We start from the raw sequence: 67137 nt of genomic DNA on the forward strand, positions 1-67137 counted from the left end.
TAAGCCTAGCCCGCACTTGTGCCCCGGCCTTAAGCCTAGCCCGCACTTGTGCCCCGGCCTTAAGCCTAGCCCGCACTTGTGCCCCGGCCTTAAGCCTAGCCCGCACTTGTGCCCCGACCTTAAGCCCAGCCCGCACTTGTGCCCCGACCTTAAGCCCAGCCCGCACTTGTGCCCCGGCCTTAAGCCTAGCCCGCACTTGTGCTCAGGCCTTAAGCCTAGCCCGCACTTGTGCCCAGGCCTTAAACCTAGCCCGCACTTGTGCCCCGGCCTTAAGCCTAGCCCGCACTTGTGCATCGGCCTTAAGCCTAGCCCGCACTTGTGCCCAGGCCTTATGCCTAGCACGCACTTGTGCCCCCGGCCTTAAGCCTAGCCCGCACTTGTGCCCCCGGCCTTAAGCCTAGCCCGCACTTGTGCCCAGGCCTTAAGCCTAGCCCGCACTTGTGCCCAGGCCTTAAGCCTAGCCCGCACTTGTGCCCAGGCCTTAAGCCTAGCCCGCACTTGTGCCCCGGCCTTAAGCCTAGCCCGCACTTGTGCCCCGGCCTTAAGCCTAGCCCGCACTTGTGCCCTGGCCTTAAGCCTAGCCCGCACTTGTGCCCCGGCCTTAAGCCTAGCCCGCACTTGTGCCCCGGCCTTCAGCCTAGCCCGCACTTGTGCCCCGGCCTTCAGCCTAGCCCGCACTTGTGCCCCGGCCTTCAGCCTAGCCCGCACTTGTGCCCCGGCCTTAAGCCTAGCCCGCACTTGTGCCCCGGCCTTAAGCCTAGCCCGCACTTGTGCCCCGGCCTTAAGCCTAGCCCGCACTTGTGCCCCGGCCTTAAGCCTAGCCCGCACTTGTGCCCAGGCCTTTAGCCTAGCCCGCACTTGTGCCCCGGCCTTTAGCCTAGCCCGCACTTGTGCCCCGGCCTAAAGCCCAGCCCGCACTTGTGCCCAGGCCTTAAGCCCAGCCCGCACTTGTGCCCAGGCCTTAAGCCCAGCCCGCACTTGTGCCCAGGCCTTAAGCCCAGCCCGCACTTGTGCCCAGGCCTTAAGCCCAGCCCGCACTTGTGCCCAGGCCTTAAGCCCAGCCCGCACTTGTGCCCAGGCCTTAAGCCCAGCCCGCACTTGTGCCCAGGCCTTAAGCCCAGCCCGCACTTGTGCCCAGGCCTTAAGCCCAGCCCGCACTTGTGCCCAGGCCTTAAGCCCAGCCCGCACTTGTGCCCAGGCCTTAAGCCCAGCCCGCATTTGTGCCCAGGCCTTAAGCCCAGCCCGCACTTGTGCTGAGGCCTTAAGCCCAGCCCGCACTTGTGCCCAGGCTTTAAGCCCAGCCCGCACTTGTGCCCAGGCCTTAAGCCCAGCCCGCACTTGTGCCCAGGCCTTAAGCCCAGCCCGCACTTGTGCCCAGGCCTTAAGCCCAGCCCGCACTTGTGCCCAGGCCTTAAGCCCAGCCCGCACTTGTGCCCCGGCCTTAAGCCCAGCCCGCACTTGTGCCCCGGCCTTAAGCCCAGCCCGCACTTGTGCCCCGGCCTTAAGCCCAGCCCGCACTTGTGCCGCGGCCTTAAGCCCAGCCCGCACTTGTCTCCCGGCCTTAAGCCTAGCCCGCACTTGTGCCCCGGCCTTAAGCCAAGCCCGCACTTGTGCCCCGGCCTTAAGCCTAGCCCGCACTTGTGCCCCGGCCTTAAGCCTAGCCCGCACTTGTGCCCCGGCCTTAAGCCTAGCCCGCACTTGTGCCCCGGCCTTAAGCCTAGCCCGCACTTGTGCCCCGGCCTTAAGCCTAGCCCGCACTTGTGCCCCGGCCTTAAGCCTAGCCCGCACTTGTGCCCCGGCCTTAAGCCTAGCCCGCACTTGTGCCCAGGCCTTTAGCCTAGCCCGCACTTGTGCCCCGGCCTTTAGCCTAGCCCGCACTTGTGCCCCGGCCTAAAGCCCAGCCCGCACTTGTGCCCAGGCCTTAAGCCCAGCCCGCACTTGTGCCCAGGCCTTAAGCCCAGCCCGCACTTGTGCCCAGGCCTTAAGCCCAGCCCGCACTTGTGCCCAGGCCTTAAGCCCAGCCCGCACTTGTGCCCAGGCCTTAAGCCCAGCCCGCACTTGTGCCCAGGCCTTAAGCCCAGCCCGCACTTGTGCCGAGGCCTTAAGCCCAGCCCGCACTTGTGCCCAGGCCTTAAGCCCAGCCCGCACTTGTGCCCAGGCCTTAAGCCCAGCCCGCACTTGTGCCCAGGCCTTAAGCCCAGCCCGCACTTGTGCCCAGGCCTTAAGCCCAGCCCGCACTTGTGCCCAGGCCTTAAGCCCAGCCCGCACTTGTGCCCAGGCCTTAAGCCCAGCCCCCACTTGTGCCCAGGCCTTAAGCCCAGCCCGCACTTTTGAGCCCCTTGTATGCTTGTTTGTTTGTTTTTGTCTTCAGCTTCATGTTGGTTATGCACATAGGGCCAGCTTTATGCTCTTCGCTCTTGTCCCGTCTGAATGCACATGCACGACTGTAATTGGGGAAGAAGGCATTACCCATTTACGGAGGACAGACAAGAAGTGCCTGGTCGCTTGGAGCATGGGGTTATGGAGAGGCTCCGCACTGTACAACAAAGGATCTAGTCCTAAATGTCCAAGTACAGAGTAGAGGGGTGAAAGCTAGCTCTTCACCCCTATGGGTGCCTAACCCTTTATGCAAAGAGTGCAAAGAGTTAGCTGTATGCCTTAAGCCTAGCCAGCACTTGTGCCCATGCCTTAAGCCTAGCCAGCACTTGTGCCCCCTTGCCTTGATCCTAGCCAGCACTGCACTTGTGCCCAGGCCTTAAGCCTAGCCTGCACTTGTGCCCAGGCCTTAAGCCTAGCTGGCACTTGTGCCCATGCCTTAAGCCTAGCCAGCACTTGTGCCCCCTGCCTTGATCCTAGCCAGCACTGCACTTGTGCCCCGGCCTTAAGCCTAGCCCGCACTTGTGCCCCGGCCTTAAGCCTAGCCCGCACTTGTGCCCCGGCCTTAAGCCTAGCCCGCACTTGTGCCCCGGCCTTAAGCCTAGCCCGCACTTGTGCCCCGGCCTTAAGCCTAGCCCGCACTTGTGCACCGGCCTTAAGCCTAGCCCGCACTTGTGCCCCGGCCTTAAGCCTAGCCCGCACTTGTGCCCCGGCCTTAAGCCTAGCCCGCACTTGTGCCCCGGCCTTAAGCCTAGCCCGCACTTGTGCCCCGGCCTTAAGCCTAGCCCGCACTTGTGCCCCGGCCTTAAGCCTAGCCCGCACTTGTGCCCCGACCTTAAGCACAGCCCGCACTTGTGCCCCGACCTTAAGCCCAGCCCGCACTTGTGCCCCGGCCTTAAGCCTAGCCCGCACTTGTGCTCAGGCCTTAAGCCTAGCCCGCACTTGTGCCCAGGCCTTAAGCCTAGCCCGCACTTGTGCCCAGGCCTTAAACCTAGCCCGCACTTGTGCCCCGGCCTTAAGCCTAGCCCGCACTTGTGCATCGGCCTTAAGCCTAGCCCGCACTTGTGCCCAGGCCTTATGCCTAGCCCGCACTTGTGCCCCCGGCCTTAAGCCTAGCCCGCACTTGTGCCCCCGGCCTTAAGCGTAGCCCGCACTTGTGCCCAGGCCTTAAGCCTAGCCCGCACTTGTGCCCCGGCCTTAGGCCTAGCCCGCACTTGTGCCCCGGCCTTAAGCCTAGCCCGCACTTGTGCTCAGGCCTTAAGCCTAGCCCGCACTTGTGCCCAGGCCTTAAGCCTAGCCCGCACTTGTGCCCAGGCCTTAAGCCTAGCCCGCACTTGTGCCCAGGCCTTAAACCTAGCCCGCACTTGTGCCCCGGCCTTAAGCCTAGCCCGCACTTGTGCATCGGCCTTAAGCCTAGCCCGCACTTGTGCCCAGGCCTTATGCCTAGCCCGCACTTGTGCCCCCGGCCTTAAGCCTAGCCCGCACTTGTGCCCCCGGCCTTAAGCGTAGCCCGCACTTGTGCCCAGGCCTTAAGCCTAGCCCGCACTTGTGCCCAGGCCTTAAGCCTAGCCCGCACTTGTGCCCAGGCCTTAAGCCTAGCCCGCACTTGTGCCCAGGCCTTAAGCCTAGCCCGCACTTGTGCCCCGGGATTAAGCCTAGCCCGCACTTGTGCCCAGGCCTTAAGCCTAGCCCGCACTTGTGCCCAGGCCTTAAGCCTAGCCCGCACTTGTGCCCAGGCCTTAAGCCTAGCCCGCACTTGTGCCCAGGCCTTAAGCCTAGCCCGCACTTGTGCCCAGGCCTTAAGCCTAGCCCGCACTTGTGCCCAGGCCTTAAACCTAGCCCGCACTTGTGCATCGGCCTGAAGCCTAGCCCGCACTTGTGCCCAGGCCTTAAGCCTAGCCCGCACTTGTGCATCGGCCTGAAGCCTAGCCCGCACTTGTGCCCAGGCCTTAAGCCTAGCCCGCACTTGTGCCCAGGCCTTAAGCCTAGCCCGCACTTGTGCCCCGGCCTTAAGCCTAGCCCGCACTTGTGCCCCGGCCTTAAGCCTAGCCCGCACTTGTGCCCCCGGCCTTAAGCCTAGCCCGCACTTGTGCCACGGACTTAAGCCAAGCCCGCACTTGTGCTCAGGCCTTAAGCCTAGCCCGCACTTGTGCCCAAGCCTTAAGCCTAGCCCGCACTTGTGCCCAGGCCTTAAGCCTAGCCCGCACTTGTGCCCAGGCCTTAAGCCTAGCCCGCACTTGTGCCCAGGCCTTAAGCCTAGCCCGCACTTGTGCCCCGGCCTTAAGCCTAGCCCGCACTTGTGCCCCGGCCTTAAGCCTAGCCCGCACTTGTGCCCCGGCCTTAAGCCTAGCCCGCACTTGTGCCCCGGCCTTAAGCCTAGCCCGCACTTGTGCCCCGGCCTTAAGCCTAGCCCGCACTTGTGCCCCGGCCTTAAGCCTAGCCCGCACTTGTGCCCCGGCCTTAAGCCTAGCCCGCACTTGTGCCCAGGCCTTAAGCCTAGCCCGCACTTGTGCCCAGGCCTTAAGCCTAGCCCGCACTTGTGCCCCGGCCTTAAGCCTAGCCCGCACTTGTGCCCCGGCCTTAAGCCTAGCCCGCACTTGTGCCCAGGCCTTAAGCCCAGCCCGCACTTGTGCCCAGGCCTTAAGCCCAGCCCGCACTTGTGCCCAGGCCTTAAGCCCAGCCCGCACTTGTGCCCAGGCCTTAAGCCCAGCCCGCACTTGTGCTGAGGCCTTAAGCCCAGCCCGCACTTGTGCCCAGGCTTTAAGCCCAGCCCGCACTTGTGCCCAGGCCTTAAGCCCAGCCCGCACTTGTGCCCCGGCCTTAAGCCCAGCCCGCACTTGTGCCCCGGCCTTAAGCCCAGCCCGCACTTGTGCCGCGGCCTTAAGCCCAGCCCGCACTTGTCTCCCGGCCTTAAGCCTAGCCCGCACTTGTGCCCCGGCCTTAAGCCAAGCCCGCACTTGTGCCCCGGCCTTAAGCCTAGCCCGCACTTGTGCCCCGGCCTTAAGCCTAGCCCGCACTTGTGCCCCGGCCTTAAGCCTAGCCCGCACTTGTGCCCCGGCCTTAAGCCTAGCCCGAACTTGTGCCCCGGCCTTAAGCCTAGCCCGCACTTGTGCCCCGGCCTTAAGCCTAGCCCGCACTTGTGCCCCGGCCTTAAGCCTAGCCCGCACTTGTGCCCCGGCCTTAAGCCTAGCCCGCACTTGTGCCCCGGCCTTAAGCCTAGCCCGCACTTGTGCCCCGGCCTTAAGCCTAGCCCGCACTTGTGCCCCGGCCTTAAGCCTAGCCCGCACTTGTGCCCAGGCCTTTAGCCTAGCCCGCACTTGTGCCCAGGCCTTAAGCCTAGCCCGCACTTGTGCCCAGGCCTTAAGCCTAGCCCGCACTTGTGCCCAGGCCTTAAACCTAGCCCGCACTTGTGCCCCGGCCTTAAGCCTAGCTCGCACTTGTGCCCCGGCCTTAAGCCTAGCCCGCACTTGTGCCCCGGCCTTAAGCCTAGCCCGCACTTGTGCCCCGGCCTTAAGCCTAGCCCGCACTTGTGCCCCGGCCTTAAGCCTAGCCCGCACTTGTGCCCCGGCCTTAAGCCTAGCCCGCACTTGTGCCCCGGCCTTAAGCCTAGCCCGCACTTGTGCCCAGGCCTTTAGCCTAGCCCGCACTTGTGCCCCGGCCTTTAGCCTAGCCCGCACTTGTGCCCCGGCCTAAAGCCCAGCCCGCACTTGTGCCCAGGCCTTAAGCCCAGCCCGCACTTGTGCCCAGGCCTTAAGCCCAGCCCGCACTTGTGCCCAGGCCTTAAGCCCAGCCCGCACTTGTGCCCAGGCCTTAAGCCCAGCCTGCACTTGTGCCCAGGCCTTAAGCCCAGCCCGCACTTGTGCCCAGGCCTTAAGCCCAGCCCGCACTTGTGCCGAGGCCTTAAGCCCAGCCCGCACTTGTGCCCAGGCCTTAAGCCCAGCCCGCACTTGTGCCCAGGCCTTAAGCCCAGCCCGCACTTGTGCCCAGGCCTTAAGCCCAGCCCGCACTTGTGCCCAGGCCTTAAGCCCAGCCCGCACTTGTGCCCAGGCCTTAAGCCCAGCCCGCACTTGTGCCCAGGCCTTAAGCCCAGCCCCCACTTGTGCCCAGGCCTTAAGCCCAGCCCGCACTTTTGAGCCCCTTGTATGCTTGTTTGTTTGTTTTTGTCTTCAGCTTCATGTTGGTTATGCACATAGGGCCAGCTTTATGCTCTTCGCTCTTGTCCCGTCTGAATGCACATGCACGACTGTAATTGGGGAAGAAGGCATTACCCATTTACGGAGGACAGACAAGAAGTGCCTGGTCGCTTGGAGCATGGGGTTATGGAGAGGCTCCGCACTGTACAACAAAGGATCTAGTCCTAAATGTCCAAGTACAGAGTAGAGGGGTGAAAGCTAGCTCTTCACCCCTATGGGTGCCTAACCCTTTATGCAAAGAGTGCAAAGAGTTAGCTGTATGCCTTAAGCCTAGCCAGCACTTGTGCCCATGCCTTAAGCCTAGCCAGCACTTGTGCCCCCTTGCCTTGATCCTAGCCAGCACTGCACTTGTGCCCAGGCCTTAAGCCTAGCCTGCACTTGTGCCCAGGCCTTAAGCCTAGCTGGCACTTGTGCCCATGCCTTAAGCCTAGCCAGCACTTGTGCCCCCTGCCTTGATCCTAGCCAGCACTGCACTTGTGCCCCGGCCTTAAGCCTAGCCCGCACTTGTGCCCCGGCCTTAAGCCTAGCCCGCACTTGTGCCCCGGCCTTAAGCCTAGCCCGCACTTGTGCCCCGGCCTTAAGCCTAGCCCGCACTTGTGCCCCGGCCTTAAGCCTAGCCCGCACTTGTGCCCCGGCCTTAAGCCTAGCCCGCACTTGTGCCCCGGCCTTAAGCCTAGCCCGCACTTGTGCCCCGGCCTTAAGCCTAGCCCGCACTTGTGCCCCGGCCTTAAGCCTAGCCCGCACTTGTGCCCCGGCCTTAAGCCTAGCCCGCACTTGTGCCCAGGCCTTTAGCCTAGCCCGCACTTGTGCCCAGGCCTTTAGCCTAGCCCGCACTTGTGCCCCGGCCTTTAGCCTAGCCCGCACTTGTGCCCCGGCCTTAAGCCCAGCCCGCACTTGTGCCCAGGCCTTAAGCCCAGCCCGCACTTGTGCCCAGGCCTTAAGCCCAGCCCGCACTTGTGCCCAGGCCTTAAGCCCAGCCCCCACTTGTGCCCAGGCCTTAAGCCCAGCCCGCACTTTTGAGCCCCTTGTATGCTTGTTTGTTTGTTTTTGTCTTCAGCTTCATGTTGGTTATGCACATAGGGCCAGCTTTATGCTCTTCGCTCTTGTCCCGTCTGAATGCACATGCACGACTGTAATTGGGGAAGAAGGCATTACCCATTTACGGAGGACAGACAAGAAGTGCCTGGTCGCTTGGAGCATGGGGTTATGGAGAGGCTCCGCACTGTACAACAAAGGATCTAGTCCTAAATGTCCAAGTACAGAGTAGAGGGGTGAAAGCTAGCTCTTCACCCCTATGGGTGCCTAACCCTTTATGCAAAGAGTGCAAAGAGTTAGCTGTATGCCTTAAGCCTAGCCAGCACTTGTGCCCATGCCTTAAGCCTAGCCAGCACTTGTGCCCCCTTGCCTTGATCCTAGCCAGCACTGCACTTGTGCCCAGGCCTTAAGCCTAGCCCGCACTTGTGCCCCGGCCTTAAGCCTAGCCCGCACTTGTGCCCCGGCCTTAAGCCTAGCCCGCACTTGTGCCCCGGCCTTAAGCCTAGCCCGCACTTGTGCCCCGGCCTTAAGCCTAGCCCGCACTTGTGCCCAGGCCTTATGCCTAGCCCGCACTTGTGCCCCCGGCCTTAAGCCTAGCCCGCACTTGTGCCCCCGGCCTTAAGCGTAGCCCGCACTTGTGCCCAGGCCTTAAGCCTAGCCCGCACTTGTGCCCCGGCCTTAGGCCTAGCCCGCACTTGTGCCCCGGCCTTAAGCCTAGCCCGCACTTGTGCTCAGGCCTTAAGCCTAGCCCGCACTTGTGCCCCGGCCTTAGGCCTAGCCCGCACTTGTGCCCCGGCCTTAGGCCTAGCCCGCACTTGTGCCCCGGCCTTAAGCCTAGCCCGCACTTGTGCTCAGGCCTTAAGCCTAGCCCGCACTTGTGCCCAGGCCTTAAGCCTAGCCCGCACTTGTGCCCCGGCCTTAGGCCTAGCCCGCACTTGTGCCCCGGCCTTAAGCCTAGCCCGCACTTGTGCTCAGGCCTTAAGCCTAGCCCGCACTTGTGCCCAGGCCTTAAGCCTAGCCCGCACTTGTGCCCAGGCCTTAAGCCTAGCCCGCACTTGTGCCCCGGCCTTAAGCCTAGCCCGCACTTGTGCCCCGGCCTTAAGCCTAGCCCGCACTTGTGCCCAGGCCTTAAGCCTAGCCCGCACTTGTGCCCAGGCCTTATGCTTAGCCCGCACTTGTGCCCCCGGCCTTAAGCCTAGCCCGCACTTGTGCCCAGGCCTTAAGCCTAGCCCGCACTTGTGCCCAGGCCTTAAGCCTAGCCCGCACTTGTGCCCAGGCCTTAAGCCTAGCCCGCACTAGTGCCCCGGCCTTAAGCCTAGCCCGCACTTGTGCCCAGGCCTTAAGCCTAGCCCGCGCTTGTGCCCCGGCCTTAAGCCTAGCCCGCGCTTGTGCCCAGGCCTTAAGCCTAGCCCGCGCTTGTGCCCCGGCCTTAAGCCTAGCCCACGCTTGTGCCCCGGCCTTAAGCCTAGCCCGCGCTTGTGCATCGGCCTTAAGCCTAGCCCGCGCTTGTGCCCCGGCCTTAAGCCTAGCCCGCACTTGTGCCCCGGCCTTAGGCCTAGCCCGCACTTGTGCCCCGGCCTTAAGCCTAGCCCGCACTTGTGCCCAGGCCTTAAGCCTAGCCCGCACTTGTGCCCAGGCCTTAAGCCTAGCCCGCACTTGTGCCCAGGCCTTAAGCCTAGCCCGCACTTGTGCCCAGGCCTTAAGCCTAGCCCGCACTTGTGCCCAGGCCTTAAGCCTAGCCCGCACTTGTGCCCAGGCCTTAAGCCTAGCCCGCACTTGTGCCCAGGCCTTAAGCCTAGCCCGCACTTGTGCCCAGGCCTTAAACCTAGCCCGCACTTGTGCATCGGCCTGAAGCCTAGCCCGCACTTGTGCCCAGGCCTTAAGCCTAGCCCGCACTTGTGCCCCGGCCTTAAGCCTAGCCCGCACTTGTGCCGCGGCCTAGGCTTGCCCGCACTTGTGCCCCCGGCCTTAAGCCTAGCCCGCACTTGTGCCACGGACTTAAGCCAAGCCCGCACTTGTGCTCAGGCCTTAAGCCTAGCCCGCACTTGTGCCCAAGCCTTAAGCCTAGCCCGCACTTGTGCCCAGGCCTTAAGCCTAGCCCGCACTTGTGCCCAGGCCTTAAGCCTAGCCCGCACTTGTGCCCAGGCCTTAAGCCTAGCCCGCACTTGTGCCCCGGCCTTAAGCCTAGCCCGCACTTGTGCCCCGGCCTTAAGCCTAGCCCGCACTTGTGCCCCGGCCTTAAGCCTAGCCCGCACTTGTGCCCCGGCCTTAAGCCTAGCCCGCACTTGTGCCCCGGCCTTAAGCCTAGCCCGCACTTGTGCCCCGGCCTTCAGCCTAGCCCGCACTTGTGCCCCGGCCTTCAGCCTAGCCCGCACTTGTGCCCCGGCCTTCAGCCTAGCCCGCACTTGTGCCCCGGCCTTAAGCCTAGCCCGCACTTGTGCCCCGGCCTTAAGCCTAGCCCGCACTTGTGCCCCGGCCTTAAGCCTAGCCCGCACTTGTGCCCCGGCCTTAAGCCTAGCCCGCACTTGTGCCCAGGCCTTTAGCCTAGCCCGCACTTGTGCCCCGGCCTTAAGCCCAGCCCGCACTTGTGCCCAGGCCTTAAGCCCAGCCCGCACTTGTGCCCAGGCCTTAAGCCCAGCCCGCACTTGTGCCCAGGCCTTAAGCCCAGCCCGCACTTGTGCCCAGGCCTTAAGCCCAGCCCGCACTTGTGCCCAGGCCTTAAGCCCAGCCCGCACTTGTGCCCAGGCCTTAAGCCCAGCCCGCACTTGTGCCCAGGCCTTAAGCCCAGCCCGCACTTGTGCCCAGGCTTTAAGCCCAGCCCGCACTTGTGCCCAGGCCTTAAGCCCAGCCCGCACTTGTGCCCAGGCCTTAAGCCCAGCCCGCACTTGTGCCCAGGCCTTAAGCCCAGCCCGCACTTGTGCCCCGGCCTTAAGCCCAGCCCGCACTTGTGCCCCGGCCTTAAGCCCAGCCCGCACTTGTGCCGCGGCCTTAAGCCCAGCCCGCACTTGTCTCCCGGCCTTAAGCCCAGCCCGCACTTGTGCCCCGGCCTTAAGCCAAGCCCGCACTTGTGCCCCGGCCTTAAGCCTAGCCCGCACTTGTGCCCCGGCCTTAAGCCTAGCCCGCACTTGTGCCCCGGCCTTAAGCCTAGCCCGCACTTGTGCCCCGGCCTTAAGCCTAGCCCGCACTTGTGCCCCGGCCTTAAGCCTAGCCCGCACTTGTGCCCCGGCCTTAAGCCTAGCCCGCACTTGTGCCCCGGCCTTAAGCCTAGCCCGCACTTGTGCCCCGGCCTTAAGCCTAGCCCGCACTTGTGCCCCGGCCTTAAGCCTAGCCCGCACTTGTGCCCCGGCCTTAAGCCTAGCCCGCACTTGTGCCCCGGCCTTAAGCCTAGCCCGCACTTGTGCCCCGGCCTTAAGCCTAGCCCGCACTTGTGCCCAGGCCTTTAGCCTAGCCCGCACTTGTGCCCCGGCCTTTAGCCTAGCCCGCACTTGTGCCCCGGCCTAAAGCCCAGCCCGCACTTGTGCCCAGGCCTTAAGCCCAGCCCGCACTTGTGCCCAGGCCTTAAGCCCAGCCCGCACTTGTGCCCAGGCCTTAAGCCCAGCCCGCACTTGTGCCCAGGCCTTAAGCCCAGCCCGCACTTGTGCCCAGGCCTTAAGCCCAGCCCGCACTTGTGCCCAGGCCTTAAGCCCAGCCCGCACTTGTGCCCAGGCCTTAAGCCCAGCCCGCACTTGTGCCCAGGCCTTAAGCCCAGCCCGCACTTGTGCCCAGGCCTTAAGCCCAGCCCGCACTTGTGCCCAGGCCTTAAGCCCAGCCCGCACTTGTGCCCAGGCCTTAAGCCCAGCCCCCACTTGTGCCCAGGCCTTAAGCCCAGCCCGCACTTTTGAGCCCCTTGTATGCTTGTTTGTTTGTTTTTGTCTTCAGCTTCATGTTGGTTATGCACATAGGGCCAGCTTTATGCTCTTCGCTCTTGTCCCGTCTGAATGCACATGCACGACTGTAATTGGGGAAGAAGGCATTACCCATTTACGGAGGACAGACAAGAAGTGCCTGGTCGCTTGGAGCATGGGGTTATGGAGAGGCTCCGCACTGTACAACAAAGGATCTAGTCCTAAATGTCCAAGTACAGAGTAGAGGGGTGAAAGCTAGCTCTTCACCCCTATGGGTGCCTAACCCTTTATGCAAAGAGTGCAAAGAGTTAGCTGTATGCCTTAAGCCTAGCCAGCACTTGTGCCCATGCCTTAAGCCTAGCCAGCACTTGTGCCCCCTTGCCTTGATCCTAGCCAGCACTGCACTTGTGCCCAGGCCTTAAGCCTAGCCCGCACTTGTGCCCCGGCCTTAAGCCTAGCCCGCACTTGTGCCCCGGCCTTAAGCCTAGCCCGCACTTGTGCCCTGGCCTTAAGCCTAGCCCGCACTTGTGCCCCGGCCTTAAGCCTAGCCCGCACTTGTGCCCCGGCCTTAAGCCTAGCCCGCACTTGTGCCCCGGCCTTAAGCCTAGCCCGCACTTGTGCCCCGGCCTTAAGCCTAGCCCGCACTTGTGCCCCGGCCTTAAGCCTAGCCCGCACTTGTGCCCCGACCTTAAGCCCAGCCCGCACTTGTGCCCCGACCTTAAGCCCAGCCCGCACTTGTGCCCCGGCCTTAAGCCTAGCCCGCACTTGTGCTCAGGCCTTAAGCCTAGCCCGCACTTGTGCCCAGGCCTTAAACCTAGCCCGCACTTGTGCCCCGGCCTTAAGCCTAGCCCGCACTTGTGCATCGGCCTTAAGCCTAGCCCGCACTTGTGCCCAGGCCTTATGCCTAGCACGCACTTGTGCCCCCGGCCTTAAGCCTAGCCCGCACTTGTGCCCCCGGCCTTAAGCCTAGCCCGCACTTGTGCCCAGGCCTTAAGCCTAGCCCGCACTTGTGCCCAGGCCTTAAGCCTAGCCCGCACTTGTGCCCAGGCCTTAAGCCTAGCCCGCACTTGTGCCCCGGCCTTAAGCCTAGCCCGCACTTGTGCCCCGGCCTTAAGCCTAGCCCGCACTTGTGCCCTGGCCTTAAGCCTAGCCCGCACTTGTGCCCCGGCCTTAAGCCTAGCCCGCACTTGTGCCCCGGCCTTCAGCCTAGCCCGCACTTGTGCCCCGGCCTTCAGCCTAGCCCGCACTTGTGCCCCGGCCTTCAGCCTAGCCCGCACTTGTGCCCCGGCCTTAAGCCTAGCCCGCACTTGTGCCCCGGCCTTAAGCCTAGCCCGCACTTGTGCCCCGGCCTTAAGCCTAGCCCGCACTTGTGCCCCGGCCTTAAGCCTAGCCCGCACTTGTGCCCAGGCCTTTAGCCTAGCCCGCACTTGTGCCCCGGCCTTTAGCCTAGCCCGCACTTGTGCCCCGGCCTAAAGCCCAGCCCGCACTTGTGCCCAGGCCTTAAGCCCAGCCCGCACTTGTGCCCAGGCCTTAAGCCCAGCCCGCACTTGTGCCCAGGCCTTAAGCCCAGCCCGCACTTGTGCCCAGGCCTTAAGCCCAGCCCGCACTTGTGCCCAGGCCTTAAGCCCAGCCCGCACTTGTGCCCAGGCCTTAAGCCCAGCCCGCACTTGTGCCCAGGCCTTAAGCCCAGCCCGCACTTGTGCCCAGGCCTTAAGCCCAGCCCGCACTTGTGCCCAGGCCTTAAGCCCAGCCCGCACTTGTGCCCAGGCCTTAAGCCCAGCCCGCATTTGTGCCCAGGCCTTAAGCCCAGCCCGCACTTGTGCTGAGGCCTTAAGCCCAGCCCGCACCTGTGCCCAGGCTTTAAGCCCAGCCCGCACTTGTGCCCAGGCCTTAAGCCCAGCCCGCACTTGTGCCCAGGCCTTAAGCCCAGCCCGCACTTGTGCCCAGGCCTTAAGCCCAGCCCGCACTTGTGCCCAGGCCTTAAGCCCAGCCCGCACTTGTGCCCCGGCCTTAAGCCCAGCCCGCACTTGTGCCCCGGCCTTAAGCCCAGCCCGCACTTGTGCCCCGGCCTTAAGCCCAGCCCGCACTTGTGCCGCGGCCTTAAGCCCAGCCCGCACTTGTCTCCCGGCCTTAAGCCTAGCCCGCACTTGTGCCCCGGCCTTAAGCCAAGCCCGCACTTGTGCCCCGGCCTTAAGCCTAGCCCGCACTTGTGCCCCGGCCTTAAGCCTAGCCCGCACTTGTGCCCCGGCCTTAAGCCTAGCCCGCACTTGTGCCCCGGCCTTAAGCCTAGCCCGCACTTGTGCCCCGGCCTTAAGCCTAGCCCGCACTTGTGCCCCGGCCTTAAGCCTAGCCCGCACTTGTGCCCCGGCCTTAAGCCTAGCCCGCACTTGTGCCCAGGCCTTTAGCCTAGCCCGCACTTGTGCCCCGGCCTTTAGCCTAGCCCGCACTTGTGCCCCGGCCTAAAGCCCAGCCCGCACTTGTGCCCAGGCCTTAAGCCCAGCCCGCACTTGTGCCCAGGCCTTAAGCCCAGCCCGCACTTGTGCCCAGGCCTTAAGCCCAGCCCGCACTTGTGCCCAGGCCTTAAGCCCAGCCCGCACTTGTGCCCAGGCCTTAAGCCCAGCCCGCACTTGTGCCGAGGCCTTAAGCCCAGCCCGCACTTGTGCCCAGGCCTTAAGCCCAGCCCGCACTTGTGCCCAGGCCTTAAGCCCAGCCCGCACTTGTGCCCAGGCCTTAAGCCCAGCCCGCACTTGTGCCCAGGCCTTAAGCCCAGCCCGCACTTGTGCCCAGGCCTTAAGCCCAGCCCGCACTTGTGCCCAGGCCTTAAGCCCAGCCCCCACTTGTGCCCAGGCCTTAAGCCCAGCCCGCACTTTTGAGCCCCTTGTATGCTTGTTTGTTTGTTTTTGTCTTCAGCTTCATGTTGGTTATGCACATAGGGCCAGCTTTATGCTCTTCGCTCTTGTCCCGTCTGAATGCACATGCACGACTGTAATTGGGGAAGAAGGCATTACCCATTTACGGAGGACAGACAAGAAGTGCCTGGTCGCTTGGAGCATGGGGTTATGGAGAGGCTCCGCACTGTACAACAAAGGATCTAGTCCTAAATGTCCAAGTACAGAGTAGAGGGGTGAAAGCTAGCTCTTCACCCCTATGGGTGCCTAACCCTTTATGCAAAGAGTGCAAAGAGTTAGCTGTATGCCTTAAGCCTAGCCAGCACTTGTGCCCATGCCTTAAGCCTAGCCAGCACTTGTGCCCCCTTGCCTTGATCCTAGCCAGCACTGCACTTGTGCCCAGGCCTTAAGCCTAGCCTGCACTTGTGCCCAGGCCTTAAGCCTAGCTGGCACTTGTGCCCATGCCTTAAGCCTAGCCAGCACTTGTGCCCCCTGCCTTGATCCTAGCCAGCACTGCACTTGTGCCCCGGCCTTAAGCCTAGCCCGCACTTGTGCCCCGGCCTTAAGCCTAGCCCGCACTTGTGCCCCGGCCTTAAGCCTAGCCCGCACTTGTGCCCCGGCCTTAAGCCTAGCCCGCACTTGTGCCCCGGCCTTAAGCCTAGCCCGCACTTGTGCACCGGCCTTAAGCCTAGCCCGCACTTGTGCCCCGGCCTTAAGCCTAGCCCGCACTTGTGCCCCGGCCTTAAGCCTAGCCCGCACTTGTGCCCCGGCCTTAAGCCTAGCCCGCACTTGTGCCCCGGCCTTAAGCCTAGCCCGCACTTGTGCCCCGGCCTTAAGCCTAGCCCGCACTTGTGCCCCGACCTTAAGCACAGCCCGCACTTGTGCCCCGACCTTAAGCCCAGCCCGCACTTGTGCCCCGGCCTTAAGCCTAGCCCGCACTTGTGCTCAGGCCTTAAGCCTAGCCCGCACTTGTGCCCAGGCCTTAAGCCTAGCCCGCACTTGTGCCCAGGCCTTAAACCTAGCCCGCACTTGTGCCCCGGCCTTAAGCCTAGCCCGCACTTGTGCATCGGCCTTAAGCCTAGCCCGCACTTGTGCCCAGGCCTTATGCCTAGCCCGCACTTGTGCCCCCGGCCTTAAGCCTAGCCCGCACTTGTGCCCCCGGCCTTAAGCGTAGCCCGCACTTGTGCCCAGGCCTTAAGCCTAGCCCGCACTTGTGCCCCGGCCTTAGGCCTAGCCCGCACTTGTGCCCCGGCCTTAAGCCTAGCCCGCACTTGTGCTCAGGCCTTAAGCCTAGCCCGCACTTGTGCCCAGGCCTTAAGCCTAGCCCGCACTTGTGCCCAGGCCTTAAGCCTAGCCCGCACTTGTGCCCAGGCCTTAAACCTAGCCCGCACTTGTGCCCCGGCCTTAAGCCTAGCCCGCACTTGTGCATCGGCCTTAAGCCTAGCCCGCACTTGTGCCCAGGCCTTATGCCTAGCCCGCACTTGTGCCCCCGGCCTTAAGCCTAGCCCGCACTTGTGCCCCCGGCCTTAAGCGTAGCCCGCACTTGTGCCCAGGCCTTAAGCCTAGCCCGCACTTGTGCCCAGGCCTTAAGCCTAGCCCGCACTTGTGCCCAGGCCTTAAGCCTAGCCCGCACTTGTGCCCAGGCCTTAAGCCTAGCCCGCACTTGTGCCCCGGGATTAAGCCTAGCCCGCACTTGTGCCCAGGCCTTAAGCCTAGCCCGCACTTGTGCCCAGGCCTTAAGCCTAGCCCGCACTTGTGCCCAGGCCTTAAGCCTAGCCCGCACTTGTGCCCAGGCCTTAAGCCTAGCCCGCACTTGTGCCCAGGCCTTAAGCCTAGCCCGCACTTGTGCCCAGGCCTTAAACCTAGCCCGCACTTGTGCATCGGCCTGAAGCCTAGCCCGCACTTGTGCCCAGGCCTTAAGCCTAGCCCGCACTTGTGCATCGGCCTGAAGCCTAGCCCGCACTTGTGCCCAGGCCTTAAGCCTAGCCCGCACTTGTGCCCAGGCCTTAAGCCTAGCCCGCACTTGTGCCCCGGCCTTAAGCCTAGCCCGCACTTGTGCCCCGGCCTTAAGCCTAGCCCGCACTTGTGCCCCCGGCCTTAAGCCTAGCCCGCACTTGTGCCACGGACTTAAGCCAAGCCCGCACTTGTGCTCAGGCCTTAAGCCTAGCCCGCACTTGTGCCCAAGCCTTAAGCCTAGCCCGCACTTGTGCCCAGGCCTTAAGCCTAGCCCGCACTTGTGCCCAGGCCTTAAGCCTAGCCCGCACTTGTGCCCAGGCCTTAAGCCTAGCCCGCACTTGTGCCCCGGCCTTAAGCCTAGCCCGCACTTGTGCCCCGGCCTTAAGCCTAGCCCGCACTTGTGCCCCGGCCTTAAGCCTAGCCCGCACTTGTGCCCCGGCCTTAAGCCTAGCCCGCACTTGTGCCCCGGCCTTAAGCCTAGCCCGCACTTGTGTCCCGGCCTTCAGCCTAGCCCGCACTTGTGCCCCGGCCTTCAGCCTAGCCCGCACTTGTGCCCCGGCCTTAAGCCTAGCCCGCACTTGTGCCCCGGCCTTAAGCCTAGCCCGCACTTGTGCCCCGGCCTTAAGCCTAGCCCGCACTTGTGCCCCGGCCTTAAGCCTAGCCCGCACTTGTGCCCAGGCCTTAAGCCCAGCCCGCACTTGTGCCCAGGCCTTAAGCCCAGCCCGCACTTGTGCCCAGGCCTTAAGCCCAGCCCGCACTTGTGCCCAGGCCTTAAGCCCAGCCCGCACTTGTGCCCAGGCCTTAAGCCCAGCCCGCACTTGTGCCCAGGCCTTAAGCCCAGCCCGCACTTGTGCTGAGGCCTTAAGCCCAGCCCGCACTTGTGCCCAGGCTTTAAGCCCAGCCCGCACTTGTGCCCAGGCCTTAAGCCCAGCCCGCACTTGTGCCCCGGCCTTAAGCCCAGCCCGCACTTGTGCCCCGGCCTTAAGCCCAGCCCGCACTTGTGCCGCGGCCTTAAGCCCAGCCCGCACTTGTCTCCCGGCCTTAAGCCTAGCCCGCACTTGTGCCCCGGCCTTAAGCCAAGCCCGCACTTGTGCCCCGGCCTTAAGCCTAGCCCGCACTTGTGCCCCGGCCTTAAGCCTAGCCCGCACTTGTGCCCCGGCCTTAAGCCTAGCCCGCACTTGTGCCCCGGCCTTAAGCCTAGCCCGAACTTGTGCCCCGGCCTTAAGCCTAGCCCGCACTTGTGCCCCGGCCTTAAGCCTAGCCCGCACTTGTGCCCCGGCCTTAAGCCTAGCCCGCACTTGTGCCCCGGCCTTAAGCCTAGCCCGCACTTGTGCCCCGGCCTTAAGCCTAGCCCGCACTTGTGCCCCGGCCTTAAGCCTAGCCCGCACTTGTGCCCCGGCCTTAAGCCTAGCCCGCACTTGTGCCCAGGCCTTTAGCCTAGCCCGCACTTGTGCCCAGGCCTTAAGCCTAGCCCGCACTTGTGCCCAGGCCTTAAGCCTAGCCCGCACTTGTGCCCAGGCCTTAAACCTAGCCCGCACTTGTGCCCCGGCCTTAAGCCTAGCTCGCACTTGTGCCCCGGCCTTAAGCCTAGCCCGCACTTGTGCCCCGGCCTTAAGCCTAGCCCGCACTTGTGCCCCGGCCTTAAGCCTAGCCCGCACTTGTGCCCCGGCCTTAAGCCTAGCCCGCACTTGTGCCCCGGCCTTAAGCCTAGCCCGCACTTGTGCCCCGGCCTTAAGCCTAGCCCGCACTTGTGCCCAGGCCTTTAGCCTAGCCCGCACTTGTGCCCCGGCCTTTAGCCTAGCCCGCACTTGTGCCCCGGCCTAAAGCCCAGCCCGCACTTGTGCCCAGGCCTTAAGCCCAGCCCGCACTTGTGCCCAGGCCTTAAGCCCAGCCCGCACTTGTGCCCAGGCCTTAAGCCCAGCCCGCACTTGTGCCCAGGCCTTAAGCCCAGCCTGCACTTGTGCCCAGGCCTTAAGCCCAGCCCGCACTTGTGCCCAGGCCTTAAGCCCAGCCCGCACTTGTGCCGAGGCCTTAAGCCCAGCCCGCACTTGTGCCCAGGCCTTAAGCCCAGCCCGCACTTGTGCCCAGGCCTTAAGCCCAGCCCGCACTTGTGCCCAGGCCTTAAGCCCAGCCCGCACTTGTGCCCAGGCCTTAAGCCCAGCCCGCACTTGTGCCCAGGCCTTAAGCCCAGCCCGCACTTGTGCCCAGGCCTTAAGCCCAGCCCCCACTTGTGCCCAGGCCTTAAGCCCAGCCCGCACTTTTGAGCCCCTTGTATGCTTGTTTGTTTGTTTTTGTCTTCAGCTTCATGTTGGTTATGCACATAGGGCCAGCTTTATGCTCTTCGCTCTTGTCCCGTCTGAATGCACATGCACGACTGTAATTGGGGAAGAAGGCATTACCCATTTACGGAGGACAGACAAGAAGTGCCTGGTCGCTTGGAGCATGGGGTTATGGAGAGGCTCCGCACTGTACAACAAAGGATCTAGTCCTAAATGTCCAAGTACAGAGTAGAGGGGTGAAAGCTAGCTCTTCACCCCTATGGGTGCCTAACCCTTTATGCAAAGAGTGCAAAGAGTTAGCTGTATGCCTTAAGCCTAGCCAGCACTTGTGCCCATGCCTTAAGCCTAGCCAGCACTTGTGCCCCCTTGCCTTGATCCTAGCCAGCACTGCACTTGTGCCCAGGCCTTAAGCCTAGCCTGCACTTGTGCCCAGGCCTTAAGCCTAGCTGGCACTTGTGCCCATGCCTTAAGCCTAGCCAGCACTTGTGCCCCCTGCCTTGATCCTAGCCAGCACTGCACTTGTGCCCCGGCCTTAAGCCTAGCCCGCACTTGTGCCCCGGCCTTAAGCCTAGCCCGCACTTGTGCCCCGGCCTTAAGCCTAGCCCGCACTTGTGCCCCGGCCTTAAGCCTAGCCCGCACTTGTGCCCCGGCCTTAAGCCTAGCCCGCACTTGTGCCCCGGCCTTAAGCCTAGCCCGCACTTGTGCCCCGGCCTTAAGCCTAGCCCGCACTTGTGCCCCGGCCTTAAGCCTAGCCCGCACTTGTGCCCCGGCCTTAAGCCTAGCCCGCACTTGTGCCCCGGCCTTAAGCCTAGCCCGCACTTGTGCCCAGGCCTTTAGCCTAGCCCGCACTTGTGCCCAGGCCTTTAGCCTAGCCCGCACTTGTGCCCCGGCCTTTAGCCTAGCCCGCACTTGTGCCCCGGCCTTAAGCCCAGCCCGCACTTGTGCCCAGGCCTTAAGCCCAGCCCGCACTTGTGCCCAGGCCTTAAGCCCAGCCCGCACTTGTGCCCAGGCCTTAAGCCCAGCCCCCACTTGTGCCCAGGCCTTAAGCCCAGCCCGCACTTTTGAGCCCCTTGTATGCTTGTTTGTTTGTTTTTGTCTTCAGCTTCATGTTGGTTATGCACATAGGGCCAGCTTTATGCTCTTCGCTCTTGTCCCGTCTGAATGCACATGCACGACTGTAATTGGGGAAGAAGGCATTACCCATTTACGGAGGACAGACAAGAAGTGCCTGGTCGCTTGGAGCATGGGGTTATGGAGAGGCTCCGCACTGTACAACAAAGGATCTAGTCCTAAATGTCCAAGTACAGAGTAGAGGGGTGAAAGCTAGCTCTTCACCCCTATGGGTGCCTAACCCTTTATGCAAAGAGTGCAAAGAGTTAGCTGTATGCCTTAAGCCTAGCCAGCACTTGTGCCCATGCCTTAAGCCTAGCCAGCACTTGTGCCCCCTTGCCTTGATCCTAGCCAGCACTGCACTTGTGCCCAGGCCTTAAGCCTAGCCTGCACTTGTGCCCAGGCCTTAAGCCTAGCTGGCACTTGTGCCCATGCCTTAAGCCTAGCCAGCACTTGTGCCCCCTGCCTTGATCCTAGCCAGCACTGCACTTGTGCCCCGGCCTTAAGCCTAGCCCGCACTTGTGCCCCGGCCTTAAGCCTAGCCCGCACTTGTGCCCCGGCCTTAAGCCTAGCCCGCACTTGTGCCCCGGCCTTAAGCCTAGCCCGCACTTGTGCCCCGGCCTTAAGCCTAGCCCGCACTTGTGCCCCGGCCTTAAGCCTAGCCCGCACTTGTGCCCCGGCCTTAAGCCTAGCCCGCACTTGTGCCCCGGCCTTAAGCCTAGCCCGCACTTGTGCCCCGGCCTTAAGCCTAGCCCGCACTTGTGCCCCGGCCTTAAGCCTAGCCCGCACTTGTGCCCCGGCCTTAAGCCTAGCCCGCACTTGTGCCCCCGGCCTTAAGCCTAGCCCGCACTTGTGCCCCCGGCCTTAAGCGTAGCCCGCACTTGTGCCCAGGCCTTAAGCCTAGCCCGCACTTGTGCCCAGGCCTTAAGCCTAGCCCGCACTTGTGCCCAGGCCTTAAGCCTAGCCCGCACTTGTGCCCCGGGATTAAGCCTAGCCCGCACTTGTGCCCAGGCCTTAAGCCTAGCCCGCACTTGTGCCCAGGCCTTAAGCCTAGCCCGCACTTGTGCCCAGGCCTTAAGCCTAGCCCGCACTTGTGCCCAGGCCTTAAGCCTAGCCCGCACTTGTGCCCAGGCCTTAAGCCTAGCCCGCACTTGTGCCCAGGCCTTAAACCTAGCCCGCACTTGTGCATCGGCCTGAAGCCTAGCCCGCACTTGTGCCCAGGCCTTAAGCCTAGCCCGCACTTGTGCCCAGGCCTTAAGCCTAGCCCGCACTTGTGCCCCGGCCTTAAGCCTAACCCGCACTTGTGCCCCGGCCTTAAGCCTAGCCCGCACTTGTGCCCCCGGCCTTAAGCCTAGCCCGCACTTGTGCCACGGACTTAAGCCAAGCCCGCACTTGTGCTCAGGCCTTAAGCCTAGCCCGCACTTGTGCCCAAGCCTTAAGCCTAGCCCGCACTTGTGCCCAGGCCTTAAGCCTAGCCCGCACTTGTGCCCAGGCCTTAAGCCTAGCCCGCACTTGTGCCCAGGCCTTAAGCCTAGCCCGCACTTGTGCCCCGGCCTTAAGCCTAGCCCGCACTTGTGCCCCGGCCTTAAGCCTAGCCCGCACTTGTGCCCCGGCCTTAAGCCTAGCCCGCACTTGTGCCCCGGCCTTAAGCCTAGCCCGCACTTGTGCCCCGGCCTTAAGCCTAGCCCGCACTTGTGCCCCGGCCTTCAGCCTAGCCTGCACTTGTGCCCCGGCCTTCAGCCTAGCCCGCACTTGTGCCCCGGCCTTCAGCCTAGCCCGCACTTGTGCCCCGGCCTTCAGCCTAGCCCGCACTTGTGCCCCGGCCTTAAGCCTAGCCCGCACTTGTGCCCCGGCCTTAAGCCTAGCCCGCACTTGTGCCCCGGCCTTAAGCCTAGCCCGCACTTGTGCCCCGGCCTTAAGCCTAGCCCGCACTTGTGCCCCGGCCTTAAGCCTAGCCCGCACTTGTGCCCAGGCCTTTAGCCTAGCCCGCACTTGTGCCCCGGCCTTTAGCCTAGCCCGCACTTGTGCCCCGGCCTAAAGCCCAGCCCGCACTTGTGCCCAGGCCTTAAGCCCAGCCCGCACTTGTGCCCAGGCCTTAAGCCCAGCCCGCACTTGTGCCCAGGCCTTAAGCCCAGCCCGCACTTGTGCCCAGGCCTTAAGCCCAGCCCGCACTTGTGCCCAGGCCTTAAGCCCAGCCCGCACTTGTGCCCAGGCCTTAAGCCCAGCCCGCACTTGTGCCCAGGCCTTAAGCCCAGCCCGCACTTGTGCCCAGGCCTTAAGCCCAGCCCGCACTTGTGCCCAGGCCTTAAGCCCAGCCCGCACTTGTGCCCAGGCCTTAAGCCCAGCCCGCACTTGTGCCCAGGCCTTAAGCCCAGCCCGCACTTGTGCTGAGGCCTTAAGCCCAGCCCGCACTTGTGCCCAGGCTTTAAGCCCAGCCCGCACTTGTGCCCAGGCCTTAAGCCCAGCCCGCACTTGTGCCCAGGCCTTAAGCCCAGCCCGCACTTGTGCCCAGGCCTTAAGCCCAGCCCGCACTTGTGCCCAGGCCTTAAGCCCAGCCCGCACTTGTGCCCCGGCCTTAAGCCCAGCCCGCACTTGTGCCCCGGCCTTAAGCCCAGCCCGCACTTGTGCCGCGGCCTTAAGCCCAGCCCGCACTTGTCTCCCGGCCTTAAGCCTAGCCCGCACTTGTGCCCCGGCCTTAAGCCAAGCCCGCACTTGTGCCCCGGCCTTAAGCCTAGCCCGCACTTGTGCCGCGGCCTTAAGCCCAGCCCGCACTTGTCTCCCGGCCTTAAGCCTAGCCCGCACTTGTGCCCCGGCCTTAAGCCAAGCCCGCACTTGTGCCCCGGCCTTAAGCCTAGCCCGCACTTGTGCCCCGGCCTTAAGCCTAGCCCGCACTTGTGCCCCGGCCTTAAGCCTAGCCCGCACTTGTGCCCAGGCCTTAAGCCTAGCCCGCACTTGTGCCCAGGCCTTAAACCTAGCCCGCACTTGTGCATCGGCCTGAAGCCTAGCCCGCACTTGTGCCCAGGCCTTAAGCCTAGCCCGCACTTGTGCCCAGGCCTTAAGCCTAGCCCGCACTTGTGCCCAGGCCTTAAGCCTAGCCCGCACTTGTGCCCCGGCCTTAAGCCTAGCCCGCACTTGTGCCCAGGCCTTAAACCTAGCCCGCACTTGTGCATCGGCCTGAAGCCTAGCCCGCACTTGTGCCCAGGCCTTAAGCCTAGCCCGCACTTGTGCCCAGGCCTTAAGCCTAGCCCGCACTTGTGCCCAGGCCTTAAGTCTAGCCCGCACTTGTGCCCCGGCCTTAAGCCTAGCCCGCACTTGTGCCCCGGCCTTAAGCCTAGCCCGCACTTGTGCCCCGGCCTTAAGCCTAGCCCGCACTTGTGCCCCGGCCTTAAGCCTAGCCCGCACTTGTGCCCCGGCCTTAAGCCTAGCCCGCACTTGTGCCCCGGCCTTCAGCCTAGCCCGCACTTGTGCCCCGGCCTTCAGCCTAGCCCGCACTTGTGCCCCGGCCTTCAGCCTAGCCCGCACTTGTGCCCCGGCCTTCAGCCTAGCCCGCACTTGTGCCCCGGCCTTAAGCCTAGCCCGCACTTGTGCCCCGGCCTTAAGCCTAGCCCGCACTTGTGCCCCGGCCTTAAGCCTAGCCCGCACTTGTGCCCCGGCCTTAAGCCTAGCCCGCACTTGTGCCCAGGCCTTTAGCCTAGCCCGCACTTGTGCCCCGGCCTTTAGCCTAGCCCGCACTTGTGCCCCGGCCTAAAGCCCAGCCCGCACTTGTGCCCAGGCCTTAAGCCCAGCCCGCACTTGTGCCCAGGCCTTAAGCCCAGCCCGCACTTGTGCCCAGGCCTTAAGCCCAGCCCGCACTTGTGCCCAGGCCTTAAGCCCAGCCCGCACTTGTGCCCAGGCCTTAAGCCCAGCCCGCACTTGTGCCCAGGCCTTAAGCCCAGCCCGCACTTGTGCCCAGGCCTTAAGCCCAGCCCGCACTTGTGCCCAGGCCTTAAGCCCAGCCCGCACTTGTGCCCAGGCCTTAAGCCCAGCCCGCACTTGTGCCCAGGCCTTAAGCCCAGCCCGCACTTGTGCCCAGGCTTTAAGCCCAGCCCGCACTTGTGCCCAGGCCTTAAGCCCAGCCCGCACTTGTGCCCAGGCCTTAAGCCCAGCCCGCACTTGTGCCCAGGCCTTAAGCCCAGCCCGCACTTGTGCCCCGGCCTTAAGCCCAGCCCGCACTTGTGCCCCGGCCTTAAGCCCAGCCCGCACTTGTGCCGCGGCCTTAAGCCCAGCCCGCACTTGTCTCCCGGCCTTAAGCCCAGCCCGCACTTGTGCCCCGGCCTTAAGCCAAGCCCGCACTTGTGCCCCGGCCTTAAGCCTAGCCCGCACTTGTGCCCCGGCCTTAAGCCTAGCCCGCACTTGTGCCCCGGCCTTAAGCCTAGCCCGCACTTGTGCCCCGGCCTTAAGCCTAGCCCGCACTTGTGCCCCGGCCTTAAGCCTAGCCCGCACTTAAGCCTAGCCCGCACTTGTGCCCCGGCCTTAAGCCTAGCCCGCACTTGTGCCCCGGCCTTAAGCCTAGCCCGCACTTGTGCCCCGGCCTTAAGCCTAGCCCGCACTTGTGCCCCGGCCTTAAGCCTAGCCCGCACTTGTGCCCCGGCCTTAAGCCTAGCCCGCACTTGTGCCCCGGCCTTAAGCCTAGCCCGCACTTGTGCCCCGGCCTTAAGCCTAGCCCGCACTTGTGCCCAGGCCTTTAGCCTAGCCCGCACTTAAGCCTAGCCCGCACTTGTGCCCCGGCCTTAAGCCTAGCCCGCACTTGTGCCCCGGCCTTAAGCCTAGCCCGCACTTGTGCCCCGGCCTTAAGCCTAGCCCGCACTTGTGCCCCGGCCTTAAGCCTAGCCCGCACTTGTGCCCCGGCCTTAAGCCTAGCCCGCACTTGTGCCCCGGCCTTAAGCCTAGCCCGCACTTGTGCCCAGGCCTTTAGCCTAGCCCGCACTTGTGCCCCGGCCTTTAGCCTAGCCCGCACTTGTGCCCCGGCCTAAAGCCCAGCCCGCACTTGTGCCCAGGCCTTAAGCCCAGCCCGCACTTGTGCCCAGGCCTTAAGCCCAGCCCGCACTTGTGCCCAGGCCTTAAGCCCAGCCCGCACTTGTGCCCAGGCCTTAAGCCCAGCCCGCACTTGTGCCCAGGCCTTAAGCCCAGCCCGCACTTGTGCCCAGGCCTTAAGCCCAGCCCGCACTTGTGCCCAGGCCTTAAGCCCAGCCCGCACTTGTGCCCAGGCCTTAAGCCCAGCCCGCACTTGTGCCCAGGCCTTAAGCCCAGCCCGCACTTGTGCCCAGGCCTTAAGCCCAGCCCGCACTTGTGCCCAGGCCTTAAGCCCAGCCCCCACTTGTGCCCAGGCCTTAAGCCCAGCCCGCACTTTTGAGCCCCTTGTATGCTTGTTTGTTTGTTTTTGTCTTCAGCTTCATGTTGGTTATGCACATAGGGCCAGCTTTATGCTCTTCGCTCTTGTCCCGTCTGAATGCACATGCACGACTGTAATTGGGGAAGAAGGCATTACCCATTTACGGAGGACAGACAAGAAGTGCCTGGTCGCTTGGAGCATGGGGTTATGGAGAGGCTCCGCACTGTACAACAAAGGATCTAGTCCTAAATGTCCAAGTACAGAGTAGAGGGGTGAAAGCTAGCTCTTCACCCCTATGGGTGCCTAACCCTTTATGCAAAGAGTGCAAAGAGTTAGCTGTATGCCTTAAGCCTAGCCAGCACTTGTGCCCATGCCTTAAGCCTAGCCAGCACTTGTGCCCCCTTGCCTTGATCCTAGCCAGCACTGCACTTGTGCCCAGGCCTTAAGCCTAGCCCGCACTTGTGCCCCGGCCTTAAGCCTAGCCCGCACTTGTGCCCCGGCCTTAAGCCTAGCCCGCACTTGTGCCCCGGCCTTAAGCCTAGCCCGCACTTGTGCCCCGGCCTTAAGCCTAGCCCGCACTTGTGCCCCGGCCTTAAGCCTAGCCCGCACTTGTGCCCCGGCCTTAAGCCTAGCCCGCACTTGTGCCCCGGCCTTAAGCCTAGCCCGCACTTGTGCCCCGGCCTTAAGCCTAGCCCGCACTTGTGCCCCGGCCTTAAGCCTAGCCCGCACTTGTGCCCCGACCTTAAGCCCAGCCCGCACTTGTGCCCCGACCTTAAGCCCAGCCCGCACTTGTGCCCCGGCCTTAAGCCTAGCCCGCACTTGTGCTCAGGCCTTAAGCCTAGCCCGCACTTGTGCCCAGGCCTTAAACCTAGCCCGCACTTGTGCCCCGGCCTTAAGCCTAGCCCGCACTTGTGCATCGGCCTTAAGCCTAGCCCGCACTTGTGCCCAGGCCTTATGCCTAGCACGCACTTGTGCCCCCGGCCTTAAGCCTAGCCCGCACTTGTGCCCCCGGCCTTAAGCCTAGCCCGCACTTGTGCCCAGGCCTTAAGCCTAGCCCGCACTTGTGCCCAGGCCTTAAGCCTAGCCCGCACTTGTGCCCAGGCCTTAAGCCTAGCCCGCACTTGTGCCCCGGCCTTAAGCCTAGCCCGCACTTGTGCCCCGGCCTTAAGCCTAGCCCGCACTTGTGCCCTGGCCTTAAGCCTAGCCCGCACTTGTGCCCCGGCCTTAAGCCTAGCCCGCACTTGTGCCCCGGCCTTAAGCCTAGCCCGCACTTGTGCCCCGGCCTTCAGCCTAGCCCGCACTTGTGCCCCGGCCTTCAGCCTAGCCCGCACTTGTGCCCCGGCCTTAAGCCTAGCCCGCACTTGTGCCCCGGCCTTAAGCCTAGCCCGCACTTGTGCCCCGGCCTTAAGCCTAGCCCGCACTTGTGCCCCGGCCTTAAGCCTAGCCCGCACTTGTGCCCAGGCCTTTAGCCTAGCCCGCACTTGTGCCCCGGCCTTTAGCCTAGCCCGCACTTGTGCCCCGGCCTAAAGCCCAGCCCGCACTTGTGCCCAGGCCTTAAGCCCAGCCCGCACTTGTGCCCAGGCCTTAAGCCCAGCCCGCACTTGTGCCCAGGCCTTAAGCCCAGCCCGCACTTGTGCCCAGGCCTTAAGCCCAGCCCGCACTTGTGCCCAGGCCTTAAGCCCAGCCCGCACTTGTGCCCAGGCCTTAAGCCCAGCCCGCACTTGTGCCCAGGCCTTAAGCCCAGCCCGCACTTGTGCCCAGGCCTTAAGCCCAGCCCGCACTTGTGCCCAGGCCTTAAGCCCAGCCCGCACTTGTGCCCAGGCCTTAAGCCCAGCCCGCATTTGTGCCCAGGCCTTAAGCCCAGCCCGCACTTGTGCTGAGGCCTTAAGCCCAGCCCGCACTTGTGCCCAGGCTTTAAGCCCAGCCCGCACTTGTGCCCAGGCCTTAAGCCCAGCCCGCACTTGTGCCCAGGCCTTAAGCCCAGCCCGCACTTGTGCCCAGGCCTTAAGCCCAGCCCGCACTTGTGCCCAGGCCTTAAGCCCAGCCCGCACTTGTGCCCAGGCCTTAAGCCCAGCCCGCACTTGTGCCCCGGCCTTAAGCCCAGCCCGCACTTGTGCCCCGGCCTTAAGCCCAGCCCGCACTTGTGCCGCTGCCTTAAGCCCAGCCCGCACTTGTCTCCCGGCCTTAAGCCTAGCCCGCACTTGTGCCCCGGCCTTAAGCCAAGCCCGCACTTGTGCCCCGGCCTTAAGCCTAGCCCGCACTTGTGCCCCGGCCTTAAGCCTAGCCCGCACTTGTGCCCCGGCCTTAAGCCTAGCCCGCACTTGTGCCCCGGCCTTAAGCCTAGCCCGCACTTGTGCCCCGGCCTTAAGCCTAGCCCGCACTTGTGCCCCGGCCTTAAGCCTAGCCCGCACTTGTGCCCCGGCCTTAAGCCTAGCCCGCACTTGTGCCCAGACCTTTAGCCTAGCCCGCACTTGTGCCCCGGCCTTTAGCCTAGCCCGCACTTGTGCCCCGGCCTAAAGCCCAGCCCGCACTTGTGCCCAGGCCTTAAGCCCAGCCCGCACTTGTGCCCAGGCCTTAAGCCCAGCCCGCACTTGTGCCCAGGCCTTAAGCCCAGCCCGCACTTGTGCCCAGGCCTTAAGCCCAGCCCGCACTTGTGCCCAGGCCTTAAGCCCAGCCCCCACTTGTGCCCAGGCCTTAAGCCCAGCCCGCACTTTTGAGCCCCTTGTATGCTTGTTTGTTTGTTTTTGTCTTCAGCTTCATGTTGGTTATGCACATAGGGCCAGCTTTATGCTCTTCGCTCTTGTCCCGTCTGAATGCACATGCACGACTGTAATTGGGGAAGAAGGCATTACCCATTTACGGAGGACAGACAAGAAGTGCCTGGTCGCTTGGAGCATGGGGTTATGGAGAGGCTCCGCACTGTACAACAAAGGATCTAGTCCTAAATGTCCAAGTACAGAGTAGAGGGGTGAAAGCTAGCTCTTCACCCCTATGGGTGCCTAACCCTTTATGCAAAGAGTGCAAAGAGTTAGCTGTATGCCTTAAGCCTAGCCAGCACTTGTGCCCATGCCTTAAGCCTAGCCAGCACTTGTGCCCCCTTGCCTTGATCCTAGCCAGCACTGCACTTGTGCCCAGGCCTTAAGCCTAGCCTGCACTTGTGCCCAGGCCTTAAGCCTAGCTGGCACTTGTGCCCATGCCTTAAGCCTAGCCAGCACTTGTGCCCCCTGCCTTGATCCTAGCCAGCACTGCACTTGTGCCCCGGCCTTAAGCCTAGCCCGCACTTGTGCCCCGGCCTTAAGCCTAGCCCGCACTTGTGCCCCGGCCTTAAGCCTAGCCCGCACTTGTGCCCCGGCCTTAAGCCTAGCCCGCACTTGTGCCCCGGCCTTAAGCCTAGCCCGCACTTGTGCCCCGGCCTTAAGCCTAGCCCGCACTTGTGCCCCGGCCTTAAGCCTAGCCCGCACTTGTGCACCGGCCTTAAGCCTAGCCCGCACTTGTGCCCCGGCCTTAAGCCTAGCCCGCACTTGTGCCCCGGCCTTAAGCCTAGCCCGCACTTGTGCCCCGGCCTTAAGCCTAGCCCGCACTTGTGCCCCGGCCTTAAGCCTAGCCCGCACTTGTGCCCCGGCCTTAAGCCTAGCCCGCACTTGTGCCCCGACCTTAAGCCCAGCCCGCACTTGTGCCCCGACCTTAAGCCCAGCCCGCACTTGTGCCCCGGCCTTAAGCCTAGCCCGCACTTGTGCTCAGGCCTTAAGCCTAGCCCGCACTTGTGCCCAGGCCTTAAGCCTAGCCCGCACTTGTGCCCAGGCCTTAAACCTAGCCCGCACTTGTGCCCCGGCCTTAAGCCTAGCCCGCACTTGTGCATCGGCCTTAAGCCTAGCCCGCACTTGTGCCCAGGCCTTATGCCTAGCCCGCACTTGTGCCCCCGGCCTTAAGCCTAGCCCGCACTTGTGCCCCCGGCCTTAAGCGTAGCCCGCACTTGTGCCCAGGCCTTAAGCCTAGCCCGCACTTGTGCCCCGGCCTTAGGCCTAGCCCGCACTTGTGCCCCGGCCTTAAGCCTAGCCCGCACTTGTGCTCAGGCCTTAAGCCTAGCCCGCACTTGTGCCCAGGCCTTAAGCCTAGCCCGCACTTGTGCCCAGGCCTTAAGCCTAGCCCGCACTTGTGCCCAGGCCTTAAACCTAGCCCGCACTTGTGCCCCGGCCTTAAGCCTAGCCCGCACTTGTGCATCGGCCTTAAGCCTAGCCCGCACTTGTGCCCAGGCCTTATGCCTAGCCCGCACTTGTGCCCCCGGCCTTAAGCCTAGCCCGCACTTGTGCCCCCGGCCTTAAGCGTAGCCCGCACTTGTGCCCAGGCCTTAAGCCTAGCCCGCACTTGTGCCCAGGCCTTAAGCCTAGCCCGCACTTGTGCCCAGGCCTTAAGCCTAGCCCGCACTTGTGCCCAGGCCTTAAGCCTAGCCCGCACTTGTGCCCCGGGATTAAGCCTAGCCCGCACTTGTGCCCAGGCCTTAAGCCTAGCCCGCACTTGTGCCCAGGCCTTAAGCCTAGCCCGCACTTGTGCCCAGGCCTTAAGCCTAGCCCGCACTTGTGCCCAGGCCTTAAGCCTAGCCCGCACTTGTGCCCAGGCCTTAAGCCTAGCCCGCACTTGTGCCCAGGCCTTAAACCTAGCCCGCACTTGTGCATCGGCCTGAAGCCTAGCCCGCACTTGTGCCCAGGCCTTAAGCCTAGCCCGCACTTGTGCATCGGCCTGAAGCCTAGCCCGCACTTGTGCCCAGGCCTTAAGCCTAGCCCGCACTTGTGCCCAGGCCTTAAGCCTAGCCCGCACTTGTGCCCCGGCCTTAAGCCTAGCCCGCACTTGTGCCCCGGCCTTAAGCCTAGCCCGCACTTGTGCCCCCGGCCTTAAGCCTAGCCCGCACTTGTGCCACGGACTTAAGCCAAGCCCGCACTTGTGCTCAGGCCTTAAGCCTAGCCCGCACTTGTGCCCAAGCCTTAAGCCTAGCCCGCACTTGTGCCCAGGCCTTAAGCCTAGCCCGCACTTGTGCCCAGGCCTTAAGCCTAGCCCGCACTTGTGCCCAGGCCTTAAGCCTAGCCCGCACTTGTGCCCCGGCCTTAAGCCTAGCCCGCACTTGTGCCCCGGCCTTAAGCCTAGCCCGCACTTGTGCCCCGGCCTTAAGCCTAGCCCGCACTTGTGCCCCGGCCTTAAGCCTAGCCCGCACTTGTGCCCCGGCCTTAAGCCTAGCCCGCACTTGTGTCCCGGCCTTCAGCCTAGCCCGCACTTGTGCCCCGGCCTTCAGCCTAGCCCGCACTTGTGCCCCGGCCTTAAGCCTAGCCCGCACTTGTGCCCCGGCCTTAAGCCTAGCCCGCACTTGTGCCCCGGCCTTAAGCCTAGCCCGCACTTGTGCCCCGGCCTTAAGCCTAGCCCGCACTTGTGCCCAGGCCTTTAGCCTAGCCCGCACTTGTGCCCCGGCCTTTAGCCTAGCCCGCACTTGTGCCCCGGCCTAAAGCCCAGCCCGCACTTGTGCCCAGGCCTTAAGCCCAGCCCGCACTTGTGCCCAGGCCTTAAGCCCAGCCCGCACTTGTGCCCAGGCCTTAAGCCCAGCCCGCACTTGTGCCCAGGCCTTAAGCCCAGCCCGCACTTGTGCCCAGGCCTTAAGCCCAGCCCGCACTTGTGCCCAGGCCTTAAGCCCAGCCCGCACTTGTGCCCAGGCCTTAAGCCCAGCCCGCACTTGTGCCCAGGCCTTAAGCCCAGCCCGCACTTGTGCCCAGGCCTTAAGCCCAGCCCGCACTTGTGCTGAGGCCTTAAGCCCAGCCCGCACTTGTGCCCAGGCTTTAAGCCCAGCCCGCACTTGTGCCCAGGCCTTAAGCCCAGCCCGCACTTGTGCCCCGGCCTTAAGCCCAGCCCGCACTTGTGCCCCGGCCTTAAGCCCAGCCCGCACTTGTGCCGCGGCCTTAAGCCCAGCCCGCACTTGTCTCCCGGCCTTAAGCCTCGCCCGCACTTGTGCCCCGGCCTTAAGCCAAGCGCGCACTTGTGCCCCGGCCTTAAGCCTAGCCCGCACTTGTGCCCCGGCCTTAAGCCTAGCCCGCACTTGTGCCCCGGCCTTAAGCCTAGCCCGCACTTGTGCCCCGGCCTTAAGCCTAGCCCGCACTTGTGCCCCGGCCTTAAGCCTAGCCCGCACTTGTGCCCCGGCCTTAAGCCTAGCCCGCACTTGTGTCCCGGCCTTAAGCCTAGCCCGCACTTGTGCCCCGGCCTTAAGCCTAGCCCGCACTTGTGCCCCGGCCTTAAGCCTAGCCCGCACTTGTGCCCCGGCCTTAAGCCTAGCCCGCACTTGTGCCCAGGCCTTTAGCCTAGCCCGCACTTGTGCCCCGGCCTTTAGCCTAGCCCGCACTTGTGCCCCGGCCTAAAGCCCAGCCCGCACTTGTGCCCAGGCCTTAAGCCCAGCCCGCACTTGTGCCCAGGCCTTAAGCCCAGCCCGCACTTGTGCCCAGGCCTTAAGCCCAGCCCGCACTTGTGCCCAGGCCTTAAGCCCAGCCCGCACTTGTGCCCAGGCCTTAAGCCCAGCCCCCACTTGTGCCCAGGCCTTAAGCCCAGCCCGCACTTTTGAGCCCCTTGTATGCTTGTTTGTTTGTTTTTGTCTTCAGCTTCATGTTGGTTATGCACATAGGGCCAGCTTTATGCTCTTCGCTCTTGTCCCGTCTGAATGCACATGCACGACTGTAATTGGGGAAGAAGGCATTACCCATTTACGGAGGACAGACAAGAAGTGCCTGGTCGCTTGGAGCATGGGGTTATGGAGAGGCTCCGCACTGTACAACAAAGGATCTAGTCCTAAATGTCCAAGTACAGAGTAGAGGGGTGAAAGCTAGCTCTTCACCCCTATGGGTGCCTAACCCTTTATGCAAAGAGTGCAAAGAGTTAGCTGTATGCCTTAAGCCTAGCCAGCACTTGTGCCCATGCCTTAAGCCTAGCCAGCACTTGTGCCCCCTTGCCTTGATCCTAGCCAGCACTGCACTTGTGCCCAGGCCTTAAGCCTAGCCTGCACTTGTGCCCAGGCCTTAAGCCTAGCTGGCACTTGTGCCCATGCCTTAAGCCTAGCCAGCACTTGTGCCCCCTGCCTTGATCCTAGCCAGCACTGCACTTGTGCCCCGGCCTTAAGCCTAGCCCGCACTTGTGCCCCGGCCTTAAGCCTAGCCCGCACTTGTGCCCCGGCCTTAAGCCTAGCCCGCACTTGTGCCCCGGCCTTAAGCCTAGCCCGCACTTGTGCCCCGGCCTTAAGCCTAGCCCGCACTTGTGCCCCGGCCTTAAGCCTAGCCCGCACTTGTGCACCGGCCTTAAGCCTAGCCCGCACTTGTGCCCCGGCCTTAAGCCTAGCCCGCACTTGTGCCCTGGCCTTAAGCCTAGCCCGCACTTGTGCCCCGGCCTTAAGCCTAGCCCGCACTTGTGCCCCGGCCTTAAGCCTAGCCCGCACTTGTGCCCCGGCCTTAAGCCTAGCCCGCACTTGTGCCCCGACCTTAAGCCCAGCCCGCACTTGTGCCCCGACCTTAAGCCCAGCCCGCACTTGTGCCCCGGCCTTAAGCCTAGCCCGCACTTGTGCTCAGGCCTTAAGCCTAGCCCGCACTTGTGCCCAGGCCTTAAGCCTAGCCCGCACTTGTGCCCAGGCCTTAAACCTAGCCCGCACTTGTGCCCCGGCCTTAAGCCTAGCCCGCACTTGTGCATCGGCCTTAAGCCTAGCCCGCACTTGTGCCCAGGCCTTATGCCTAGCCCGCACTTGTGCCCCCGGCCTTAAGCCTAGCCCGCACTTGTGCCCCCGGCCTTAAGCGTAGCCCGCACTTGTGCCCAGGCCTTAAGCCTAGCCCGCACTTGTGCCCCGGCCTTAGGCCTAGCCCGCACTTGTGCCCCGGCCTTAAGCCTAGCCCGCACTTGTGCTCAGGCCTTAAGCCTAGCCCGCACTTGTGCCCAGGCCTTAAGCCTAGCCCGCACTTGTGCCCAGGCCTTAAGCCTAGCCCGCACTTGTGCCCAGGCCTTAAACCTAGCCCGCACTTGTGCCCCGGCCTTAAGCCTAGCCCGCACTTGTGCATCGGCCTTAAGCCTAGCCCGCACTTGTGCCCAGGCCTTATGCCTAGCCCGCACTTGTGCCCCCGGCCTTAAGCCTAGCCCGCACTTGTGCCCCCGGCCTTAAGCGTAGCCCGCACTTGTGCCCAGGCCTTAAGCCTAGCCCGCACTTGTGCCCAGGCCTTAAGCCTAGCCCGCACTTGTGCCCAGGCCTTAAGCCTAGCCCGCACTTGTGCCCAGGCCTTAAGCCTAGCCCGCACTTGTGCCCCGGGATTAAGCCTAGCCCGCACTTGTGCCCAGGCCTTAAGCCTAGCCCGCACTTGTGCCCAGGCCTTAAGCCTAGCCCGCACTTGTGCCCAGGCCTTAAGCCTAGCCCGCACTTGTGCCCAGGCCTTAAGCCTAGCCCGCACTTGTGCCCAGGCCTTAAGCCTAGCCCGCACTTGTGCCCAGGCCTTAAACCTAGCCCGCACTTGTGCATCGGCCTGAAGCCTAGCCCGCACTTGTGCCCAGGCCTTAAGCCTAGCCCGCACTTGTGCATCGGCCTGAAGCCTAGCCCGCACTTGTGCCCAGGCCTTAAGCCTAGCCCGCACTTGTGCCCAGGCCTTAAGCCTAGCCCGCACTTGTGCCCCGGCCTTAAGCCTAGCCCGCACTTGTGCCCCGGCCTTAAGCCTAGCCCGCACTTGTGCCCCCGGCCTTAAGCCTAGCCCGCACTTGTGCCACGGACTTAAGCCAAGCCCGCACTTGTGCTCAGGCCTTAAGCCTAGCCCGCACTTGTGCCCAAGCCTTAAGCCTAGCCCGCACTTGTGCCCAGGCCTTAAGCCTAGCCCGCACTTGTGCCCAGGCCTTAAGCCTAGCCCGCACTTGTGCCCAGGCCTTAAGCCTAGCCCGCACTTGTGCCCCGGCCTTAAGCCTAGCCCGCACTTGTGCCCCGGCCTTAAGCCTAGCCCGCACTTGTGCCCCGGCCTTAAGCCTAGCCCGCACTTGTGCCCCGGCCTTAAGCCTAGCCCGCACTTGTGCCCCGGCCTTAAGCCTAGCCCGCACTTGTGTCCCGGCCTTCAGCCTAGCCCGCACTTGTGCCCCGGCCTTCAGCCTAGCCCGCACTTGTGCCCCGGCCTTAAGCCTAGCCCGCACTTGTGCCCCGGCCTTAAGCCTAGCCCGCACTTGTGCCCCGGCCTTAAGCCTAGCCCGCACTTGTGCCCCGGCCTTAAGCCTAGCCCGCACTTGTGCCCAGGCCTTTAGCCTAGCCCGCACTTGTGCCCCGGCCTTTAGCCTAGCCCGCACTTGTGCCCCGGCCTAAAGCCCAGCCCGCACTTGTGCCCAGGCCTTAAGCCCAGCCCGCACTTGTGCCCAGGCCTTAAGCCCAGCCCGCACTTGTGCCCAGGCCTTAAGCCCAGCCCGCACTTGTGCCCAGGCCTTAAGCCCAGCCCGCACTTGTGCCCAGGCCTTAAGCCCAGCCCGCACTTGTGCCCAGGCCTTAAGCCCAGCCCGCACTTGTGCCCAGGCCTTAAGCCCAGCCCGCACTTGTGCCCAGGCCTTAAGCCCAGCCCGCACTTGTGCCCAGGCCTTAAGCCCAGCCCGCACTTGTGCTGAGGCCTTAAGCCCAGCCCGCACTTGTGCCCAGGCTTTAAGCCCAGCCCGCACTTGTGCCCAGGCCTTAAGCCCAGCCCGCACTTGTGCCCCGGCCTTAAGCCCAGCCCGCACTTGTGCCCCGGCCTTAAGCCCAGCCCGCACTTGTGCCGCGGCCTTAAGCCCAGCCCGCACTTGTGTCCCGGCCTTAAGCCTAGCCCGCACTTGTGCCCCGGCCTTAAGCCTAGCCCGCACTTGTGCCCCGGCCTTAAGCCTAGCCCGCACTTGTGCCCCGGCCTTAAGCCTAGCCCGCACTTGTGCCCAGGCCTTTAGCCTAGCCCGCACTTGTGCCCCGGCCTTTAGCCTAGCCCGCACTTGTGCCCCGGCCTAAAGCCCAGCCCGCACTTGTGCCCAGGCCTTAAGCCCAGCCCGCACTTGTGCCCAGGCCTTAAGCCCAGCCCGCACTTGTGCCCAGGCCTTAAGCCCAGCCCGCACTTGTGCCCAGGCCTTAAGCCCAGCCCGCACTTGTGCCCAGGCCTTAAGCCCAGCCCCCACTTGTGCCCAGGCCTTAAGCCCAGCCCGCACTTTTGAGCCCCTTGTATGCTTGTTTGTTTGTTTTTGTCTTCAGCTTCATGTTGGTTATGCACATAGGGCCAGCTTTATGCTCTTCGCTCTTGTCCCGTCTGAATGCACATGCACGACTGTAATTGGGGAAGAAGGCATTACCCATTTACGGAGGACAGACAAGAAGTGCCTGGTCGCTTGGAGCATGGGGTTATGGAGAGGCTCCGCACTGTACAACAAAGGATCTAGTCCTAAATGTCCAAGTACAGAGTAGAGGGGTGAAAGCTAGCTCTTCACCCCTATGGGTGCCTAACCCTTTATGCAAAGAGTGCAAAGAGTTAGCTGTATGCCTTAAGCCTAGCCAGCACTTGTGCCCATGCCTTAAGCCTAGCCAGCACTTGTGCCCCCTTGCCTTGATCCTAGCCAGCACTGCACTTGTGCCCAGGCCTTAAGCCTAGCCTGCACTTGTGCCCAGGCCTTAAGCCTAGCTGGCACTTGTGCCCATGCCTTAAGCCTAGCCAGCACTTGTGCCCCCTGCCTTGATCCTAGCCAGCACTGCACTTGTGCCCCGGCCTTAAGCCTAGCCCGCACTTGTGCCCCGGCCTTAAGCCTAGCCCGCACTTGTGCCCCGGCCTTAAGCCTAGCCCGCACTTGTGCCCCGGCCTTAAGCCTAGCCCGCACTTGTGCCCCGGCCTTAAGCCTAGCCCGCACTTGTGCCCCGGCCTTAAGCCTAGCCCGCACTTGTGCCCCGGCCTTAAGCCTAGCCCGCACTTGTGCACCGGCCTTAAGCCTAGCCCGCACTTGTGCCCCGGCCTTAAGCCTAGCCCGCACTTGTGCCCCGGCCTTAAGCCTAGCCCGCACTTGTGCCCCGGCCTTAAGCCTAGCCCGCACTTGTGCCCCGGCCTTAAGCCTAGCCCGCACTTGTGCCCCGGCCTTAAGCCTAGCCCGCACTTGTGCCCCGACCTTAAGCCCAGCCCGCACTTGTGCCCCGACCTTAAGCCCAGCCCGCACTTGTGCCCCGGCCTTAAGCCTAGCCCGCACTTGTGCTCAGGCCTTAAGCCTAGCCCGCACTTGTGCCCAGGCCTTAAGCCTAGCCCGCACTTGTGCCCAGGCCTTAAACCTAGCCCGCACTTGTGCCCCGGCCTTAAGCCTAGCCCGCACTTGTGCATCGGCCTTAAGCCTAGCCCGCACTTGTGCCCAGGCCTTATGCCTAGCCCGCACTTGTGCCCCCGGCCTTAAGCCTAGCCCGCACTTGTGCCCCCGGCCTTAAGCGTAGCCCGCACTTGTGCCCAGGCCTTAAGCCTAGCCCGCACTTGTGCCCCGGCCTTAGGCCTAGCCCGCACTTGTGCCCCGGCCTTAAGCCTAGCCCGCACTTGTGCTCAGGCCTTAAGCCTAGCCCGCACTTGTGCCCAGGCCTTAAGCCTAGCCCGCACTTGTGCCCAGGCCTTAAGCCTAGCCCGCACTTGTGCCCAGGCCTTAAACCTAGCCCGCACTTGTGCCCCGGCCTTAAGCCTAGCCCGCACTTGTGCATCGGCCTTAAGCCTAGCCCGCACTTGTGCCCAGGCCTTATGCCTAGCCCGCACTTGTGCCCCCGGCCTTAAGCCTAGCCCGCACTTGTGCCCCCGGCCTTAAGCGTAGCCCGCACTTGTGCCCAGGCCTTAAGCCTAGCCCGCACTTGTGCCCAGGCCTTAAGCCTAGCCCGCACTTGTGCCCAGGCCTTAAGCCTAGCCCGCACTTGTGCCCAGGCCTTAAGCCTAGCCCGCACTTGTGCCCCGGGATTAAGCCTAGCCCGCACTTGTGCCCAGGCCTTAAGCCTAGCCCGCACTTGTGCCCAGGCCTTAAGCCTAGCCCGCACTTGTGCCCAGGCCTTAAGCCTAGCCCGCACTTGTGCCCAGGCCTTAAGCCTAGCCCGCACTTGTGCCCAGGCCTTAAGCCTAGCCCGCACTTGTGCCCAGGCCTTAAACCTAGCCCGCACTTGTGCATCGGCCTGAAGCCTAGCCCGCACTTGTGCCCAGGCCTTAAGCCTAGCCCGCACTTGTGCATCGGCCTGAAGCCTAGCCCGCACTTGTGCCCAGGCCTTAAGCCTAGCCCGCACTTGTGCCCAGGCCTTAAGCCTAGCCCGCACTTGTGCCCCGGCCTTAAGCCTAGCCCGCACTTGTGCCCCGGCCTTAAGCCTAGCCCGCACTTGTGCCCCCGGCCTTAAGCCTAGCCCGCACTTGTGCCACGGACTTAAGCCAAGCCCGCACTTGTGCTCAGGCCTTAAGCCTAGCCCGCACTTGTGCCCAAGCCTTAAGCCTAGCCCGCACTTGTGCCCAGGCCTTAAGCCTAGCCCGCACTTGTGCCCAGGCCTTAAGCCTAGCCCGCACTTGTGCCCAGGCCTTAAGCCTAGCCCGCACTTGTGCCCCGGCCTTAAGCCTAGCCCGCACTTGTGCCCCGGCCTTAAGCCTAGCCCGCACTTGTGCCCCGGCCTTAAGCCTAGCCCGCACTTGTGCCCCGGCCTTAAGCCTAGCCCGCACTTGTGCCCCGGCCTTAAGCCTAGCCCGCACTTGTGTCCCGGCCTTCAGCCTAGCCCGCACTTGTGCCCCGGCCTTCAGCCTAGCCCGCACTTGTGCCCCGGCCTTAAGCCTAGCCCGCACTTGTGCCCCGGCCTTAAGCCTAGCCCGCACTTGTGCCCCGGCCTTAAGCCTAGCCCGCACTTGTGCCCCGGCCTTAAGCCTAGCCCGCACTTGTGCCCAGGCCTTTAGCCTAGCCCGCACTTGTGCCCCGGCCTTTAGCCTAGCCCGCACTTGTGCCCCGGCCTAAAGCCCAGCCCGCACTTGTGCCCAGGCCTTAAGCCCAGCCCGCACTTGTGCCCAGGCCTTAAGCCCAGCCCGCACTTGTGCCCAGGCCTTAAGCCCAGCCCGCACTTGTGCCCAGGCCTTAAGCCCAGCCCGCACTTGTGCCCAGGCCTTAAGCCCAGCCCGCACTTGTGCCCAGGCCTTAAGCCCAGCCCGCACTTGTGCCCAGGCCTTAAGCCCAGCCCGCACTTGTGCCCAGGCCTTAAGCCCAGCCCGCACTTGTGCCCAGGCCTTAAGCCCAGCCCGCACTTGTGCTGAGGCCTTAAGCCCAGCCCGCACTTGTGCCCAGGCTTTAAGCCCAGCCCGCACTTGTGCCCAGGCCTTAAGCCCAGCCCGCACTTGTGCCCCGGCCTTAAGCCCAGCCCGCACTTGTGCCCCGGCCTTAAGCCCAGCCCGCACTTGTGCCGCGGCCTTAAGCCCAGCCCGCACTTGTCTCCCGGCCTTAAGCCTAGCCCGCACTTGTGCCCCGGCCTTAAGCCAAGCCCGCACTTGTGCCCCGGCCTTAAGCCTAGCCCGCACTTGTGCCCCGGCCTTAAGCCTAGCCCGCACTTGTGCCCCGGCCTTAAGCCTAGCCCGCACTTGTGCCCCGGCCTTAAGCCTAGCCCGCACTTGTGCCCCGGCCTTAAGCCTAGCCCGCACTTGTGCCCCGGCCTTAAGCCTAGCCCGCACTTGTGCCCCGGCCTTAAGCCTAGCCCGCACTTGTGTCCCGGCCTTAAGCCTAGCCCGCACTTGTGCCCCGGCCTTAAGCCTAGCCCGCACTTGTGCCCCGGCCTTAAGCCTAGCCCGCACTTGTGCCCCGGCCTTAAGCCTAGCCCGCACTTGTGCCCAGGCCTTTAGCCTAGCCCGCACTTGTGCCCCGGCCTTTAGCCTAGCCCGCACTTGTGCCCCGGCCTAAAGCCCAGCCCGCACTTGTGCCCAGGCCTTAAGCCCAGCCCGCACTTGTGCCCAGGCCTTAAGCCCAGCCCGCACTTGTGCCCAGGCCTTAAGCCCAGCCCGCACTTGTGCCCAGGCCTTAAGCCCAGCCCGCACTTGTGCCCAGGCCTTAAGCCCAGCCCCCACTTGTGCCCAGGCCTTAAGCCCAGCCCGCACTTTTGAGCCCCTTGTATGCTTGTTTGTTTGTTTTTGTCTTCAGCTTCATGTTGGTTATGCACATAGGGCCAGCTTTATGCTCTTCGCTCTTGTCCCGTCTGAATGCACATGCACGACTGTAATTGGGGAAGAAGGCATTACCCATTTACGGAGGACAGACAAGAAGTGCCTGGTCGCTTGGAGCATGGGGTTATGGAGAGGCTCCGCACTGTACAACAAAGGATCTAGTCCTAAATGTCCAAGTACAGAGTAGAGGGGTGAAAGCTAGCTCTTCACCCCTATGGGTGCCTAACCCTTTATGCAAAGAGTGCAAAGAGTTAGCTGTATGCCTTAAGCCTAGCCAGCACTTGTGCCCATGCCTTAAGCCTAGCCAGCACTTGTGCCCCCTTGCCTTGATCCTAGCCAGCACTGCACTTGTGCCCAGGCCTTAAGCCTAGCCTGCACTTGTGCCCAGGCCTTAAGCCTAGCTGGCACTTGTGCCCATGCCTTAAGCCTAGCCAGCACTTGTGCCCCCTGCCTTGATCCTAGCCAGCACTGCACTTGTGCCCCGGCCTTAAGCCTAGCCCGCACTTGTGCCCCGGCCTTAAGCCTAGCCCGCACTTGTGCCCCGGCCTTAAGCCTAGCCCGCACTTGTGCCCCGGCCTTAAGCCTAGCCCGCACTTGTGCCCCGGCCTTAAGCCTAGCCCGCACTTGTGCCCCGGCCTTAAGCCTAGCCCGCACTTGTGCCCCGGCCTTAAGCCTAGCCCGCACTTGTGCACCGGCCTTAAGCCTAGCCCGCACTTGTGCCCCGGCCTTAAGCCTAGCCCGCACTTGTGCCCCGGCCTTAAGCCTAGCCCGCACTTGTGCCCCGGCCTTAAGCCTAGCCCGCACTTGTGCCCCGGCCTTAAGCCTAGCCCGCACTTGTGCCCCGGCCTTAAGCCTAGCCCGCACTTGTGCCCCGACCTTAAGCCCAGCCCGCACTTGTGCCCCGACCTTAAGCCCAGCCCGCACTTGTGCCCCGACCTTAAGCCCAGCCCGCACTTGTGCCCCGGCCTTAAGCCTAGCCCGCACTTGTGCTCAGGCCTTAAGCCTAGCCCGCACTTGTGCCCAGGCCTTAAGCCTAGCCCGCACTTGTGCCCAGGCCTTAAACCTAGCCCGCACTTGTGCCCCGGCCTTAAGCCTAGCCCGCACTTGTGCTCAGGCCTTAAGCCTAGCCCGCACTTGTGCCCAGGCCTTAAGCCTAGCCCGCACTTGTGCCCAGGCCTTAAGCCTAGCCCGCACTTGTGCCCAGGCCTTAAGCCTAGCCCGCACTTGTGCCCAGGCCTTAAACCTAGCCCGCACTTGTGCATCGGCCTGAAGCCTAGCCCGCACTTGTGCCCAGGCCTTAAGCCTAGCCCGCACTTGTGCATCGGCCTGAAGCCTAGCCCGCACTTGTGCCCAGGCCTTAAGCCTAGCCCGCACTTGTGCCCAGGCCTTAAGCCTAGCCCGCACTTGTGCCCCGGCCTTAAGCCTAGCCCGCACTTGTGCCCCGGCCTTAAGCCTAGCCCGCACTTGTGCCCCCGGCCTTAAGCCTAGCCCGCACTTGTGCCACGGACTTAAGCCAAGCCCGCACTTGTGCTCAGGCCTTAAGCCTAGCCCGCACTTATGCCCAAGCCTTAAGCCTAGCCCGCACTTGTGCCCAGGCCTTAAGCCTAGCCCGCACTTGTGCCCAGGCCTTAAGCCTAGCCCGCACTTGTGCCCAGGCCTTAAGCCTAGCCCGCACTTGTGCTCAGGCCTTAAGCCTAGCCCGCACTTGTGCCCAGGCCTTAAGCCTAGCCCGCACTTGTGCCCCGGCCTTAAGCCTAGCCCGCACTTGTGCTCAGGCCTTAAGCCTAGCCCGCACTTGTGCCCAGGCCTTAAGCCTAGCCCGCACTTGTGCCCAGGCCTTAAGCCTAGCCCGCACTTGTGCCCAGGCCTTAAGCCTAGCCCGCACTTGTGCCCAGGCCTTAAACCTAGCCCGCACTTGTGCATCGGCCTGAAGCCTAGCCCGCACTTGTGCCCAGGCCTTAAGCCTAGCCCGCACTTGTGCATCGGCCTGAAGCCTAGCCCGCACTTGTGCCCAGGCCTTAAGCCTAGCCCGCACTTGTGCCCAGGCCTTAAGCCTAGCCCGCACTTGTGCCCCGGCCTTAAGCCTAGCCCGCACTTGTGCCCCGGCCTTAAGCCTAGCCCGCACTTGTGCCCCCGGCCTTAAGCCTAGCCCGCACTTGTGCCACGGACTTAAGCCAAGCCCGCACTTGTGCTCAGGCCTTAAGCCTAGCCCGCACTTGTGCCCAAGCCTTAAGCCTAGCCCGCACTTGTGCCCAGGCCTTAAGCCTAGCCCGCACTTGTGCCCAGGCCTTAAGCCTAGCCCGCACTTGTGCCCAGGCCTTAAGCCTAGCCCGCACTTGTGCCCAGGCCTTAAGCCTAGCCCGCACTTGTGCCCCGGCCTTAAGCCTAGCCCGCACTTGTGCCCCGGCCTTAAGCCTAGCCCGCACTTGTGCCCCGGCCTTAAGCCTAGCCCGCACTTGTGCCCCGGCCTTAAGCCTAGCCCGCACTTGTGCCCCGGCCTTAAGCCTAGCCCGCACTTGTGTCCCGGCCTTCAGCCTAGCCCGCACTTGTGCCCCGGCCTTCAGCCTAGCCCGCACTTGTGCCCCGGCCTTCAGCCTAGCCCGCACTTGTGCCCCGGCCTTAAGCCTAGCCCGCACTTGTGCCCCGGCCTTAAGCCTAGCCCGCACTTGTGCCCCGGCCTTAAGCCTAGCCCGCACTTGTGCCCAGGCCTTTAGCCTAGCCCGCACTTGTGCCCCGGCCTTTAGCCTAGCCCGCACTTGTGCCCCGGCCTAAAGCCCAGCCCGCACTTGTGCCCAGGCCTTAAGCCCAGCCCGCACTTGTGCCCAGGCCTTAAGCCCAGCCCGCACTTGTGCCCAGGCCTTAAGCCCAGCCCGCACTTGTGCCCAGGCCTTAAGCCCAGCCCGCACTTGTGCCCAGGCCTTAAGCCCAGCCCGCACTTGTGCCCAGGCCTTAAGCCCAGCCCGCACTTGTGCCCAGGCCTTAAGCCCAGCCCGCACTTGTGCCCAGGCCTTAAGCCCAGCCCGCACTTGTGCCCAGGCCTTAAGCCCAGCCCGCACTTGTGCTGAGGCCTTAAGCCCAGCCCGCACTTGTGCCCAGGCTTTAAGCCCAGCCCGCACTTGTGCCCAGGCCTTAAGCCCAGCCCGCACTTGTGCCCCGGCCTTAAGCCCAGCCCGCACTTGTGCCCCGGCCTTAAGCCCAGCCCGCACTTGTGCCGCGGCCTTAAGCCCAGCCCGCACTTGTCTCCCGGCCTTAAGCCTAGCCCGCACTTGTGCCCCGGCCTTAAGCCAAGCCCGCACTTGTGCCCCGGCCTTAAGCCTAGCCCGCACTTGTGCCCCGGCCTTAAGCCTAGCCCGCACTTGTGCCCCGGCCTTAAGCCTAGCCCGCACTTGTGCCCCGGCCTTAAGCCTAGCCCGCACTTGTGCCCCGGCCTTAAGCCTAGCCCGCACTTGTGCCCCGGCCTTAAGCCTAGCCCGCACTTGTGTCCCGGCCTTAAGCCTAGCCCGCACTTGTGCCCCGGCCTTAAGCCTAGCCCGCACTTGTGCCCCGGCCTTAAGCCTAGCCCGCACTTGTGCCCCGGCCTTAAGCCTAGCCCGCACTTGTGCCCAGGCCTTTAGCCTAGCCCGCACTTGTGCCCCGGCCTTTAGCCTAGCCCGCACTTGTGCCCCGGCCTAAAGCCCAGCCCGCACTTGTGCCCAGGCCTTAAGCCCAGCCCGCACTTGTGCCCAGGCCTTAAGCCCAGCCCGCACTTGTGCCCAGGCCTTAAGCCCAGCCCGCACTTGTGCCCAGGCCTTAAGCCCAGCCCGCACTTGTGCCCAGGCCTTAAGCCCAGCCCCCACTTGTGCCCAGGCCTTAAGCCCAGCCCGCACTTTTGAGCCCCTTGTATGCTTGTTTGTTTGTTTTTGTCTTCAGCTTCATGTTGGTTATGCACATAGGGCCAGCTTTATGCTCTTCGCTCTTGTCCCGTCTGAATGCACATGCACGACTGTAATTGGGGAAGAAGGCATTACCCATTTACGGAGGACAGACAAGAAGTGCCTGGTCGCTTGGAGCATGGGGTTATGGAGAGGCTCCGCACTGTACAACAAAGGATCTAGTCCTAAATGTCCAAGTACAGAGTAGAGGGGTGAAAGCTAGCTCTTCACCCCTATGGGTGCCTAACCCTTTATGCAAAGAGTGCAAAGAGTTAGCTGTATGCCTTAAGCCTAGCCAGCACTTGTGCCCATGCCTTAAGCCTAGCCAGCACTTGTGCCCCCTTGCCTTGATCCTAGCCAGCACTGCACTTGTGCCCAGGCCTTAAGCCTAGCCTGCACTTGTGCCCAGGCCTTAAGCCTAGCTGGCACTTGTGCCCATGCCTTAAGCCTAGCCAGCACTTGTGCCCCCTGCCTTGATCCTAGCCAGCACTGCACTTGTGCCCCGGCCTTAAGCCTAGCCCGCACTTGTGCCCCGGCCTTAAGCCTAGCCCGCACTTGTGCCCCGGCCTTAAGCCTAGCCCGCACTTGTGCCCCGGCCTTAAGCCTAGCCCGCACTTGTGCCCCGGCCTTAAGCCTAGCCCGCACTTGTGCCCCGGCCTTAAGCCTAGCCCGCACTTGTGCCCCGGCCTTAAGCCTAGCCCGCACTTGTGCCCCGGCCTTAAGCCTAGCCCGCACTTGTGCACCGGCCTTAAGCCTAGCCCGCACTTGTGCCCCGGCCTTAAGCCTAGCCCGCACTTGTGCCCCGGCCTTAAGCCTAGCCCGCACTTGTGCCCCGGCCTTAAGCCTAGCCCGCACTTGTGCCCCGGCCTTAAGCCTAGCCCGCACTTGTGCCCCGGCCTTAAGCCTAGCCCGCACTTGTGCCCCGGCCTTAAGCCTAGCCCGCACTTGTGCCCCGGCCTTAAGCCTAGCCCGCACTTGTGCCCCGACCTTAAGCCCAGCCCGCACTTGTGCCCCGACCTTAAGCCCAGCCCGCACTTGTGCCCCGGCCTTAAGCCTAGCCCGCACTTGTGCTCAGGCCTTAAGCCTAGCCCGCACTTGTGCCCAGGCCTTAAGCCTAGCCCGCACTTGTGCCCAGGCCTTAAACCTAGCCCGCACTTGTGCCCCGGCCTTAAGCCTAGCCCGCACTTGTGCATCGGCCTTAAGCCTAGCCCGCACTTGTGCCCAGGCCTTATGCCTAGCCCGCACTTGTGCCCCCGGCCTTAAGCCTAGCCCGCACTTGTGCCCCCGGCCTTAAGCGTAGCCCGCACTTGTGCCCAGGCCTTAAGCCTAGCCCGCACTTGTGCCCCGGCCTTAGGCCTAGCCCGCACTTGTGCCCCGGCCTTAAGCCTAGCCCGCACTTGTGCTCAGGCCTTAAGCCTAGCCCGCACTTGTGCCCAGGCCTTAAGCCTAGCCCGCACTTGTGCCCAGGTCTTAAGCCTAGCCCGCACTTGTGCCCAGGCCTTAAACCTAGCCCGCACTTGTGCCCCGGCCTTAAGCCTAGCCCGCACTTGTGCATCGGCCTTAAGCCTAGCCCGCACTTGTGCCCAGGCCTTATGCCTAGCCCGCACTTGTGCCCCCGGCCTTAAGCCTAGCCCGCACTTGTGCCCCCGGCCTTAAGCGTAGCCCGCACTTGTGCCCAGGCCTTAAGCCTAGCCCGCACTTGTGCCCAGGCCTTAAGCCTAGCCCGCACTTGTGCCCAGGCCTTAAGCCTAGCCCGCACTTGTGCCCAGGCCTTAAGCCTAGCCCGCACTTGTGCCCCGGGATTAAGCCTAGCCCGCACTTGTGCCCAGGCCTTAAGCCTAGCCCGCACTTGTGCCCAGGCCTTAAGCCTAGCCCGCACTTGTGCCCAGGCCTTAAGCCTAGCCCGCACTTGTGCCCAGGCCTTAAGCCTAGCCCGCACTTGTGCCCAGGCCTTAAGCCTAGCCCGCACTTGTGCCCAGGCCTTAAACCTAGCCCGCACTTGTGCATCGGCCTGAAGCCTAGCCCGCACTTGTGCCCAGGCCTTAAGCCTAGCCCGCACTTGTGCCCAGGCCTTAAGCCTAGCCCGCACTTGTGCCCAGGCCTTAAGCCTAGCCCGCACTTGTGCCCAGGCCTTAAGCCTAGCCCGCACTTGTGCCCAGGCCTTAAGCCTAGCCCGCACTTGTGCCCCGGCCTTAAGCCTAGCCCGCACTTGTGCCCCGGCCTTAAGCCTAGCCCGCACTTGTGCCCCGGCCTTAAGCCTAGCCCGCACTTGTGCCCCGGCCTTAAGCCTAGCCCGCACTTGTGCCCCGGCCTTAAGCCTAGCCCGCACTTGTGTCCCGGCCTTCAGCCTAGCCCGCACTTGTGCCCCGGCCTTCAGCCTAGCCCGCACTTGTGCCCCGGCCTTAAGCCTAGCCCGCACTTGTGCCCCGGCCTTAAGCCTAGCCCGCACTTGTGCCCCGGCCTTAAGCCTAGCCCGCACTTGTGCCCCGGCCTTAAGCCTAGCCCGCACTTGTGCCCAGGCCTTTAGCCTAGCCCGCACTTGTGCCCCGGCCTTTAGCCTAGCCCGCACTTGTGCCCCGGCCTAAAGCCCAGCCCGCACTTGTGCCCAGGCCTTAAGCCCAGCCCGCACTTGTGCCCAGGCCTTAAGCCCAGCCCGCACTTGTGCCCAGGCCTTAAGCCCAGCCCGCACTTGTGCCCAGGCCTTAAGCCCAGCCCGCACTTGTGCCCAGGCCTTAAGCCCAGCCCGCACTTGTGCCCAGGCCTTAAGCCCAGCCCGCACTTGTGCCCAGGCCTTAAGCCCAGCCCGCACTTGTGCCCAGGCCTTAAGCCCAGCCCGCACTTGTGCCCAGGCCTTAAGCCCAGCCCGCACTTGTGCTGAGGCCTTAAGCCCAGCCCGCACTTGTGCCCAGGCTTTAAGCCCAGCCCGCACTTGTGCCCAGGCCTTAAGCCCAGCCCGCACTTGTGCCCCGGCCTTAAGCCCAGCCCGCACTTGTGCCCCGGCCTTAAGCCCAGCCCGCACTTGTGCCGCGGCCTTAAGCCCAGCCCGCACTTGTCTCCCGGCCTTAAGCCTAGCCCGCACTTGTGCCCCGGCCTTAAGCCAAGCCCGCACTTGTGCCCCGGCCTTAAGCCTAGCCCGCACTTGTGCCCCGGCCTTAAGCCTAGCCCGCACTTGTGCCCCGGCCTTAAGCCTAGCCCGCACTTGTGCCCCGGCCTTAAGCCTAGCCCGAACTTGTGCCCCGGCCTTAAGCCTAGCCCGCACTTGTGCCCCGGCCTTAAGCCTAGCCCGCACTTGTGCCCCGGCCTTAAGCCTAGCCCGCACTTGTGCCCCGGCCTTAAGCCTAGCCCGCACTTGTGCCCCGGCCTTAAGCCTAGCCCGCACTTGTGCCCCGGCCTTAAGACTAGCCCGCACTTGTGCCCCGGCCTTAAGCCTAGCCCGCACTTGTGCCCCGGCCTTAAGCCTAGCCCGCACTTGTGCCCAGGCCTTTAGCCTAGCCCGCACTTGTGCCCAGGCCTTAAGCCTAGCCCGCACTTGTGCCCAGGCCTTAAGCCTAGCCCGCACTTGTGCCCAGGCCTTAAACCTAGCCCGCACTTGTGCCCCGGCCTTAAGCCTAGCTCGCACTTGTGCCCCGGCCTTAAGCCTAGCCCGCACTTGTGCCCCGGCCTTAAGCCTAGCCCGCACTTGTGCCCCGGCCTTAAGCCTAGCCCGCACTTGTGCCCCGGCCTTAAGCCTAGCCCGCACTTGTGCCCCGGCCTTAAGCCTAGCCCGCACTTGTGCCCCGGCCTTAAGCCTAGCCCGCACTTGTGCCCAGGCCTTTAGCCTAGCCCGCACTTGTGCCCCGGCCTTTAGCCTAGCCCGCACTTGTGCCCCGGCCTAAAGCCCAGCCCGCACTTGTGCCCAGGCCTTAAGCCCAGCCCGCACTTGTGCCCAGGCCTTAAGCCCAGCCCGCACTTGTGCCCAGGCCTTAAGCCCAGCCCGCACTTGTGCCCAGGCCTTAAGCCCAGCCCGCACTTGTGCCCAGGCCTTAAGCCCAGCCCGCACTTGTGCCCAGGCCTTAAGCCCAGCCCGCACTTGTGCCCAGGCCTTAAGCCCAGCCCGCACTTGTGCCGAGGCCTTAAGCCCAGCCCGCACTTGTGCCCAGGCCTTAAGCCCAGCCCGCACTTGTGCCCAGGCCTTAAGCCCAGCCCGCACTTGTGCCCAGGCCTTAAGCCCAGCCCGCACTTGTGCCCAGGCCTTAAGCCCAGCCCGCACTTGTGCCCAGGCCTTAAGCCCAGCCCGCACTTTTGAGCCCCTTGTATGCTTGTTTGTTTGTTTTTGTCTTCAGCTTCATGTTGGTTATGCACATAGGGCCAGCTTTATGCTCTTCGCTCTTGTCCCGTCTGAATGCACATGCACGACTGTAATTGGGGAAGAAGGCATTACCCATTTACGGAGGACAGACAAGAAGTGCCTGGTCGCTTGGAGCATGGGGTTATGGAGAGGCTCCGCACTGTACAACAAAGGATCTAGTCCTAAATGTCCAAGTACAGAGTAGAGGGGTGAAAGCTAGCTCTTCACCCCTATGGGTGCCTAACCCTTTATGCAAAGAGTGCAAAGAGTTAGCTGTATGCCTTAAGCCTAGCCAGCACTTGTGCCCATGCCTTAAGCCTAGCCAGCACTTGTGCCCCCTTGCCTTGATCCTAGCCAGCACTGCACTTGTGCCCAGGCCTTAAGCCTAGCCTGCACTTGTGCCCAGGCCTTAAGCCTAGCTGGCACTTGTGCCCATGCCTTAAGCCTAGCCAGCACTTGTGCCCCCTGCCTTGATCCTAGCCAGCACTGCACTTGTGCCCCGGCCTTAAGCCTAGCCCGCACTTGTGCCCCGGCCTTAAGCCTAGCCCGCACTTGTGCCCCGGCCTTAAGCCTAGCCCGCACTTGTGCCCCGGCCTTAAGCCTAGCCCGCACTTGTGCCCCGGCCTTAAGCCTAGCCCGCACTTGTGCCCCGGCCTTAAGCCTAGCCCGCACTTGTGCCCCGGCCTTAAGCCTAGCCCGCACTTGTGCCCCGGCCTTAAGCCTAGCCCGCACTTGTGCCCCGGCCTTAAGCCTAGCCCGCACTTGTGCCCAGGCCTTTAGCCTAGCCCGCACTTGTGCCCCGGCCTTTAGCCTAGCCCGCACTTGTGCCCCGGCCTTAAGCCCAGCCCGCACTTGTGCCCAGGCCTTAAGCCCAGCCCGCACTTGTGCCCAGGCCTTAAGCCCAGCCCGCACTTGTGCCCAGGCCTTAAGCCCAGCCCCCACTTGTGCCCAGGCCTTAAGCCCAGCCCGCACTTTTGAGCCCCTTGTATGCTTGTTTGTTTGTTTTTGTCTTCAGCTTCATGTTGGTTATGCACATAGGGCCAGCTTTATGCTCTTCGCTCTTGTCCCGTCTGAATGCACATGCACGACTGTAATTGGGGAAGAAGGCATTACCCATTTACGGAGGACAGACAAGAAGTGCCTGGTCGCTTGGAGCATGGGGTTATGGAGAGGCTCCGCACTGTACAACAAAGGATCTAGTCCTAAATGTCCAAGTACAGAGTAGAGGGGTGAAAGCTAGCTCTTCACCCCTATGGGTGCCTAACCCTTTATGCAAAGAGTGCAAAGAGTTAGCTGTATGCCTTAAGCCTAGCCAGCACTTGTGCCCATGCCTTAAGCCTAGCCAGCACTTGTGCCCCCTTGCCTTGATCCTAGCCAGCACTGCACTTGTGCCCAGGCCTTAAGCCTAGCCTGCACTTGTGCCCAGGCCTTAAGCCTAGCTGGCACTTGTGCCCATGCCTTAAGCCTAGCCAGCACTTGTGCCCCCTGCCTTGATCCTAGCCAGCACTGCACTTGTGCCCCGGCCTTAAGCCTAGCCCGCACTTGTGCCCCGGCCTTAAGCCTAGCCCGCACTTGTGCCCCGGCCTTAAGCCTAGCCCGCACTTGTGCCCCGGCCTTAAGCCTAGCCCGCACTTGTGCCCCGGCCTTAAGCCTAGCCCGCACTTGTGCCCCGGCCTTAAGCCTAGCCCGCACTTGTGCCCCGGCCTTAAGCCTAGCCCGCACTTGTGCACCGGCCTTAAGCCTAGCCCGCACTTGTGCCCCGGCCTTAAGCCTAGCCCGCACTTGTGCCCCGGCCTTAAGCCTAGCCCGCACTTGTGCCCCGGCCTTAAGCCTAGCCCGCACTTGTGCCCCGGCCTTAAGCCTAGCCCGCACTTGTGCCCCGGCCTTAAGCCTAGCCCGCACTTGTGCCCCGACCTTAAGCCCAGCCCGCACTTGTGCCCCGACCTTCAGCCCAGCCCGCACTTGTGCCCCGGCCTTAAGCCTAGCCCGCACTTGTGCTCAGGCCTTAAGCCTAGCCCGCACTTGTGCCCAGGCCTTAAGCCTAGCCCGCACTTGTGCCCAGGCCTTAAACCTAGCCCGCACTTGTGCCCCGGCCTTAAGCCTAGCCCGCACTTGTGCATCGGCCTTAAGCCTAGCCCGCACTTGTGCCCAGGCCTTATGCCTAGCCCGCACTTGTGCCCCCGGCCTTAAGCCTAGCCCGCACTTGTGCCCCCGGCCTTAAGCGTAGCCCGCACTTGTGCCCAGGCCTTAAGCCTAGCCCGCACTTGTGCCCCGGCCTTAGGCCTAGCCCGCACTTGTGCCCCGGCCTTAAGCCTAGCCCGCACTTGTGCTCAGGCCTTAAGCCTAGCCCGCACTTGTGCCCAGGCCTTAAGCCTAGCCCGCACTTGTGCCCAGGCCTTAAGCCTAGCCCGCACTTGTGCCCAGGCCTTAAACCTAGCCCGCACTTGTGCCCCGGCCTTAAGCCTAGCCCGCACTTGTGCATCGGCCTTAAGCCTAGCCCGCACTTGTGCCCAGGCCTTATGCCTAGCCCGCACTTGTGCCCCCGGCCTTAAGCCTAGCCCGCACTTGTGCCCCCGGCCTTAAGCGTAGCCCGCACTTGTGCCCAGGCCTTAAGCCTAGCCCGCACTTGTGCCCAGGCCTTAAGCCTAGCCCGCACTTGTGCCCAGGCCTTAAGCCTAGCCCGCACTTGTGCCCAGGCCTTAAGCCTAGCCCGCACTTGTGCCCCGGGATTAAGCCTAGCCCGCACTTGTGCCCAGGCCTTAAGCCTAGCCCGCACTTGTGCCCCGGCCTTAAGCCTAGCCCGCACTTGTGCCCCGGCCTTAAGCCTAGCCCGCACTTGTGCCCCGGCCTTAAGCCTAGCCCGCACTTGTGCCCCGGCCTTAAGCCTAGCCCGCACTTGTGCCCCGGCCTTAAGCCTAGCCCGCACTTGTGCCCAGGCCTTAAGCCTAGCCCGCGCTTGTGCCCCGGCCTTAAGCCTAGCCCGCGTTTGTGCCCCGGCCTTAAGCCTAGCCCGCGCTTGTGCATCGGCCTTAAGCCTAGCCCGCGCTTGTGCCCCGGCCTTAAGCCTAGCCCGCGCTTGTGCCCCGGCCTTAAGCCTAGCCCGCGCTTGTGCCCCGGCCTTAGGCCTAGCCCGCGCTTGTGCCCCGGCCTTAAGCCTAGCCCGCACTTGTGCCCAGGCCTTAAGCCTAGCCCGCACTTGTGCCCAGGCCTTAAGCCTAGCCCGCACTTGTGCCCAGGCCTTAAGCCTAGCCCGCACTTGTGCCCAGGCCTTAAACCTAGCCCGCACTTGTGCCCTGGCCTTAAGCCTAGCCCGCACTTGTGCATCGGCCATAAGCCTAGCCCGCACTTGTGCCCAGGCCTTATGCCTAGCCCGCACTTGTGCCCCCGGCCTTAAGCCTAGCCCGCACTTGTGCCCCGGCCTTCAGCCTAGCCCGCACTTGTGCCCCGGCCTTAAGCCTAGCCCGCACTTGTGCCCCGGCCTTAAGCCTAGCCCGCACTTGTGCCCCGGCCTTAAGCCTAGCCCGCACTTGTGCCCCGGCCTTAAGCCTAGCCCGCACTTGTGCCCCGGCCTTAAGCCTAGCCCGCACTTGTGCCCCGGCCTTAAGCCTAGCCCGCACTTGTGCCCCGGCCTTAAGCCTAGCCCGCACTTGTGCCCAGGCCTTAAGCCTAGCCCGCACTTGTGCCCCGGCCTTAAGCCTAGCCCGCACTTGTGCCCCGGCCTTAAGCCTAGCCCGCACTTGTGCCCCGGCCTTAAGCCTAGCCCGCACTTGTGCCCCGGCCTTAAGCCTAGCCCGCACTTGTGCCCCGGCCTTAAGCCTAGCCCGCACTTGTGCCCCGGCCTTAAGCCTAGCCCGCACTTGTGCCCCGGCCTTCAGCCTAGCCCGCACTTGTGCCCCGGCCTTCAGCCTAGCCCGCACTTGTGCCCCGGCCTTCAGCCTAGCCCGCACTTGTGCCCCGGCCTTAAGCCTAGCCCGCACTTGTGCCCCGGCCTTAAGCCTAGCCCGCACTTGTGCCCAGGCCTTTAGCCTAGCCCGCACTTGTGCCCCGGCCTTTAGCCTAGCCCGCACTTGTGCCCCGGCCTAAAGCCCAGCCCGCACTTGTGCCCAGGCCTTAAGCCCAGCCCGCACTTGTGCCCAGGCCTTAAGCCCAGCCCGCACTTGTGCCCAGGCCTTAAGCCCAGCCCGCACTTGTGCCCAGGCCTTAAGCCCAGCCCGCACTTGTGCCCAGGCCTTAAGCCCAGCCCGCACTTGTGCCCAGGCCTTAAGCCCAGCCCGCACTTGTGCCCAGGCCTTAAGCCCAGCCCGCACTTGTGCCCAGGCCTTAAGCCCAGCCCGCACTTGTGCCCAGGCCTTAAGCCCAGCCCGCACTTGTGCCCAGGCCTTAAGCCCAGCCCGCACTTGTGCCCAGGCCTTAAGCCCAGCCCCCACTTGTGCCCAGGCCTTAAGCCCAGCCCGCACTTTTGAGCCCCTTGTATGCTTGTTTGTTTGTTTTTGTCTTCAGCTTCATGTTGGTTATGCACATAGGGCCAGCTTTATGCTCTTCGCTCTTGTCCCGTCTGAATGCACATGCACGACTGTAATTGGGGAAGAAGGCATTACCCATTTACGGAGGACAGACAAGAAGTGCCTGGTCGCTTGGAGCATGGGGTTATGGAGAGGCTCCGCACTGTACAACAAAGGATCTAGTCCTAAATGTCCAAGTACAGAGTAGAGGGGTGAAAGCTAGCTCTTCACCCCTATGGGTGCCTAACCCTTTATGCAAAGAGTGCAAAGAGTTAGCTGTATGCCTTAAGCCTAGCCAGCACTTGTGCCCATGCCTTAAGCCTAGCCAGCACTTGTGCCCCCTTGCCTTGATCCTAGCCAGCACTGCACTTGTGCCCAGGCCTTAAGCCTAGCCCGCACTTGTGCCCCGGTCTTAAGCCTAGCCCGCACTTGTGCCCCGGCCTTAAGCCTAGCCCGCACTTGTGCCCCGGCCTTAAGCCTAGCCCGCACTTGTGCCCCGGCCTTAAGCCTAGCCCGCACTTGTGCCCCGGCCTTAAGCCTAGCCCGCACTTGTGCCCCGGCCTTAAGCCTAGCCCGCACTTGTGCCCCGGCCTTAAGCCTAGCCCGCACTTGTGCCCCGGCCTTAAGCCTAGCCCGCACTTGTGCCCCGACCTTAAGCCCAGCCCGCACTTGTGCCCCGACCTTAAGCCCAGCCCGCACTTGTGCCCCGGCCTTAAGCCTAGCCCGCACTTGTGCTCAGGCCTTAAGCCTAGCCCGCACTTGTGCCCAGGCCTTAAACCTAGCCCGCACTTGTGCCCCGGCCTTAAGCCTAGCCCGCACTTGTGCATCGGCCTTAAGCCTAGCCCGCACTTGTGCCCAGGCCTTATGCCTAGCACGCACTTGTGCCCCCGGCCTTAAGCCTAGCCCGCACTTGTGCCCCCGGCCTTAAGCCTAGCCCGCACTTGTGCCCAGGCCTTAAGCCTAGCCCGCACTTGTGCCCAGGCCTTAAGCCTAGCCCGCACTTGTGCCCAGGCCTTAAGCCTAGCCCGCACTTGTGCCCCGGCCTTAAGCCTAGCCCGCACTTGTGCCCCGGCCTTAAGCCTAGCCCGCACTTGTGCCCCGGCCTTAAGCCTAGCCCGCACTTGTGCCCCGGCCTTAAGCCTAGCCCGCACTTGTGCCCCGGCCTTAAGCCTAGCCCGCACTTGTGCCCCGGCCTTCAGCCTAGCCCGCACTTGTGCCCCGGCCTTCAGCCTAGCCCGCACTTGTGCCCCGGCCTTAAGCCTAGCCCGCACTTGTGCCCCGGCCTTAAGCCTAGCCCGCACTTGTGCCCCGGCCTTAAGCCTAGCCCGCACTTGTGCCCCGGCCTTAAGCCTAGCCCGCACTTGTGCCCAGGCCTTTAGCCTAGCCCGCACTTGTGCCCCGGCCTTTAGCCTAGCCCGCACTTGTGCCCCGGCCTAAAGCCCAGCCCGCACTTGTGCCCAGGCCTTAAGCCCAGCCCGCACTTGTGCCCAGGCCTTAAGCCCAGCCCGCACTTGTGCCCAGGCCTTAAGCCCAGCCCGCACTTGTGCCCAGGCCTTAAGCCCAGCCCGCACTTGTGCCCAGGCCTTAAGCCCAGCCCGCACTTGTGCCCAGGCCTTAAGCCCAGCCCGCACTTGTGCCCAGGCCTTAAGCCCAGCCCGCACTTGTGCCCAGGCCTTAAGCCCAGCCCGCACTTGTGCCCAGGCCTTAAGCCCAGCCCGCACTTGTGCCCAGGCCTTAAGCCCAGCCCGCATTTGTGCCCAGGCCTAAAGCCCAGCCCGCACTTGTGCTGAGGCCTTAAGCCCAGCCCGCACTTGTGCCCAGGCTTTAAGCCCAGCCCGCACTTGTGCCCAGGCCTAAAAGCCCAGCCCGCACTTGTGCCCAGGCCTTAAGCCCAGCCCGCACTTGTGCCCAGGCCTTAAGCCCAGCCCGCACTTGTGCCCCGGCCTTAAGCCCAGCCCGCACTTGTGCCCCGGCCTTAAGCCCAGCCCGCACTTGTGCCCCGGCCTTAAGCCCAGCCCGCACTTGTGCCGCGGCCTTAAGCCCAGCCCGCACTTGTCTCCCGGCCTTAAGCCTAGCCCGCACTTGTGCCCCGGCCTTAAGCCAAGCCCGCACTTGTGCCCCGGCCTTAAGCCTAGCCCGCACTTGTGCCCCGGCCTTAAGCCTAGCCCGCACTTGTGCCCCGGCCTTAAGCCTAGCCCGCACTTGTGCCCCGGCCTTAAGCCTAGCCCGCACTTGTGCCCCGGCCTTAAGCCTAGCCCGCACTTGTGCCCCGGCCTTAAGCCTAGCCCGCACTTGTGCCCCGGCCTTAAGCCTAGCCCGCACTTGTGCCCCGGCCTTAAGCCTAGCCCGCACTTGTGCCCCGGCCTTAAGCCTAGCCCGCACTTGTGCCCCGGCCTTAAGCCTAGCCCGCACTTGTGCCCCGGCCTTAAGCCTAGCCCGCACTTGTGCCCAGGCCTTTAGCCTAGCCCGCACTTGTGCCCCGGCCTTTAGCCTAGCCCGCACTTGTGCCCCGGCCTAAAGCCCAGCCCGCACTTGTGCCCAGGCCTTAAGCCCAGCCCGCACTTGTGCCCAGGCCTTAAGCCCAGCCCGCACTTGTGCCCAGGCCTTAAGCCCAGCCCGCACTTGTGCCCAGGCCTTAAGCCCAGCCCGCACTTGTGCCCAGGCCTTAAGCCCAGCCTGCACTTGTGCCGAGGCCTTAAGCCCAGCCCGCACTTGTGCCCAGGCCTTAAGCCCAGCCCGCACTTGTGCCCAGGCCTTAAACCTAGCCCGCACTTGTGCCCCGGCCTTAAGCCTAGCCCGCACTTGTGCATCGGCCTTAAGCCTAGCCCGCACTTGTGCCCAGGCCTTATGCCTAGCCCGCACTTGTGCCCCCGGCCTTAAGCCTAGCCCGCACTTGTGCCCCCGGCCTTAAGCGTAGCCCGCACTTGTGCCCAGGCCTTAAGCCTAGCCCGCACTTGTGCCCAGGCCTTAAGCCTAGCCCGCACTTGTGCCCAGGCCTTAAGCCTAGCCCGCACTTGTGCCCAGGCCTTAAGCCTAGCCCGCACTTGTGCCCAGGCCTTAAACCTAGCCCGCACTTGTGCCCTGGCCTTAAGCCTAGCCCGCACTTGTGCATCGGCCATAAGCCTAGCCCGCACTTGTGCCCAGGCCTTATGCCTAGCCCGCACTTGTGCCCCCGGCCTTAAGCCTAGCCCGCACTTGTGCCCCGGCCTTCAGCCTAGCCCGCACTTGTGCCCCGGCCTTAAGCCTAGCCCGCACTTGTGCCCCGGCCTTAAGCCTAGCCCGCACTTGTGCCCCGGCCTTAAGCCTAGCCCGCACTTGTGCCCCGGCCTTAAGCCTAGCCCGCACTTGTGCCCCGGCCTTAAGCCTAGCCCGCACTTGTGCCCCGGCCTTAAGCCTAGCCCGCACTTGTGCCCCGGCCTTAAGCCTAGCCCGCACTTGTGCCCAGGCCTTAAGCCTAGCCCGCACTTGTGCCCCGGCCTTAAGCCTAGCCCGCACTTGTGCCCCGGCCTTAAGCCTAGCCCGCACTTGTGCCCCGGCCTTAAGCCTAGCCCGCACTTGTGCCCCGGCCTTAAGCCTAGCCCGCACTTGTGCCCCGGCCTTAAGCCTAGCCCGCACTTGTGCCCCGGCCTTAAGCCTAGCCCGCACTTGTGCCCCGGCCTTCAGCCTAGCCCGCACTTGTGCCCCGGCCTTCAGCCTAGCCCGCACTTGTGCCCCGGCCTTCAGCCTAGCCCGCACTTGTGCCCCGGCCTTAAGCCTAGCCCGCACTTGTGCCCCGGCCTTAAGCCTAGCCCGCACTTGTGCCCCGGCCTTAAGCCTAGCCCGCACTTGTGCCCCGGCCTTAAGCCTAGCCCGCACTTGTGCCCAGGCCTTTAGCCTAGCCCGCACTTGTGCCCCGGCCTTTAGCCTAGCCCGCACTTGTGCCCCGGCCTAAAGCCCAGCCCGCACTTGTGCCCAGGCCTTAAGCCCAGCCCGCACTTGTGCCCAGGCCTTAAGCCCAGCCCGCACTTGTGCCCAGGCCTTAAGCCCAGCCCGCACTTGTGCCCAGGCCTTAAGCCCAGCCCGCACTTGTGCCCAGGCCTTAAGCCCAGCCCGCACTTGTGCCCAGGCCTTAAGCCCAGCCCGCACTTGTGCCCAGGCCTTAAGCCCAGCCCGCACTTGTGCCCAGGCCTTAAGCCCAGCCCGCACTTGTGCCGAGGCCTTAAGCCCAGCCCGCACTTGTGCCCAGGCTTTAAGCCCAGCCCGCACTTGTGCCCAGGCCTTAAGCCCAGCCCGCACTTGTGCCCAGGCCTTAAGCCCAGCCCGCACTTGTGCCCAGGCCTTAAGCCCAGCCCGCACTTGTGCCCCGGCCTTAAGCCCAGCCCGCACTTGTGCCCCGGCCTTAAGCCCAGCCCGCACTTGTGCCGCGGCCTTAAGCCCAGCCCGCACTTGTCTCCCGGCCTTAAGCCCAGCCCGCACTTGTGCCCCGGCCTTAAGCCAAGCCCGCACTTGTGCCCCGGCCTTAAGCCTAGCCCGCACTTGTGCCCCGGCCTTAAGCCTAGCCCGCACTTGTGCCCCGGCCTTAAGCCTAGCCCGCACTTGTGCCCCGGCCTTAAGCCTAGCCCGCACTTGTGCCCCGGCCTTAAGCCTAGCCCGCACTTGTGCCCCGGCCTTAAGCCTAGCCCGCACTTGTGCCCCGGCCTTAAGCCTAGCCCGCACTTGTGCCCCGGCCTTAAGCCTAGCCCGCACTTGTGCCCCGGCCTTAAGCCTAGCCCGCACTTGTGCCCCGGCCTTAAGCCTAGCCCGCACTTGTGCCCCGGCCTTAAGCCTAGCCCGCACTTGTGCCCAGGCCTTTAGCCTAGCCCGCACTTGTGCCCCGGCCTTTAGCCTAGCCCGCACTTGTGCCCCGGCCTAAAGCCCAGCCCGCACTTGTGCCCAGGCCTTAAGCCCAGCCCGCACTTGTGCCCAGGCCTTAAGCCCAGCCCGCACTTGTGCCCAGGCCTTAAGCCCAGCCCGCACTTGTGCCCAGGCCTTAAGCCCAGCCCGCACTTGTGCCCAGGCCTTAAGCCCAGCCCGCACTTGTGCCCAGGCCTTAAGCCCAGCCCGCACTTGTGCCCAGGCCTTAAGCCCAGCCCGCACTTGTGCCCAGGCCTTAAGCCCAGCCCGCACTTGTGCCCAGGCCTTAAGCCCAGCCCGCACTTGTGCCCAGGCCTTAAGCCCAGCCCGCACTTGTGCCCAGGCCTTAAGCCCAGCCCCCACTTGTGCCCAGGCCTTAAGCCCAGCCCGCACTTTTGAGCCCCTTGTATGCTTGTTTGTTTGTTTTTGTCTTCAGCTTCATGTTGGTTATGCACATAGGGCCAGCTTTATGCTCTTCGCTCTTGTCCCGTCTGAATGCACATGCACGACTGTAATTGGGGAAGAAGGCATTACCCATTTACGGAGGACAGACAAGAAGTGCCTGGTCGCTTGGAGCATGGGGTTATGGAGAGGCTCCGCACTGTACAACAAAGGATCTAGTCCTAAATGTCCAAGTACAGAGTAGAGGGGTGAAAGCTAGCTCTTCACCCCTATGGGTGCCTAACCCTTTATGCAAAGAGTGCAAAGAGTTAGCTGTATGCCTTAAGCCTAGCCAGCACTTGTGCCCATGCCTTAAGCCTAGCCAGCACTTGTGCCCCCTTGCCTTGATCCTAGCCAGCACTGCACTTGTGCCCAGGCCTTAAGCCTAGCCCGCACTTGTGCCCCGGTCTTAAGCCTAGCCCGCACTTGTGCCCCGGCCTTAAGCCTAGCCCGCACTTGTGCCCCGGCCTTAAGCCTAGCCCGCACTTGTGCCCCGGCCTTAAGCCTAGCCCGCACTTGTGCCCCGGCCTTAAGCCTAGCCCGCACTTGTGCCCCGGCCTTAAGCCTAGCCCGCACTTGTGCCCCGGCCTTAAGCCTAGCCCGCACTTGTGCCCCGGCCTTAAGCCTAGCCCGCACTTGTGCCCCGACCTTAAGCCCAGCCCGCACTTGTGCCCCGACCTTAAGCCCAGCCCGCACTTGTGCCCCGGCCTTAAGCCTAGCCCGCACTTGTGCTCAGGCCTTAAGCCTAGCCCGCACTTGTGCCCAGGCCTTAAACCTAGCCCGCACTTGTGCCCCGGCCTTAAGCCTAGCCCGCACTTGTGCATCGGCCTTAAGCCTAGCCCGCACTTGTGCCCAGGCCTTATGCCTAGCACGCACTTGTGCCCCCGGCCTTAAGCCTAGCCCGCACTTGTGCCCCCGGCCTTAAGCCTAGCCCGCACTTGTGCCCAGGCCTTAAGCCTAGCCCGCACTTGTGCCCAGGCCTTAAGCCTAGCCCGCACTTGTGCCCAGGCCTTAAGCCTAGCCCGCACTTGTGCCCCGGCCTTAAGCCTAGCCCGCACTTGTGCCCCGGCCTTAAGCCTAGCCCGCACTTGTGCCCCGGCCTTAAGCCTAGCCCGCACTTGTGCCCCGGCCTTAAGCCTAGCCCGCACTTGTGCCCCGGCCTTAAGCCTAGCCCGCACTTGTGCCCCGGCCTTCAGCCTAGCCCGCACTTGTGCCCCGGCCTTCAGCCTAGCCCGCACTTGTGCCCCGGCCTTAAGCCTAGCCCGCACTTGTGCCCCGGCCTTAAGCCTAGCCCGCACTTGTGCCCCGGCCTTAAGCCTAGCCCGCACTTGTGCCCCGGCCTTAAGCCTAGCCCGCACTTGTGCCCAGGCCTTTAGCCTAGCCCGCACTTGTGCCCCGGCCTTTAGCCTAGCCCGCACTTGTGCCCCGGCCTAAAGCCCAGCCCGCACTTGTGCCCAGGCCTTAAGCCCAGCCCGCACTTGTGCCCAGGCCTTAAGCCCAGCCCGCACTTGTGCCCAGGCCTTAAGCCCAGCCCGCACTTGTGCCCAGGCCTTAAGCCCAGCCCGCACTTGTGCCCAGGCCTTAAGCCCAGCCCGCACTTGTGCCCAGGCCTTAAGCCCAGCCCGCACTTGTGCCCAGGCCTTAAGCCCAGCCCGCACTTGTGCCCAGGCCTTAAGCCCAGCCCGCACTTGTGCCCAGGCCTTAAGCCCAGCCCGCACTTGTGCCCAGGCCTTAAGCCCAGCCCGCATTTGTGCCCAGGCCTAAAGCCCAGCCCGCACTTGTGCTGAGGCCTTAAGCCCAGCCCGCACTTGTGCCCAGGCTTTAAGCCCAGCCCGCACTTGTGCCCAGGCCTTAAGCCCAGCCCGCACTTGTGCCCAGGCCTTAAGCCCAGCCCGCACTTGTGCCCAGGCCTTAAGCCCAGCCCGCACTTGTGCCCCGGCCTTAAGCCCAGCCCGCACTTGTGCCCCGGCCTTAAGCCCAGCCCGCACTTGTGCCCCGGCCTTAAGCCCAGCCCGCACTTGTGCCGCGGCCTTAAGCCCAGCCCGCACTTGTCTCCCGGCCTTAAGCCTAGCCCGCACTTGTGCCCCGGCCTTAAGCCAAGCCCGCACTTGTGCCCCGGCCTTAAGCCTAGCCCGCACTTGTGCCCCGGCCTTAAGCCTAGCCCGCACTTGTGCCCCGGCCTTAAGCCTAGCCCGCACTTGTGCCCCGGCCTTAAGCCTAGCCCGCACTTGTGCCCCGGCCTTAAGCCTAGCCCGCACTTGTGCCCCGGCCTTAAGCCTAGCCCGCACTTGTGCCCCGGCCTTAAGCCTAGCCCGCACTTGTGCCCCGGCCTTAAGCCTAGCCCGCACTTGTGCCCCGGCCTTAAGCCTAGCCCGCACTTGTGCCCCGGCCTTAAGCCTAGCCCGCACTTGTGCCCCGGCCTTAAGCCTAGCCCGCACTTGTGCCCAGGCCTTTAGCCTAGCCCGCACTTGTGCCCCGGCCTTTAGCCTAGCCCGCACTTGTGCCCCGGCCTAAAGCCCAGCCCGCACTTGTGCCCAGGCCTTAAGCCCAGCCCGCACTTGTGCCCAGGCCTTAAGCCCAGCCCGCACTTGTGCCCAGGCCTTAAGCCCAGCCCGCACTTGTGCCCAGGCCTTAAGCCCAGCCCGCACTTGTGCCCAGGCCTTAAGCCCAGCCTGCACTTGTGCCGAGGCCTTAAGCCCAGCCCGCACTTGTGCCCAGGCCTTAAGCCCAGCCCGCACTTGTGCCCAGGCCTTAAGCCCAGCCCGCACTTGTGCCCAGGCCTTAAGTCCAGCCCGCACTTGTGCCCAGGCCTTAAGCCCAGCCCGCACTTGTGCCCAGGCCTTAAGCCCAGCCCGCACTTGTGCCCAGGCCTTAAGCCCAGCCCCCACTTGTGCCCAGGCCTTAAGCCCAGCCCGCACTTTTGAGCCCCTTGTATGCTTGTTTGTTTGTTTTTGTCTTCAGCTTCATGTTGGTTATGCACATAGGGCCAGCTTTATGCTCTTCGCTCTTGTCCCGTCTGAATGCACATGCACGACTGTAATTGGGGAAGAAGGCATTACCCATTTACGGAGGACAGACAAGAAGTGCCTGGTCGCTTGGAGCATGGGGTTATGGAGAGGCTCCGCACTGTACAACAAAGGATCTAGTCCTAAATGTCCAAGTACAGAGTAGAGGGGTGAAAGCTAGCTCTTCACCCCTATGGGTGCCTAACCCTTTATGCAAAGAGTGCAAAGAGTTAGCTGTATGCCTTAAGCCTAGCCAGCACTTGTGCCCATGCCTTAAGCCTAGCCAGCACTTGTGCCCCCTTGCCTTGATCCTAGCCAGCACTGCACTTGTGCCCAGGCCTTAAGCCTAGCCTGCACTTGTGCCCAGGCCTTAAGCCTAGCTGGCACTTGTGCCCATGCCTTAAGCCTAGCCAGCACTTGTGCCCCCTGCCTTGATCCTAGCCAGCACTGCACTTGTGCCCCGGCCTTAAGCCTAGCCCGCACTTGTGCCCCGGCCTTAAGCCTAGCCCGCACTTGTGCCCCGGCCTTAAGCCTAGCCCGCACTTGTGCCCCGGCCTTAAGCCTAGCCCGCACTTGTGCCCCGGCCTTAAGCCTAGCCCGCACTTGTGCCCCGGCCTTAAGCCTAGCCCGCACTTGTGCCCCGGCCTTAAGCCTAGCCCGCACTTGTGCCCCGGCCTTAAGCCTAGCCCGCACTTGTGCCCCGGCCTTAAGCCTAGCCCGCACTTGTGCCCCGGCCTTAAGCCTAGCCCGCACTTGTGCCCCGGCCTTAAGCCTAGCCCGCACTTGTGCCCCGGCCTTAAGCCTAGCCCGCACTTGTGCCCCGGCCTTAAGCCTAGCCCGCACTTGTGCCCCGGCCTTAAGCCTAGCCCGCGCTTGTGCCCCGGCCTTAGGCCTAGCCCGCGCTTGTGCCCCGGCCTTAAGCCTAGCCCGCGCTTGTGCCCAGGCCTTAAGCCTAGCCCGCGCTTGTGCCCAGGCCTTAAGCCTAGCCCGCGCTTGTGCCCCGGCCTTAAGCCTAGCCCGCGTTTGTGCCCCGGCCTTAAGCCTAGCCCGCGCTTGTGCATCGGCCTTAAGCCTAGCCCGCGCTTGTGCCCCGGCCTTAAGCCTAGCCCGCGCTTGTGCCCCGGCCTTAAGCCTAGCCCGCGCTTGTGCCCCGGCCTTAGGCCTAGCCCGCGCTTGTGCCCCGGCCTTAAGCCTAGCCCGCGCTTGTGCCCAGGCCTTAAGCCTAGCCCGCGCTTGTGCCCCGGCCTTAAGCCTAGCCCGCGCTTGTGCCCCGGCCTTAGGCCTAGCCCGCGCTTGTGCCCCGGCCTTAAGCCTAGCCCGCACTTGTGCCCAGGCCTTAAGCCTAGCCCGCACTTGTGCCCAGGCCTTAAGCCTAGCCCGCACTTGTGCCCAGGCCTTAAGCCTAGCCCGCACTTGTGCCCAGGCCTTAAGCCTAGCCCGCACTTGTGCCCAGGCCTTAAGCCTAGCCCGCACTTGTGCCCAGGCCTTAAGCCTAGCCCGCACTTGTGCCCTGGCCTTAAGCCTAGCCCGCACTTGTGCATCGGCCTTAAGCCTAGCCCGCACTTGTGCCCAGGCCTTATGCCTAGCCCGCACTTGTGCCCCCGGCCTTAAGCCTAGCCCGCACTTGTGCCCCGGCCTTCAGCCTAGCCCGCACTTGTGCCCCGGCCTTAAGCCCAGCCCGCACTTGTGCCCAGGCCTTAAGCCCAGCCCGCACTTGTGCCCAGGCCTTAAGCCCAGCCCGCACTTGTGCCCAGGCCTTAAGCCCAGCCCGCACTTGTGCCCAGGCCTTAAGCCCAGCCCGCACTTGTGCCCAGGCCTTAAGCCCAGCCCGCACTTGTGCCCAGGCCTTAAGCCCAGCCCGCACTTGTGCCCAGGCCTTAAGCCCAGCCCGCACTTGTGCCCCGGCCTTAAGCCCAGCCCGCACTTGTGCCGCGGCCTTAAGCCCAGCCCGCACTTGTCTCCCGGCCTTAAGCCTAGCCCGCACTTGTGCCCCGGCCTTAAGCCAAGCCCGCACTTGTGCCCCGGCCTTAAGCCTAGCCCGCACTTGTGCCCCGGCCTTAAGCCTAGCCCGCACTTGTGCCCCGGCCTTAAGCCTAGCCCGCACTTGTGCCCCGGCCTTAAGCCTAGCCCGCACTTGTGCCCCGGCCTTAAGCCTAGCCCGCACTTGTGCCCCGGCCTTAAGCCTAGCCCGCACTTGTGCCCCGGCCTTAAGCCTAGCCCGCACTTGTGCCCCGGCCTTAAGCCTAGCCCGCACTTGTGCCCCGGCCTTAAGCCTAGCCCGCACTTGTGCCCCGGCCTTAAGCCTAGCCCGCACTTGTGCCCCGGCCTTAAGCCTAGCCCGCACTTGTGCCCCGGCCTTAAGCCTAGCCCGCACTTGTGCCCAGGCCTTTAGCCTAGCCCGCACTTGTGCCCCGGCCTTTAGCCTAGCCCGCACTTGTGCCCCGGCCTAAAGCCCAGCCCGCACTTGTGCCCAGGCCTTAAGCCCAGCCCGCACTTGTGCCCAGGCCTTAAGCCCAGCCCGCACTTGTGCCCAGGCCTTAAGCCCAGCCCGCACTTGTGCCCAGGCCTTAAGCCCAGCCCGCACTTGTGCCCAGGCCTTAAGCCCAGCCCGCACTTGTGCCCAGGCCTTAAGCCCAGCCCGCACTTGTGCCCAGGCCTTAAGCCCAGCCCGCACTTGTGCCCAGGCCTTAAGCCCAGCCCGCACTTGTGCCCAGGCCTTAAGCCCAGCCCGCACTTGTGCCCAGGCCTTAAGCCCAGCCCGCACTTGTGCCCAGGCCTTAAGCCCAGCCCCCACTTGTGCCCAGGCCTTAAGCCCAGCCCGCACTTTTGAGCCCCTTGTATGCTTGTTTGTTTGTTTTTGTCTTCAGCTTCATGTTGGTTATGCACATAGGGCCAGCTTTATGCTCTTCGCTCTTGTCCCGTCTGAATGCACATGCACGACTGTAATTGGGGAAGAAGGCATTACCCATTTACGGAGGACAGACAAGAAGTGCCTGGTCGCTTGGAGCATGGGGTTATGGAGAGGCTCCGCACTGTACAACAAAGGATCTAGTCCTAAATGTCCAAGTACAGAGTAGAGGGGTGAAAGCTAGCTCTTCACCCCTATGGGTGCCTAACCCTTTATGCAAAGAGTGCAAAGAGTTAGCTGTATGCCTTAAGCCTAGCCAGCACTTGTGCCCATGCCTTAAGCCTAGCCAGCACTTGTGCCCCCTTGCCTTGATCCTAGCCAGCACTGCACTTGTGCCCCGGCCTTAAGCCTAGCCCGCACTTGTGCCCCGGTCTTAAGCCTAGCCCGCACTTGTGCCCCGGCCTTAAGCCTAGCCCGCACTTGTGCCCCGGCCTTAAGCCTAGCCCGCACTTGTGCCCCGGCCTTAAGCCTAGCCCGCACTTGTGCCCCGGCCTTAAACCTAGCCCGCACTTGTGCCCCGGCCTTAAGCCTAGCCCGCACTTGTGCCCCGGCCTTAAGCCTAGCCCGCACTTGTGCCCCGGCCTTAAGCCTAGCCCGCACTTGTGCCCCGACCTTAAGCCCAGCCCGCACTTGTGCCCCGACCTTAAGCCCAGCCCGCACTTGTGCCCCGGCCTTAAGCCTAGCCCGCACTTGTGCTCAGGCCTTAAGCCTAGCCCGCACTTGTGCCCAGGCCTTAAACCTAGCCCGCACTTGTGCCCCGGCCTTAAGCCTAGCCCGCACTTGTGCATCGGCCTTAAGCCTAGCCCGCACTTGTGCCCAGGCCTTATGCCTAGCACGCACTTGTGCCCCCGGCCTTAAGCCTAGCCCGCACTTGTGCCCCCGGCCTTAAGCCTAGCCCGCACTTGTGCCCAGGCCTTAAGCCTAGCCCGCACTTGTGCCCAGGCCTTAAGCCTAGCCCGCACTTGTGCCCAGGCCTTAAGCCTAGCCCGCACTTGTGCCCCGGCCTTAAGCCTAGCCCGCACTTGTGCCCCGGCCTTAAGCCTAGCCCGCACTTGTGCCCCGGCCTTAAGCCTAGCCCGCACTTGTGCCCCGGCCTTAAGCCTAGCCCGCACTTGTGCCCCGGCCTTAAGCCTAGCCCGCACTTGTGCCCCGGCCTTAAGCCTAGCCCGCACTTGTGCCCCGGCCTTCAGCCTAGCCCGCACTTGTGCCCCGGCCTTCAGCCTAGCCCGCACTTGTGCCCCGGCCTTAAGCCTAGCCCGCACTTGTGCCCCGGCCTTAAGCCTAGCCCGCACTTGTGCCCCGGCCTTAAGCCTAGCCCGCACTTGTGCCCCGGCCTTAAGCCTAGCCCGCACTTGTGCCCAGGCCTTTAGCCTAGCCCGCACTTGTGCCCCGGCCTTTAGCCTAGCCCGCACTTGTGCCCCGGCCTTAAGCCCAGCCCGCACTTGTGCCCAGGCCTTAAGCCCAGCCCGCACTTGTGCCCAGGCCTTAAGCCCAGCCCGCACTTGTGCCCAGGCCTTAAGCCCAGCCCGCACTTGTGCCCAGGCCTTAAGCCCAGCCCGCACTTGTGCCCAGGCCTTAAGCCCAGCCCGCACTTGTGCCCAGGCCTTAAGCCCAGCCCGCACTTGTGCCCAGGCCTTAAGCCCAGCCCGCACTTGTGCCCAGGCCTTAAGCCCAGCCCCCACTTGTGCCCAGGCCTTAAGCCCAGCCCGCACTTTTGAGCCCCTTGTATGCTTGTTTGTTTGTTTTTGTCTTCAGCTTCATGTTGGTTATGCACATAGGGCCAGCTTTATGCTCTTCGCTCTTGTCCCGTCTGAATGCACATGCACGACTGTAATTGGGGAAGAAGGCATTACCCATTTACGGAGGACAGACAAGAAGTGCCTGGTCGCTTGGAGCATGGGGTTATGGAGAGGCTCCGCACTGTACAACAAAGGATCTAGTCCTAAATGTCCAAGTACAGAGTAGAGGGGTGAAAGCTAGCTCTTCACCCCTATGGGTGCCTAACCCTTTATGCAAAGAGTGCAAAGAGTTAGCTGTATGCCTTAAGCCTAGCCAGCACTTGTGCCCATGCCTTAAGCCTAGCCAGCACTTGTGCCCCCTTGCCTTGATCCTAGCCAGCACTGCACTTGTGCCCCGGCCTTAAGCCTAGCCCGCACTTGTGCCCCGGTCTTAAGCCTAGCCCGCACTTGTGCCCCGGCCTTAAGCCTAGCCCGCACTTGTGCCCCGGCCTTAAGCCTAGCCCGCACTTGTGCCCCGGCCTTAAGCCTAGCCCGCACTTGTGCCCCGGCCTTAAACCTAGCCCGCACTTGTGCCCCGGCCTTAAGCCTAGCCCGCACTTGTGCCCCGGCCTTAAGCCTAGCCCGCACTTGTGCCCCGGCCTTAAGCCTAGCCCGCACTTGTGCCCCGACCTTAAGCCCAGCCCGCACTTGTGCCCCGACCTTAAGCCCAGCCCGCACTTGTGCCCCGGCCTTAAGCCTAGCCCGCACTTGTGCTCAGGCCTTAAGCCTAGCCCGCACTTGTGCCCAGGCCTTAAACCTAGCCCGCACTTGTGCCCCGGCCTTAAGCCTAGCCCGCACTTGTGCATCGGCCTTAAGCCTAGCCCGCACTTGTGCCCAGGCCTTATGCCTAGCACGCACTTGTGCCCCCGGCCTTAAGCCTAGCCCGCACTTGTGCCCCCGGCCTTAAGCCTAGCCCGCACTTGTGCCCAGGCCTTAAGCCTAGCCCGCACTTGTGCCCAGGCCTTAAGCCTAGCCCGCACTTGTGCCCAGGCCTTAAGCCTAGCCCGCACTTGTGCCCCGGCCTTAAGCCTAGCCCGCACTTGTGCCCCGGCCTTAAGCCTAGCCCGCACTTGTGCCCCGGCCTTAAGCCTAGCCCGCACTTGTGCCCCGGCCTTAAGCCTAGCCCGCACTTGTGCCCCGGCCTTAAGCCTAGCCCGCACTTGTGCCCCGGCCTTCAGCCTAGCCCGCACTTGTGCCCCGGCCTTCAGCCTAGCCCGCACTTGTGCCCCGGCCTTAAGCCTAGCCCGCACTTGTGCCCCGGCCTTAAGCCTAGCCCGCACTTGTGCCCCGGCCTTAAGCCTAGCCCGCACTTGTGCCCCGGCCTTAAGCCTAGCCCGCACTTGTGCCCAGGCCTTTAGCCTAGCCCGCACTTGTGCCCCGGCCTTTAGCCTAGCCCGCACTTGTGCCCCGGCCTAAAGCCCAGCCCGCACTTGTGCCCAGGCCTTAAGCCCAGCCCGCACTTGTGCCCAGGCCTTAAGCCCAGCCCGCACTTGTGCCCAGGCCTTAAGCCCAGCCCGCACTTGTGCCCAGGCCTTAAGCCCAGCCCGCACTTGTGCCCAGGCCTTAAGCCCAGCCCGCACTTGTGCCCAGGCCTTAAGCCCAGCCCGCACTTGTGCCCAGGCCTTAAGCCCAGCCCGCACTTGTGCCCAGGCCTTAAGCCCAGCCCCCACTTGTGCCCAGGCCTTAAGCCCAGCCCGCACTTTTGAGCCCCTTGTATGCTTGTTTGTTTGTTTTTGTCTTCAGCTTCATGTTGGTTATGCACATAGGGCCAGCTTTATGCTCTTCGCTCTTGTCCCGTCTGAATGCACATGCACGACTGTAATTGGGGAAGAAGGCATTACCCATTTACGGAGGACAGACAAGAAGTGCCTGGTCGCTTGGAGCATGGGGTTATGGAGAGGCTCCGCACTGTACAACAAAGGATCTAGTCCTAAATGTCCAAGTACAGAGTAGAGGGGTGAAAGCTAGCTCTTCACCCCTATGGGTGCCTAACCCTTTATGCAAAGAGTGCAAAGAGTTAGCTGTATGCCTTAAGCCTAGCCAGCACTTGTGCCCATGCCTTAAGCCTAGCCAGCACTTGTGCCCCCTTGCCTTGATCCTAGCCAGCACTGCACTTGTGCCCAGGCCTTAAGCCTAGCC

This window comes from Ranitomeya imitator, chromosome 6, assembly GCF_032444005.1.
Source record: "Ranitomeya imitator isolate aRanImi1 chromosome 6, aRanImi1.pri, whole genome shotgun sequence".
NCBI lineage: Eukaryota > Metazoa > Chordata > Amphibia > Anura > Dendrobatidae > Ranitomeya > Ranitomeya imitator.